This window comes from Melospiza melodia, chromosome 2 (assembly GCF_035770615.1).
Source record: "Melospiza melodia melodia isolate bMelMel2 chromosome 2, bMelMel2.pri, whole genome shotgun sequence".
Lineage (NCBI taxonomy): Eukaryota > Metazoa > Chordata > Aves > Passeriformes > Passerellidae > Melospiza > Melospiza melodia.
The window spans coordinates 128,686,160-128,758,248 of record NC_086195.1 but is presented as its reverse complement, the minus strand read 5'-3'; the positions used below and the strand labels follow the sequence as shown (position 1 = coordinate 128,758,248).

General features: G+C 40.7%; 1 protein-coding gene across 3 annotated transcripts; it reads right to left on the bottom strand.

Moving 5' to 3' along the window:
- Positions 1–16,810: 16,810 nt before the first annotated feature.
- LOC134414830 (transforming growth factor beta activator LRRC32-like) lies at positions 16,811–35,483 on the bottom strand. Of its 3 annotated transcripts, none has more exons than XM_063149982.1 (3): positions 35,371–35,483; positions 25,008–25,098; positions 16,811–20,124 (listed from the first exon to the last, which is right to left on the bottom strand). In XM_063149982.1, exons 2-3 carry the CDS (start codon positions 25,092–25,094, stop codon positions 18,184–18,186), a joined length of 2,028 nt encoding a protein of 675 aa, XP_063006052.1. In that variant the 5' UTR covers positions 25,095–25,098; positions 35,371–35,483; the 3' UTR covers positions 16,811–18,183. The 3 variants fall into 3 exon arrangements, with proteins under 3 accessions (XP_063006052.1, XP_063006053.1, XP_063006050.1); XM_063149983.1 differs by having other exon boundaries at positions 35,251–35,376; XM_063149980.1 differs by lacking the exon at positions 35,371–35,483 and adding an exon at positions 28,921–29,305.
- Between the last annotated feature and the right edge of the window lie 36,606 nt (positions 35,484–72,089).

Genomic DNA, 72,089 nt, shown 5'->3' with positions numbered 1-72,089 from the left:
ATTACATAAATAAGGGAATACTTAAACGTCTAAGACAAGATTTCATATGACACTTTGTTACTCATTACATTATTATGCCACTTTTATAAATCATTAACAGTCTCCCTTTGTTATCTGCATGTTTTTAAAATATAAGATTCCTTTGATGATAGTCTATTTTATTATGCCTGGGGATGTTTCTAATTACCAGGATCAGTGCATTTTTTGCAGGTATTTAACTCATCAATGATCTATGGCATTTTTTCCCCTTTTTTGATGTTTCTCCTAGCTCAACCCATTATGAAACAACAAGGCAAGTTTGCTGTAATGAGAAATATAATTTTGAGAATTAAACTAATTTTCCCAATAACTGTTTTCTGATATTTTCCTGTTTTCTGTCAAAGCCCAAACACACATTTGTAAATGTCTCTTGATGTCAGAATGCTGTCTACATATTGTGGAAGCTCTGAGACTGAAACTGCACATTTTCTAATAGCTATGATCCATTGATTTGTGCTGGCTCCTTTAAAGATTGACTCTCAGTGCTTTTCAAGTCCTCATCCAGTTGTACTTAAGCTTCATCTGGATTTATGTGAATCCCAGATCTCCTGCTAATCTCAAGTAATGCTATAGAAGTAATTGAGACTGGAATGCCAAAACTAGAATGCAATAAATCTTAATTCATTCAGAAAAATACCAAAGACATATCTGCTGGGAGTCAAAACTGGGAACAAGTATTTGCAAACACAAACAACAGGCTAAAGAGATTGTAAGAAAAAATGAGTAAGGGGGTTTTGCATTGTTTATAAGAAAACAAAAGCTAAATACAATGTATTGGATAACTGCTTTATTAAAGAAGCGCAAACCAAGTTTGGAAAGATAGATTTACTCTCAGTTCAGTCTTTGTAATAAGGATTAAAGATTTTTGCTTCACTGAGGGATTAGTCAGCTCTGCTCTGTTCTTGAAGACATCTGCTTTGTATTTCATTGAGACTACTGCAAAATTGCTTTCAGCCATAAATTTCCAGTGTGTGTTTTAGTTGGATTTTTTTGGGTTGGCTTGTTTGGGGTTTGTTTGTTTGTATTTTCCACAAAATGAAAGACATAAGTGGCATCTTACTAGCTAACAAACCGTTCCTGGGCCCAGCTAAGGCTGCAGATGCTGCTCTGCATGGTAACTGTCTCTGTCTAGATTAGAGCTGGTAGAGATATGGTTGGTGAAGATCAATCACATCTATTATATTCCTGGTTTAGTTACCACAGAGTAAAATAAACAGATAGGTTGTATCAACTTCAAATGAAATTTTCAAGCCATCTTCTGTTGAGGTGATTCACTTCTCCTTCTCCTTCTCCTTCTCCTTCTCCTTCTCCTTCTCCTTCTCCTTCTCCTTCTCCTTCTCCTTCTCCTTCTCCTTCTCCTTCTCCTTCTCCTTCTCCTTCTCCTTCTCCTTCTCCTTCTCCTTCTCCTTCTCCTTCTCCTTCTTTCCTGAGTGTCTGGTAGCACAGTAGTCTGGGTACAGGCTTGGAGGCAGGAGATGGGCATTTAGAAGCCCATATCTGCCCTTCTTTCTCATGGAATCTGTCCCCTTGGATGAGGCTGTCCTGTGACAGTAAATCCAGTAGTAGCATGAGGGAAGTTGTCACCTGTCATCAACAGTAATCAATATCAGCAGGCTCATGCTGGTTTTTATGTGGTTATTCATGAAAATTTTCCTGGCGAAATTCAGCAGGACATACAGCACAGGGGCAGCCATGATTTCAGGTCAGCCTGATGTGATTTTTTCAGAAAAAAAAAAGAAAATAAGATAATTTCAGCCTTGTTGGAGCCATGTACCTGTGCAGTGAGGCTTCTTGAGTGTGCAAGGGTTTGTGATCAAAGCTCCATTCCACTTCCTCTTGTCCCAGATGAGTAGGATAATGCACAGTGAGCCTTCCTTTTTGCTGAATGATACATATGTGAAACTTTATAAGTAGTTCTGAGATCATGTTGGTGCATTGCGTTGAATTAGGTCTGTAGAGCTGATGACTGGTGCTGCTATTTCTCCTCATTTCCATGGTAAGCTCTCACGAAGCGATGATATTTTATCCATATGCAAATGTTCCACAAAGGCCATATGCAACTCAATTTTATATGATGTCAGCTTCTCTGCAATAACCATGGTTGTCCCACTGAAAAATACCTTCTGCAGTTGGAGTTCAGTCTGATACTCTTCAGAAATCTGTTGAAACTCAATTTTTCTATCTCAAGTGAAACAAGCTAAAAATATCACAGAATCACAGAATATGAGTTAGAAGGGACTCACAAGGATCACAGAGTCTGACTCCTGGCCCTGCACAACACCATCCTTGAAAGCTACCCCACATGCCTGAGAGCATTGTCCAAATGCTTCTTGAGCTCTGTCAGGCTGTTGCCGTGACTGCTGCCCTGGGGAGCCTGTTCCAGGGCTCAAACACCCTCTTGGGGAAGAACCTTTTCTAATATCCAGTCTAATCCTCTCATGACAGAGTTTCTGACCATTCCCTCAGGACTGCCACCAAAGAGCAGAGATCAGTGTCTGCCTTTCCTCTTCACCTCACAAGGAATTTGTAACTGCAGTGAGGCGTCCCCTCAGTCATCCCTTCTCCAGGCTGAACAGCCCAAGTGCCCTCAGCCACTCCTCATGCAGCTTCCCCTTAAGGCCTGTCCTTTGAATGCTCTTCAATGGGTTATAATGTCTTCCTTGTATTATGGTACACAGACTTACAGACAGTATTCAAGGTGAGCAGAGCAGAGTGGGGAAAATAGGTGTTTTCCCTGACCCCTGCAGCTTGTCAACATGCTGGAGGGAAGAGATGTCACCCAGAGGAAGCCGGACAGTCTGCAGAGGTGGCATGGTGTGAACCTCATGAAGCGCAACAAGGCCAAGGCCCTGCACATGGGTTGTGGCAATCCTAAACACAAACAAAGGAAAACTGGAGAATGGATTGAGAGGAGCCCTGGGGAGGACATGGGGGTGCTGAGGGATGAGAAGCTCAACATGCCCTGGCCATGTGTGCTGACACCCAGAAACCCCTTGAAAACCTCAGGCTGATCCCACCAGTTGGCAACAGGGAGGGGGGATTCTGCCCCTCTGTCCTCCTCAGGTGAGACCCCACCTGCAGTGCTGCTTCCAGCTCTGGGGTCCAACATCAGAAAGATATGGAGCTGATGGAGCAAATCCAGAGGAGGCCACGGAGATGCTCTGAGGGCTGGAGCCCCTCTGCTCTGGAGACAGGCTGGGAGAGCTGAGAGTGTTCAGCCTGGAGAAGAGACAGCTCTGGAGAGACCTCAGAGTCCCTGGCTGTGCCTTAAGAGACTCCAGAAGGGCTGAAGAGAGACTTTGGACAAGGGCCTGGAGTGATGGGAAAAGGGAGAACAGCTTCCCATTGCCAGAGGACAGGGTTAGATGGGATATTGGGAAGAAATTCTTTTCTTTGAGGGCTGTGAGGCCCTAGCATGGGTTGTCCAGGGAAGCTGCGGCTCCCCCATCCCTGGGAATGTTCAAGGCCAGGTTAGACAGCTCTTTGTATTTTCATTCCACAGCAGCACGAGTGGATTAAGAGTCCTTAAGAAAATACTGTGTATGTTCAAGCACTTTTTTCCCCATCTGCATGAATAGTGTCCCTTATCAGGTTTCAATTTGCAGTTCCCTTGGTAGTCCTTTAATTTCCTTAATGGGTTCTCAAATTTTCTGTCTTAGTGGCATTGGAGAGAGGAGGGGACACTGAGTCGTGGTGGTCAGAATCCAAATTCATTGTGGACTACATATACTTGTATACTATTCTAGGAAACCTAGTAATTTTTTACTACAATGGTTGGGTTAATCATCACATAAACAAACATACATTTTGCAACTTCTCTTACTTGACTCAATCTTCTTTTCTTGATCCAATCTTCTTGCAATCTTCAGAGCTCTGTTTGCTCTTGCCAAGGCATCCTGATTATCAAATCTCTTATGCTAATCAGGTCCAAAGTGCATCATCTCCCCCTTCTCTTTTTAACCAAAAACACCCCTTTAATGGCCTTATTAATTAATCTCTGCACACATTGAAGCAAGCAAGGTATCATGATTAATACAATTATTATCAAAATTATCACCTACATACTCATGCTAGAAAAAAATCTCTTAGCCAGGGTGCCAAGCCCCAGCCAGTAAAGAGGTTATTGGCAGCTGCAGGGGGCATTATTTGATTTAGAAAGATTGCTAGAAGTATAATTGTTCTAAAAGGTTTGATTCTTATATATGGGGTGAGAGCAAGAAACATTTTAAAAGTTTTAGACCTATTCCTTCTGTGTATTTAAAATCTAATTTTACAGAACCTAGGAGCTCTAATTCTTGGGGCTCCAAGTGGCCCTACTTTGGTTATGCTATCAATTAACTTTATTGTGAAGAGCAACATCTCCAACATGCAAAACCTTTCACAGCTGGGTTGTCAGCTCACTTTTATATGTATTGTTTACTCTTTAGGCTATTTATTCCTCTGATGTTAATTCTAGATTGTTGTTTATTTTTACTGAGCTGGCTAAAGCTGCCAGGTTTCAGAAGTCAGAGGTCTGCAAACAGTACAAGCAATGCACATAGTACAGGGATACAAGCAAGGGACTGTGACTCACAGCTTCTAAATTCAGCTTCCACCTACACTGCTCCACTTAATTAACTCCTGCAAGGCTCAGTTTTAGTATTTTGCAGTATTTTGTAATCCAATAATTAGTGTCTGGAGTGTGGTGATTCTGGCAACCTTAGAAAGGAGCTTAGATATTCAAATGCTGTTAATATTTAAATGTTGTAAATCAGTAAATAATGGTGATTAATTGGCTGTAATTTCCATTCTTATCCAGTGATGACAGCTACTTGCTCTCCTCCAGACCTCTGCCATCCCAGCAATAGAATTCATGGGGACTGTGATTCAAGCCAGAATTTTTTTGAAAAATGAGCAAGGAGGTCCTGCTAGCTCTGTGACAAGTGAGAGCCACCTGCACAGAGAGCAAGGACACAACCAAAGGAAAGCAATTCTAGAAGAAAAGCTGTTTGTTTTTCTTTGTAAAAACAGTTGCTAACTGAGAAAAAAGGTGACAACAGAAAAAAAACCATGAAAAGCACTGTCCTGCATCCTGTGTCCACAAGCACGCCAGGCAGCTCAGATTGTTCCTGACACTTAGCAAGTAGAGGCTGAAGATTAAAAATACCCCAGAAAATGAGGATCTTCTACCTTGCATGACCTCTGCCTGCACTCCTGACTTTTCATGCCCATTTGGGCATTTTCCAAGCCACCCCAAAAGGGACAATACTTCCATTGTGAGAAAAATGTAATATTTGTTTTGTTAAATTGATTATCTTATTCTAAAACTGATGATCAGGGAACTGGTTATTTGTTAAACACCCTCAGTCAGGAGCAGGCAGCCAGAAATTCTGCATGAACAACACAGCTGGATTAGCAAACTACCTCTCCCCTGGGCTGCTGTACATCCTCCCTGCACCTCCCATCTCCAGCACACTGTGAGCAAAGGGCTGTGGTTTGTTCCCAGGGACTGCTTAAGCCTCAGCCCTGTCCCCCTGACCTCTTTGCTTCACTGGAGTGTAACCACAACATTGCAGAGGCAATGAAGAGCCTCTGCAATAAGGTTTGGGTCACTCTTCCTCAGTGAAAAGGGACTGCACCTAATCCAGTCCTTAGGCAGGGCATCCACTGATTTATGTGAGTTGACTGGCCCCATCCATATTTATTCCTATGGGGTAAAACTGGCCCCATTTTTATTTATTCCTTCATCCACAAGCACCAAACCTAGTTCTTCACTGGAGTATTGCTATCCTGCAAGTACCACAACTTTCTCCAAGACTTTGAGGGCAGCTGGGGCTGCTTGTGTTAACTAATAATGCATGATATAGAGTAAGGACTCATCCTTCACAATCTGGCTGCCAACTGCTCCAGCTCTCTTGGGTTTATGATGTTAGCAACAATGGCTGGAGCATCCCCAGGCTGGGTGTGGTGAGACATGTTAGCATGCTCTGCTGCTGTCTGGGATGGCCTCCTTACACTGGATAAAACTGAAAGAGCTGAACAGACAGTCAGAGCTGTTTATCTGGCTCCTGAGCCATCACTGCTAGCCCAAGAGGACCAAGAGGCTAGATGGCTGCAGCTTAGTGAGGACTTGTCCTAATTTAACAGAGGGCAGTGCTGTAGTGTGGGAATAAATCCCATTCTCAGTAAACCAAGAGGGGGAATTGTGGGAATCCATAAAATCAGAGGGTTTTGGGAAAGCTGCAAAAGGCAGGCCTCACAGACAGCAGAACTGTGATTAGAGCTAAGCAGTAGTCATGAGATCAGTCAGCAGAAAAATTATGTAAAATGTAGAAAAGTAAGGACAAATAGAACAATGGTCTGTGTATTAACGCTTGTCTAGAATAACTCCTTAAGCTACAGAAAATTTTATCTAGCAAGATATTAAAAAGTCCTAAGCTTAATAATGGATCTCTGTGCATTGTGTTTTAAGGCTGACAAGCAGGTATATTATTCGAAATAAGCAAGCATGGTTTTAACAAAAGGTATGTTAAAAGTGGTTAGGTGGAACGTATAGTGGTTAGATAGAACTACTGTCAATATGCTTTTTCTTTATGTGATTGGTCAAAAAACTTATAAAGTGAGTTGTAACATTAAATTCTTGGTCTGCTGCCTGGGATGTGAGCTGATGGCATCTTCCCATTGTCATAACCATGTAATGAGACTGATGCTGGAAAATAAAACAGCTCAAGGCACGTTCCTCAGCAGTCCCATCCTGTTTGTGATTTGTACATTACCCCCAGCCAGCGATACTGTAGAACAGCTCCATCTCTTCCTGGCTCCTCAGCCTGACCTTACTTTGGGCTTATCAGTGTAAAGAGACACAGCAGGGCATGAGCTGACCCTGACTGGGGCTGTGCACCCATGAAAGCTCCTTTGTGGAAGCTGAGTTCTGGCACATGAAGACATGCAGATCCCAGCCAGAACTGGCTTGAGGCCAACCAGCTCAGCACTCAGGTGGAGCAAACACACAGCTTGCACTTGTCTGTGTAGACATACCCCTGGGGAACTCAGAGAAAAAGATGAAGCTGCTGGCAAGGGTTGTTCAAGACCTTTCCCAAAAAGCATTTTCCCTGCTACAGGACTTATTTAGAGCAATCCTCCTCAAAGTTCTAAACTGAGGAATATACTCACAGCCTGATAGGGGGTTTGGTTATAAAGAAATTATTTGTGACACATGTTACTGAGTGAAAAGAAAACAGCAGCAGTGAGCAGGCCCAGTCTGGCACTGGCATGATTACTCCCTACCACTGGATCCAAAGCATTCTAAAAGGGCAGCAAGTCTGCTGCTGAGCCTCCCGGGTTGTTTTCCCTGCTCTATTCCTCCCTCCTTCCCTCTGTTGCAAAGATGACCTGCTCTTGAATGTATCTAAGTATTGCTAAACAACAGAAAGGTGCTCTCACATGGGTTTTCCTGACCCAAGGGAGGGTGGAGGGCAGCCATCCTGCCAGAAGAACAATACAGGGAAGTACCATTCAACTGAACTTTGACCAAGGAGCAGATCATTGCTCTGGTTATTAAACTGGAAGCCCCAAGTTTAGCCCCAGTCCTGGGGTATCTTGGAAATAGCTAGTGAAAGAAAATCAGCAAATATGACTTGAGGTTAGTGCAAAGACCACATTTCGTGCACAGTTTCACCCCTGGCCAATGCAGAATGTGTTTTGCTGCAAATATGGTGTGTGAGCTACCAACACACTTTGCAGACTGAGAACTGTGTGCAAGCAGATAATTTACTGGATGAGGATGCTGTAAATGGAGGCACATTTTGTAGCCTCTCTGTGTACTTGGAGGAACTCATGCAGGACCTCCCCATATGTGGAAGAAGCCAGGTTATTTTTCACCTGTTTCTGATTGAGTTTGACAAGAAGATCTTCAAACATGTTTCGATACACACCAAATACACCCAATCCCTGCAGGACTCTCTGTACAACTGTAACATGGACAAGTTCTCATCAGAGGAATATAAAAAGAGCAGTTCTTCTTTCTCTACCTAGGTACAAACACTGCATTGATTTTTACGTTAACTTTAAGTAGAGTCTGATGAAAAATATGGCTTATAAAGTACTTTCCAAGTTTATAAGTTATGAACTGCTGCTTTCGAGTGTTCTGTGTGTGCTGTATGTCAGGGATGACACATTCCACAACATAATGGATGAAGCAAATGCCTTCATTTCATCTCTGCCTGATGAGCCAGAGTGGAAATCAACTGATTCAGGAGAATGTGTCTATAAAAGAATTCTCCCATAAAGATCTGACCTTCCTCCTTTTCAATAGGACTATGGTGGGGGTTTTATTGCTATGCTATGAACAGTCAAGACTAGACACCATTTCCCCTTGGTCTGCATCCTGTTTTTGAGAACAATGGCTGCATTTTTTGACCAAGAGCCAGCCCATAATTCATGTTTCCCTGCATGCTTTGGAACACAGATTTGGCTGATACTGTAATAATTTGACTGTTTCAATTAGAGCAGGGCTTTGGGGTTTTTTTTCCCCTAGTCAGTAATATTATTTCTTAAGATTTAAATATTTTAGAATAATAAACAAGGAAGAGAGGCCTCACATCTTGATGAAATATGTGTGCATAAATTCCTTTGACCTAATCTCCAGTCCACTCAAATATGATACAGCTCAAAAGTTCAGCTTGGGATCAAATTTTGTTGAGTTTATGTCCTGTTTGGGACAGACAGCTTGAAACAGATAAGAAGAATTCAGTGAAAAACAGAGGGAGAGGAAGGCAGTGGTCAAGATGGAATAAACACAGCAGCTGGAGGAAAACCAAATGCATTAAAGAGTGAATATTTTGTACCAAGCCTCAGTTTTGATGGTGTCACCAGTTTTCACTCAAAATGTCCCCTGAGCACAGTCCAAACAGTTCCTAGATGCATTCAACTTGCTGAGCATCAGTCACCATCAGTCCCCTGGGTGTTGCTGGTACCCTTTGCAGAGCAAAAAGTGAGCACCAGCAACAGTAGTGCCTTACTGATGGGACACAAACTATCCCACTACAGGGTTGCTCCCAAGCAGGAATTTGGAAATGCTGATGTAATTATTCTGGGACTACTTTTATTCAGATTCTTATGCTGACCTGGATTCCTCAGATTCAGGATTGATCCCAAATGTATTCACTTTTCTGCCACCAGCGACACTGCAAAAATCCACCCAACAATTGACTTACATTTTCTGTGTGTTTGTTCCTTCTTCCCTGCTGATTCAGAATGTTTAAAGTATCCATTTCTGTTTATGTGCTTTAATTCTGCGCTTTCCACTGTGAAACAATTCTCATAACCTTTCTGCAAAGGTCCCATTTTTCACACCTTTCCCAGTTGCTGCAGGATCCCCTTTGAACTGTCGCACAGTGTCTGCCTGGAAAACTTTGCCATGTTTTATAATCTCATTCTTGAGCCCTAAAGGGATCTTAAGGAGCCCCACCTGGGAGCTCTGCAAAGCAGGAGGCAAATAGGAGCAGCTGCCATGGAGCTGTGGCTCATGACCTAATAAATCATCCCTAGTTGTTATGTGAATGTTACTGGACATAGTATTTGCCTGGTCCATTTGTCAAGTGAAACATGAAGGTGATGTAAACTGCTGATTTAGACTACTTCATAAGCAAGGAGAGATGCAGAGAGTTATGAAGGCTTGGCTGGTTAACAGATTGTAAATTCACCTTGTTCATTTACAGCTGAGGCATCTTCAAAAATTACACTGGTTTAACCAGAACAATAACTTAGATATATCTTTTAGGGCTTTTATTATTTTAAGAAATTGTTATTGTTATTGTTATTGTTATTATGTTAGGGAGGCCTGTTCATTTTATTTCATCCAAATAAAGTAAGTTCTTTCTCTGAGATAAGTCATTATTCCTATAATGACTCTTGCTCAAGACCAAAATCCAAACGAGTTGTGAAATAAGAAGTGTGAAGGAAAATCACCAACACCATGTGCGTAATGAGATGGTGAATGCATTGCTCCACAGACCTCAGTGATCTGTTTAACTCTGCATGACTCAGGTACTCTGCTAGGAGACATCTGAGAATACTTTGTGTGGGTGAATCCAGAGGTCTGCTGAAGAGCAGTAGGAAGGGTGTGATGTAAATCAAATGAAGTGACACATTCTGCAGTGCACAAACAGGTAATGCCATTGCATTTGATTGCATCTACTCAGAAGCCTCCTGAGAAGAAGCAGGAGGTTGGAAAAGCAATTCCATGGTGAGAAAAGATGACAATATGACATTGGATGTGCACTGGCAGACAGTTGTGCAAAACATTCCTCATTGAAAGCTGGTCTTGATTTTTTTATTTGATTTGTTTTAAGAGGGCAAGCTGACATTAGGCTTCAGAAATCAGATCTAACATATCAGCCAGCTAAAGCAAAGCAGTTGGAACATCTGTTTTTCAAACTAATTCTGAGTTTCCTGTTCAACTGTGAGTTTGACTGGGTACCCACAAGTTAGTGTTCAATTGCCTTTGATCTACTCTGGGCTTTGCTGCCTGAGGGCCAAGTATGGCTCATTTGCCTCTCTATCCCATATCATATCTGCAAATTCTGTGTTGATACAGCCCAAACACCAGGAACATTCCCAATGACAGTATTTTCTTGCCATAGACTGAACTAGCTGTCTATGTTTAGGCAATTAATTCAAGCCTTTAGCTCTGGGGTAAGACTAAGCTCCATCCTATATGGCCAGCAGGACCTGGCAGTGGCCATCCCCTGTGCTGGGTACTGCTGAGGTCACACCTCAAATCCTGGGGTCAGTTTTGGGACCCTCATGATTAGAAGGACACAGAACTGCTGGAGCATGTCCAAAGAAGGGCAATGGAGCTGGGGAAGGGTCTGGAGCACAAATCTGCTGAGGGAGGGTCTGAGGGAGCTGGAGGGCTCAGCCTGAAGGAAAGGGGGTTTAGTGGGGATCTTCTAACTCTCTACAGCTTCCTGAAAGGATGGTGTAACCCCATGGGGGTTGGGCTCCTCTAGCAAGTAACAGGAAGAATAGGAAAATAAAATAATCCCAAATTGCGCCAGGATTTAGATTGGTTTCCAGGAAAATTTCATCACTGAAAGAACATTGAAAAATAATTGAAGGCATTGGAACAGGCTGCCCAGGGAAGTGTTGACAACCATCTGTGGAGGGAGACAAAAGCCATGTGGATGTGGCACTTGAGGACATGGGTTAGTGGTGGCCTTAGTGGCTGGGGAAACTCTTGGTCTTTATGACCTTAGGGATCTTTTCCAACTTACACAATTCCATTATTCTAAGATACACGTAAACGCGAACATCACCACATGAGCTTGTGGTCAACTTACAATCTGTTCACCACCCAAGCCCTCACAACTCTCCACACCTCTTTGTGGAGGTCTTGTCAACAAAGCTGAAGAGAGGCTTTGCTTATTCCATGTCAGGGCTGTGGCTCTCCCAGACAAACTGACTGTCCAGCTCGTGCACGTAGAGACCATATGGGAATTTAGATGTCTGTCAGAGAAATGAAATGTCCTAATCCTTCATGATGGTACTTCTTTTTAGCCATTCTCAGTGACTTAAATGCTGTAATCTGGGCTGGAAAGTGAGACAGAACTAATCACTGGTGGTTCACACACCTCAGCCTTCCTTTGAAAACAGTAGGTGGAGATTGCGGTGATTTTTCTTCCTCTTTTCTCCTATAACATAGTGTTCAGAGCGCATATGACACATCATGACTTAATGTCCTCCTCTGCAGGAAAGGACACTTTTAATTAGTATGTCATTAAATATGGGAGCATGGTATTTCCCAAGTGTGTTGTTCAAGCTCTTCCCCTCTGCCTTCTGCAGTCCCAGCAGTCAGATTTTTGTGTGGAGAGAATAGTTCTGTCCTCCAGAGATTACCTAAATCTCCTTTAAGGAGCACAACCTTCTTCATATTGAGACAAAGCTGAGGATAAATTGATAGGATCCATGTAGTACTCCTGCTGGCCTGGACAGCACTTAAAGAATATAATATTCCATGAGGATAGGGGAGAGAATGGGACTGGCCATCTAGACATGGAGTTATCATGGCTGCTCCATTTTCAGCTACACTTCTCTTGGCAATATCTATCTACTTAGGAGGCTTGGTAAAGTTCAAAACAAGAGTTCTGCTGGGGCTTACACACATATGAAAATGGTTTTGTGCTGTTTGTGGCACTTCGGAATATTCCAAGAAGCAGAAATTCACAGGAAATTTCCACATCAAACATAGTCCTCTAGAGACTTCAGGCACCAGGTGGAAGAACCAGCAGCTAAACAAGGACTGTAAAGATTTATATTTTGGGTTTAAATATCTAGAGTGGCAATTAAAGCACCCAAATAATTTTCTGGCTCTTCACCTCAGTGGGCATCATTCTTTCCAAACAGAAAAGGAGCTTGATTTAGGGGTGATGGGTCAATTTTAACAATTCAGTTACTTGTCTGATGCCTGTGGTGTAACACAGGGACACATTAAAGAAAACACAGGGTCTTGAATCGCATATGTGAGGCAAGTAACTTATGCTAAAGTCTGGTACAAAGTGTTTTCCAAGAGGAAACCATCAGTGAAAATGAGGGTTTGAAACTCTTCAATCTATGCTTCTTGTCAGATTTTTTTGGTAACATTTTAAAGTGAAAGGCAGTGAAGATATAAACCTTGTAAATATTATTTTTAAAATATGAATTACAATGTAGGTACTCATGATGGAAGGAATTTCTACAGCATAAAACATTTTTTAATGAAAACCTTACCTCATGGGTCTCTTCTGGAATTTCGAAATGTAATTACCTTTATTTTATTTTATGTTCTTCCTGTGCCCCAGAACTACTTGATATTTTAAAACATGAAAAGACTTCTTTCATTTCAACAGCCTATTTTATTTTGATTTATTTTCTCTGCCTAATTTAGTGATAACTGGGAGGGATTTTATTTAGCATTAGCTGATTGAAATATTTCCTTATCTTCTCTAGAACAAATATAATAAAAGCAAACTGGATGTAGCAATGATTTTTTTTAATTGTATATGCTTTCAGCAGAAGGAATATCTGAATTAAAATTGAAGCTCTGGCCTTACAAAAGAGACATTTGCCAACTTCAGATTTTTCAGTATTTTCATGGAAAATTTTGGAAATATTAACTTTAATTTTGAGCTACAAAACTTGGTAGGGAAAAAAAAGGGGAAGATTACGTGACGTCAGACTTCCATGAGTGGACTAGCTCTGTCAACATCTGACATCATCAGCTACTTTTGCCATCTTTCTGCACACTTCTCCTGCCAAATCCCTTCCACTGCTTCAGTGCAGTGAACAGATGTTAGTTACAGGCTCTGTTTCTCTGCTACTCTATTCTTTACCTAAGTGTATGACCCATTCTTGTTTCCCAGAGATTAGGAGAATAATTTGGAACAGAAGAAGCCTCAGGAGAACTCCAGTCCAGCTCCCTGATTGAAGCTGGGCCAACTGCAGTGTCAGAAGCAGTTGCTCAGGGCCTTGCCCTGATGAGTTTTGAAAGTCTCCAAGGCCTTTCCAGAGTCTGACCCCTCTCATAATGAAGAATTTTTCCCTTACGTTTAATGTGAGCTTCCCCAGCTGCAGCTCTCAGGAGTTGTATCTTGTGCCTTCAGTGAATGCTCCTGGGAGGAGCTGATGCTTTTCCTTGTAGCTGCCCATCCACTAATGACAAAGACTCTCTCTTCTCCAGGCTGAACAAGCCTAGTTCCTGCTTCTGGCTCTAATTTCATCCAGACCATTCCTTCCCCATTCTTCACTGTAAGGGTGACAGAGTACTACACTAGGCTGTCCAGAGAGATTGTGGAGTCTCCTCCTCTGGAAATCTTTAGAACCCATGTGGACACGATCCTGTGCAATATGCTCTGGGTGAACCTGCTGTAGCAGTGGGGTTGGACTAGACGATCTCCAGAGGTGCCTTGCAATCCTAACTATTCAGTGATTCTGTTATTTGGATTCCAGATTCCTGGCTTAACTATTCTTATTCCCCTTCTCTTCTCCTTGTGCCATACCCCAGCCTAGTTGCCCATTCCAAACATTCTTCCCTTTTGTGGGTTTTCTACCTGAAAATGAAAGTGTCTCCTTCACTGGTCTTCAGGACCAGGGTCTCCCTTCTCCACTTCTTTTTCTGGGAAAATCAGGAGGAGTAAAGACTAAATACTCTTCCATAGCCACCTTCCAGAATATTTCTTCATAGAGTATACTGCTTGTGAACTGGAAAATCATGAAGTCACCAAACTGTTTGGGTTGGATGGGACCTTAAAGAACACCCATTTCCAGTCCCCTGCCACAGGTTACTCCAAGCTCTATCCAACCTGGTCTTGAACACTTACATGCATGAGGCATCCACAGCTTCTTTGCAACCTGTGCCAGTGTTTTACCACCTTCATAGTAAAGAACTTCTTCCTCATCTAAATCTCTGCTCTTATTTTAAAGCTGTTTCTCTTTTCTTGTCCTATCTCCCTGCATAAAAAGCCACTCTTCCTCTTTCTTACAAGCCCCCTTTAGGTATGGAAAGGCTGAATCAGGTCTCACATTGTCTCCCAGATAAGTGTCTGACATGACAACTGCTAGAAGTGGACCAGAGGAGGGAATCTGTGGCTCTGCAACACAGCAGAAGAGCCATGGTCAGTAGCTTGTGAGAAAAGAGACTCAGTGTTGCAGGATTGTTCCCTTATATTGGCCCAAATTTTGCTTGATATCATGTTGCATTAGCTTCCAAATGTCTTTGCTTGTAAAAGAATGTAGTATAGCCTGACAGGTCCTCCTCAGAAAGCTCTTCCATGTGTTTTGTTTCTTCTTCCTCCCATTTCAGTTTCAACCCATTTCCCTGGTTACTGATACTTTCATTTCAGTTTGTTTCTCCCCAGAGAAATAAAAGAGTAGTGAACTACATGGGGAATAGATATGGCAAGGAAATACTTTGAGTTCCCAAAATATTAGGAGGCAATTATTCCCTTGTGTGTGCTAACCTATCGTGGCTAGTTTAGGGCTGACCAGGGTGACAGCAGAAATCTGTGGCCAGAGACAGGCACCCTGTGAGGGTGTTATTTTGTCTTGGCTTTGCAGAAAAAAACCAAGTTTCTGGAAACTGAGACTTGATTTTCCGTGGATGACCAACGAGAATCATGACTTGCTGAGCTCATAGGGACCCTCTCTGGGAGTGTTTCTAGAGCTTCCAGTACTTACTTGATCCCACTACAGGGGATTGTTTCAGGAAGAAAACACAGCAAACTGTGGTAGGAAATGCTTTAGAGAGATCTATTGTTGTTCAGCATGGAGAAGAGAAGACTGCAGGGAGACCTCATTGCTGCCTTCCCATACCTAAAGGGGTTTTTAAGAAGGGGAGAGATTGACTTCTTATATGGGCAGATAGTAACAGGACAAGGAGCAATGGTTTTAAACTGGAAGAGGGGAGGTGTAGATTAAGTGTCAGGAGGAAACTCTTGGTTGTGAGGTTGCTGAGGCCCTGGCACAGGCTGCCCAGAGAAGCTGTGGCTGTCCCGCCCCTGGCAGTGTCCAAAGCCAGGTTGGATGGGGCCCTGAGCAACCTGGTTTAGTAAGTGGCATGACTGCTCATGGCAGGGAGTTGAAATGAGATGGTCTTTAAGGTCCTTTCCAGCCCAAACCAGTTTAGGATTCTGTGTTTCTATTGTCCTGTCCCATGCAAACAGCTGCAGAAAGGAAGCCATTTGTTGCAAGTGGCAACCTAAAGAAAACAGAGTTTGCACTGACTGCATAAATCCCAAACGCTCTATTACAGATGCCAGAATCACAGAAGGATATCCCTTAGCTTAGCAGAAGGAGCTCTTTGCATCAACAGAGGTTTTTGCAAGGACTTTATGAAAAAGCAACGAATGAGAGTGTCAATTTTGGTTGCAAAATAACAGGTTGTCTCATGCCTACTGTCCTGATTCCACTGGGTTAAGGTTCATATTCTGCTTTGTTAAACCATGACACCAACCTACTGGGACAGTGGGGCTGATTGGTGGAAAGATGTGCAATGTTTGAATGACATTTGATGTGGCCACATTTGATGTAGGATCAGATACTCTGTCATTTGGTCTTCTTGCAGGCACATTAACACACAGGAGAGGCAAAAGGTGGGGCTGTCATCTACATATCCCTATTTTGAATAATTTTGAACAATGTAGTGTAGAGCTCTCGTTTTCCCTGTTTTCCCTCTCTTTGTAAATGTATTCAAATTTTCTTACCCTCACGCTTCTCCTCTCACCCAGATTAAAAGAATTGGCTGAAGCACGCTCATGTCACTACTTGGTTGCTTATGCTGCTAACAGAAAAATCCAAATGAGCCATGCTGCACTTTACTTCTGAGACATTCCTCCAAAAATGATTTCTGCTCCCTGGGAAGTCAATGGAAGTCTAATTAGTCCCATCGTAATAACAAGAACTTCCTTTCTGTAGAGTAAAACAATAGCAGTGTTAAAACTGTTAATTAAATGAGTTTGGCTCTGTCACCAGGTTATTAGCTGATTCTATTCACAGCAGCCAAGCCAACACTGGCTCTCACAGCAGGAGAATTAGTCTTGCCATGCTTGACACAAAAGCCATGAACTCAGTCTGTGGCAAATCAGCATCTGAGTGCACAGCTTGGAGTTTGGCTTGCTTCTGAGCTTCCAGCGAATCCCTGGGATTGCTGCGTGTGCAAGCCTTCTACAAGATCAAGTGCTTGAGCCATTGGCTTCCATAAATGTTACATCAGGCCCTATTGCTGCTGATGGTTTTTTCAAATTCACAGGATCACAGAAATCACAAAATGGTTTGGTTTGGAAGGGACCTTAAAAATCATCTTGTTCCAATCCCCTGCCCTGGGCAGGGATACCTTCTGTTAGACCAGATTGCTCCAAACCCCATCCAATGTGGCCTTGAATACATCCAAGGATGGGGCAGCCACAACTTTTCTGGGCAACCTGTGCCAAATTCTTGCCTACATTTCCAGTACATCTCCTTATTCTCCATTGGTTGTACTCTATAATATGAAGCAGCTGTCTCTGCTTCAGGACCAGAAGGCAGAGGTCTAAGGTGGAGTCCAAATACCATAGAAAAATAGGAAGGCATTTCTTTTCATCTGTGGAGCATTCCAAGCTGTGCTTTAATATATCCACTGCCTTGTGCTTTTTACAAAATTCAAAGTTGTTTTTATTGTACAAAATTCCACAATGAAAACCACCAGCCAGTTTAATACACAATTGCTTAAAAAATATAATTATACACCATTTTGTAGTGTGGTAGTTTTGACATTCACTAGCTGGAAGAAACAGAAATGGAGCAGCAATTTGACTCTGAGTTATTTACCTAGACAGGTTTCAGTTTGAACACTACTTCTATGTGCCTGAATGGACAGTTCCTGGCATTAACAGAAGACCTGATTTAGTTCCTTTTCAAGCCACTGAACCCTGTTAGCAGGTCAGGCTCTCACTCACTGTCATGTTCCCTCCAAAAGGCTGAATTTTCTGTGAGAGTTTGGACAACATTTGTCAGTGTCAACTTTTAGCAAGGCAACAGGCTAGCCATGTTAAACACATCACAGAATGAGGACCTACAGAACGTTTCTCACAGCACATCCTCTAGACAATAATATATTTCTGGGGAAAGTCAGTAGGAAGACAGATCTGAATAATGGCCCAGGACTGTGTTCTCTATGCATTATTTCACATTGGTATCTTCAAAACAATTTTTTGCAGTCTAACCTGCCATGGCCTTTAAAAATAGATATACTATTCTTCTGCATTGAAATGCAATCATATGCAGTGATTTTCCACCAGTTTTTCTTAGAAATATAAACATTTCAGTTCAATGTTAGCTGGTTGAAATTCATGCTCCAGGATTTTTTTTTAAAAACACTTCACCCCAGAGATGACTTTCTTCACATTAAACTCAGTTAAATATATATTGCACACAAGGGCCAATTTTCTCCTCTTTGAGTTAAACCATGGATCGGCAAAACATGGCAAATTCTCTTTCAGATCCCTGCAACCCATACTGGTGGCGTAATTCAGGGGCACTTCAAAAGCATTTAAAATCCACAGCTGAAAATCAAAGATGAGAATTTTACCCTTTATTTCTACACACTGTCAGTGTAGCACCTGATTTCTTCAGTTTTCAAGACATTTTGTGTTACTATGCTTTAAACTGATGGGTAAAGTTTTGCCTGCGGAAGCAAAAAAATGAACCCACACCAATGATGATCACAGATAAAACCAACACAAGTGTTAATATAGTAAGGAAGTTGATTTTCTTCAGATCCTCTTTTTCACAATCTTCTGGTCTAATGTTCTTGATGTGCATTTCATCCTGGTACCTGAAATTCTGAGTGTGCTGGCATGTTAAATGCTCCACGTTGGGGATCTGGACATTTTTGTTCTGGATCATGGATGAAAGCCAGATGTTTCCACAGCAGCTGAGTGGGTTCCCGGTGAGATACAAGTTTTTTAGTGAATTTTCTAATGCTAAAATATTGCTGTTCTGCAATGTACTGAACCTGTTGTTCCGTAGGTCCAGAACTTCTAGTGAGGAGTCACTACCCCACTTAGGCAGCCAGTTCAGCTGATTTTCAGAGAGGTTCAAATGTTTAAGGTGACTAAAACAAGGCAAGTCAATATTTAAATCTACCAGGCTATTACCATATAAATACAAACATTCCAGAGACTTTTCCAGACCTGATAATGCTTTAAGTTCTATTTTCAGTCCAGGGTTCATGGAGAGGTCCAAGACAACCAGAGGAGTCTTGTAGAAGCTGTATGCTGGTAGGACGTTCAGCATGTTGTCAGCTAGGTACAAGTACTGAAGAGCGGGAGAATTGACAAACGACACACAACCACTTTGCTCTCCAGCAAGCCTTTGCTTAGCCAATCCTGAGTACATGCTGCAAAGGCTGATGTTATTGCTTTGTAGGTTAAGCAGTCTAAGGCTAGGAAGATTTGAGAAGATGTCAAACTGCAGTGTTTGAAGATAGTTGTTTTGAATATAGAGCTCCTTCAAATTTGACAATGTACCAGCATCAAGGAGAAGGTTCTGCAAAGCATTGTAGCTCAAGTCAAGGACAGTTAAAGAGATCAGTGCACTGTCATAACTTACTGCAAATGCCTGAAGACAGTTTTTGCTGAGATTAAGGGTGTGAAGGGACAACATTGACTCAAAGAACCCATTTGGAATGGATTTGATTTCATTATAACTTAAGTCTAAATATACAAGCTGTGATAAATAAAGAGAACTTTTGTTTCTACTTTGCTTCTGGTCAAGAAAATGGACAGAAGCATTTAGCCATTCATTTTTCACATAGTCCATTTTATTATGAGGGGATTCAGCAGTGAGCTGGATTAAATTCTTTGATAAATTCAGAGTTACCAGCTTATTTACCTGAGGGAACACTGGGAAATGAAACAGTTTGTTTTCACTCAGATCCAAACACCTTAAGCTATATTCATCATCTGATTTTGTGGTGTGAAAGGTCTCAATGCTGTTCCTGCTGAGGTCAAGTATCTCCAGCTGCCTGAGGTTAAAATCAGAGATGCAAGTAATTGAATTCTTTGAGAGATTCAGTTTGGACAGGCTCGCTAGAGTCTCAAAAGCACCTTCTTCTATTTCCATGATGATGTTGCTCTGAAGATCTATCTCCACAAGATTGGGAGATCCCTGAAACATCTTTTGTGAAATCATTATGATACTGTTGTCTGCCAAGGAAAGATACTGCAGTGCTGGAGCTTCTTTAATGAAATACTCAGCCATCCCATTGTACAGATTGTTGTGGGACAAGTCCAGTACTTCCACCTTGGGTAAGAGTCCAATCCCCTCTGTGCCGTTTTGAGCAAGCTCATATAAGTGATTGTTAGCTAAATTTATTTCCAGCAAACTCTTCATCTGTGCAAAGACTCCAGGTGTGATGAAACTTATCTGGTTAGAGCTTAAATCCAGGCACTGAAGGGAAGTGTAAAATGATGGTGACATTTCAGGAATGCTTTGAATCAGATTTCCCGACAGATCTATTTTGTTTACATTTGGATAAAGTTCATGAGGGATTTGGTGGAGGTCTTTGTTGTGGCAAAATGCCTGAGAGTTTGCCTGCCAGAAAAAGAGAAAAGAACATGTCACACGACAAATGAAAAACGTCTTTGTGTTAAATATAAGAAAAATAACATTCAGCATCGAGGCAGATGCTGCTTCTGAAACACTGATCACTTTTTCTGAGCATTCAGACAGCAAGAGCAACAATCCCAATTAGCTCCTTTGCAGCTAACATTTCATTTGAAAGTGATTTCTGACTTTGAATAGTAGAGTTTAATCTGCATGTGATACCTCCTAAAAGTTCTCCTTTTTGTACCGTTCTCCTGAACTCAGTCCAGGAGAAAGGTACAAAAAGGAATAGTCCCAAGTTTCTCTGCAATCAAGCATCTTTTCCTCATTTTTGTGCTGATGTTTAATTTTCTCACTTTCATCACTGTATTGCAGACTCCACTTGCAGTAGTCAGCAGTACTTGGAAGAGTTTCACTCTGTTGGCAACATGGGCTCCTGAGCAAGGAGGTATAAAACCCTATAAGGATCCTATAGCACAAAGCCTGTCTCTCCTTCACAGTCACATGTTCAAATATGCCTTCCCTTAGCCATGGTTTAGTTAAGCAAGGCAGCTTTAATCAAATAGGGTCATTCAACAACTGAGACATTTCTGACACCGATCTCCAAACTCATTCCACTTTTATCTTCCATGTTTACCCTTTTCCTAAGGCAACAGTTCCCCTCTACTTGCATGGAGAGCATGCCTTATGAAGCCACCCACATAAGACACTGTGATACAACACTGAAAACATAAATTACGTAAATTGAGTGTTTGAGAGAGGAAAAGAAGGGATGTGCAGTTAGGGTCAGGCCTTTTCAGGCCAATTCCCAGCAGAAGGGCAAAATTTATGTGCGTGTTCATGAGGAACATTGGAAACATGAACACAACCATCCTCACATAACTATCAAGTTCTATTTTGTTGTTAAGAAGAACATACAACAGCAGGAGGAAATTGAATGTGAAAGGCTTAGGCAGCATTTAATTTACTGGAGGGAAAGTCTTGTTATTAATGTGTTTGGGTGTCTGGGGAAAAGGGAAGGAAAGTTCCAGGAAGGGAGAAAAGGAAAGAAAGAAAAAGAGAAAGAAAAAGAGAGAAAGAGAGAGAGAGAGAGAGAAAGAAAGAGAAAGAAAGAGGGAAAGAGAGAAAGAGAGAAAGAGAGACAGAGAAAGAGAGAGAAAGAGAGAGAGAAAGAAAGAGAGAGAGAAAGAGAGAGAGAAAGAGAGAGAGAAAGAGAGAGAGAGAGAAAGAGAGAGAGGAAGAAAGAGAGAGACAAAGAAAGAGAGAGAGAAAGAAAGAGAGAGAGAAAGAGAGAGAGAGAAAGAAAGAGAGAGAGAAAAAGAAAGAAAGAAAGAAAGAAAGAAAGAAAGAAAGAAAGAAAGAAAGAAAGAAAGAAAGAAAGAAAGAAAGAAAGAAAGAAAGAAAGAAAGAAAGAAAGAAAGAAAGAAAGAAAGAAAGAAAGAAAGAATCTGTTGAATCTTAACTTCTATGAAGAAGCAGGATCCAGATTCCATGAGATGAAGCTTTTCAGAAATCAAGCAAATATTAAAAGTCAAAGATATTTAATCCCATCTGTTTTATATGAACTTTGAGGTGAATGAAGTGGCAGATCTGTTTAGCAGAAGTGGGTAACTAGTCAGCATTTTGGGAATCTCTTTTGCATCATCTCAGCTCTGGAGACCACACAAGAATGTGCCAGAGAAGTGCAAGTGCTCATTCAAACTCTAGATGTACACAAGCTGCTCCCATGACACATTTTTCCCAATGATCCCAAGTAAATTGCCTATTAAAACTTAAACCCCTTCCTCTTTTCCCTCCAACTCACTCAAATCTCCCTCAGATTAAAAAAAAAAAAAAAGAAATTAAAACAAAAAGGAAATGTTCTGACTTCTCCCTGAAAATTTTTCTTTCCTGCAAAGCCACTGTGCAATTTCTCATTTTGAGTTAAATTACGCCCAGAGTTGGCCTTATTTCCTAGGCACAAGTAGCAGGACAGGAAACCTCTTCTTACTTGTTTGTGGAAGAGGAAGAAGCCAGGAAGATACAAAAATCAGAGTGAAAAAGCAGAAACTGCTTTGCATCCTAAGGCAGATGCCAGGTTTGTTCTCACACTTTCAACCAGATCTCACCAAGTGCTGAGCACCCTCCATTCCCCCTGGGCAGCAGGAATCTTACCAAAGTCCTGATGCAACTCCTGCCAATGCCAAAAATCTGCTTTACATTGAAGTTGCTGGGGGAGAGGTCAGCCACTGTTCACCATGTATCTTGCATGATTTGGTTTTTAATCTGCATCCATGGAACCCTCCCAGTGATAAAAGGGACTGATAAAATCTACACCTCACACTGTCTGCCATTTGTTCCCATAATATTTTCCCTCTCATTTTTCTTTTTAAACTCTCCTTCCTTTTCACTGACTATTTTGACCCTCACTAAATTTCTTATTTTGTCTCTTCTGCACCATATTTTCTCCTCCAAGGCACAAACTTGCATGAATTTCATTGTCATCAGCAGTAGGGAAAAAACAGATGAAGCATGTCTCTGTGGGATGGAGCAAACAGCATCTGTTTGGTTTATCTTGCCTCTCACCCCTTAGTCCAATGGGCTGGTAACCTGAGACTGGAAAAGAGACTTTTGTCAATCTCATGTTCTGACTTCATCACCTCTGCCAGTGCTGCCATCAGTTTGTTTCATTGTCAAAAAGTACTGGAGGGTGAGGACCACTTGGTCCATTAAGATGCTGGCAAAAAAAAAACAAAACAAAACAAAACAAAACAAAACAAAAACAAAAAAATTACCCAACAGTTCAAAAGCTGGGCATCATTTGGTTTCTGACTGCAGTTCTTCACTGCTCAGCACTGGGTGGAAATTGTCAGCCACCTCAGTAAGAGCCCTTCAAAAAGGAGTTGGATTCAAGCCTGCCCTTGAGTTCTCCTTTATCAATTAATGAACATTTGAACCAAGAATCTGGGCTGGAGCCCCTTGGCACTGACCTGTACTTGTATGGTGTCCCTGACCATTCTTAGAAGAACTGCTCAGGGAGAGGCTCAGCTACACAATCAAACCTTGGCATTTTGCCCAGGGACCAAACATCAGCTGACCTATGACATCTGGTTATGTATCTGTCCTTGCATCACTTCAAAGCAAGGTAAAATAGAATTTTCTAAAATCCCTTCCCTTCTATGAATTATTTGAAATTTCCTCCTCTGTCAATTAACAGGAATTAGCAAAGTCATCTTTCTTTGAGAGGTAAAATGTGATGCAGTTGAAGCTTTGCCTATCCTTGGAAAATAATGTGAGTTAGGAAGAATGTCCTGACATTTGATCTATTCCTTATTGCCTCACAAACTGATAGATGTGCTGTGACTGGTGTAATCAGTGCAGTTCACCCCCATGTCAGGGGTCTGGTAGGAACTGCTTACTTCCTAAAACCTCTTGTAGGAGAGTTTAGTTCAGCAACAGAACCACCAGTGGTGACTCAGAAAGTGGCACAGGTTTCTGACTCATGCCTCTTCCGTGATATTTGAGATTAAAGTTTCCATTTCTGAGCCTTTGCTATTCTAAAGGTGTCACCACAGGGAAAGTACCATATAAAGCAGTGAGGCTGTGATGCAATGCAGGACTGTCAATGACAGCTAACCAGCCAATCCAGCAGCTCCCTCTTTATTTGAGTGTGTTTAGAGGCACACCAAATGCCAGTGAAGGAAGGCAATCAGTTTGGACATTAGCAACACTGACTGAGCTATTGATTCACATCGCCCCTGACTGCAGTGTGTTTTCTGTCAGGGCTCATTTTATCCCAGCCTAGTTGTGTCGTTGGCTTGATGAAAGCAGGTTACAGTGGAGTAGTGCAAGCAAGCATGTGTTTACTTCTCAGCAATCAGCCTGGTCTGTGAGCCATCAAAAAATGGGATGAAATTGCTTGGATTATTGCGTGGCTCATCCAGCCTTCATGTGACTATGACATGGGGCCCAGGCTGTCCTGTTTACTGTGGCTGCATCAGTGTTCCCTCTCCAGCCAAGGAGCTGTGCTACCCAGCCACCTTCCCAAGATCTTTTTATATATACACTAGGTCTTCATTTCTCTGGAATTCAGGAAGTGCAACAATATGGCAGGGTGGGCAGGAATGGAATGAGTCCTACAAGGGAGATGTGTACAGCTAGCAAATTATTTTTTCCCTATTTTGGAAATTCTTGAGGATTTGTGCTGCACAGCTTCAGTGTTCAAGGGGGGAAAAAACCAAGTATTTTTAAACATCCTGGTACAGTCAGAAGCACTTGGAGAGGGAAGGGAGAAAGCTCAGTTGCAAATAACATTTAATATTGTACCAGATGCTTGCAAAAATTCAAGGAGCAGATTTTGTACTGGAACAAGAGTCTTTGTCATTTCTCTTTGCTCCAGCAGAAGTCAGGTACAACTTCTCTGGCAGAAATGCTGTGTCTGGGCAGAGGAGGTCTGTCTACTTGTTATTACCAACGAGCTGGAATACAAGTATTTCACAGAAGATGTTTTAATGAAAGTGCAAAGAACAACTGATATAAAGAAGTTGATTTTAAGACTAATTCTTTCTCTGTCTTAGCCACAGAAACTCTGTACAGTCTTAGGGAAATCAAGTCAAATTTCTTTTAACCAGTTCCTCCTTAGGAAAAAGGCTGAGATAATGACCCTTCTTTGCCCACCCCTCCCCTTTTTGTGCTGTCACAACAAGGACACAGCCTGAAGACAAACTGCCAAGCATCCCCTAAACCTGCAAATCCTATCTCTGTCATCTCTGGAAGCCTGGTCCTGGGGGTTTCCCTTCTCAGAGACTGCAGCTGCTTGTGCAGTGCCTGTAACAAGGGAGTCCCAACCTCACTCAGGATCCCAAGGGAGCTAAGTAGAGAGACAGCCTTACCATTTCACAGGATGTCCCGTTGGGTAGTTGGTAGTTAGAGGTTCCTTTGTTCACCACTGCCAGGAAGAAGATGATGTACAGTTTCATGGCTCTGCAGGTAAAAATAATTACAGTTAAACTTCATATGGGACACAGTGGTCAACACATGCAAAAGTTGGCACCAGGTCATCATCTAACATGCAGAAGGACACAAGCAGTGCAATAAATTAGGCCATCTCCGAGGACTTGAAAGGAAGGTCCAAGGCGTCTAATGGGTTTTCCCCAGTGTGATTTCAGCTGCTGCCTCAATGATATCCAGAATACTCAATGAAGTCCAGATGTTCAAGCTGGGCAGGGTGTCTGACATCATGGAGAAAGAAAACTACTGAAGACTGAGTTATCTTCATACACCCATAGACGCAGCACCAGTGCTTTCAACAGGGTGTAAGTTTTGGGTGCCATCCTCTGAGCACAGCCAATAGGTGCTGCTCAGTAAGAACCAGAAGTGGGAATAGTTGTCATTTCCACCCACAACACTTTCTACTCCTCTTATCCCAGAGCGTCAAAGAGCTTCTACATGTGTATCCTTGCTGAGTTAACGACAACAGCTTAAGGATTGTCCTAGGTTACAATGTCAAGATGCATTCTACTCCCATCCTCAAGAGCTGCTGAAAGAGCTCTGAGCCCATGGCTCAGAGATAACTCCTTCCAGGAGCCATTTCTGCTTAAGGGACCCACCACATGACTCACAGAATGATGTCAGCCCATTGGGAGATGCTCTGCCCAGGGGGGAGGAGCTAAGCATCCCCATAATCTGGGGTTTGGGACAGAACAAACTGCCCTTACCCATTGGTTTCCACAGGACAAGAGCTACCAGATGGTTTCTACAGGATCACCACTTCAACAAGACTATTTCATCTGGACTGCTACCACCATCCTAACAAGCAGGGTGTCAGGTTGTATTCTGACTCTGTCAGTGGTTTTTCTTGTGTATTATTGCATGTATTTTGAGGGTTTTTTCTTTTCCTAATAAATTGTATTTCTGACTTGGAATCTCTCACTGGTTTTGCTTTCAAACCAGAACAGGAGTGGACTGAGATTTTTTTATTTTACACCAGGTATGGACAGGCTTATAAATACATTTGACAGGAGATCACAGAACCATATATCCCACAGAATCACAAAATATGTAAAACTGGAAGAAACCCACAAAAATAATTGGGTCCGATCCCTGGTCCTTTACAGCACCATCCCCAAGAGTCACACCCTGTGTCTGAGAGTGCTGTCCAAATGCTTCTTGAACTCTCTTAGGCATGCGTTGGAAGGGACCTTTAAAAGCCATCAGGTGCTATCCTCCTGCCATGGACAAGGACAGATTGTCAGCCTTACAAAGAGACAGATATAAAATATAATGGATTTCCGTGAAATAGAGAATTCATAAGAGTTTAACTGTTAGGAAAGCACTCCATAAAAGAGCACAGAACTGCAAAAGAAGCAAACACCTCTGAGAGACCTTTCGCTGGACAATGGGGAAAAACAGAACTAAGCCAAAGGCAAGCATTCCTGCTTCAAACAACTCCAAATGCAACCCCAATCCCATGCACAAGCCACTGGTATCAATGTACTGCTGCTCAGTGGCTTCCAACACAGAGCATTGAATAGCTGGAAACAAAAGAGATGGGATCATTCTCAGCTGATGGAGATCCCTCTGCTTGGTCACTTTGATGGATGCAGCTGATGGCCCCTTGCAGCACTGACAGTCACTGAACGGCAATGCCAACAAGTTCCTGACGGGAATCTGCCCATTTCTACCTTCCTGAACCAGAGAACAGAGCTGTGTATTAGGAAAAGAGAAACTGGGTAGGATTAGTACACAGCTACTCTCTGTACAGTTTGTGTATTCCTTCCATTTCACAAGAAAACCCCAGTGACCCCAAGGTGAAAAAACAGGTCTCAGTGATGGGATCAGAAGTGTTTTCCTCCCTGTTAAAACCAAATCAAGGATGTTAATTCTCTACCACTGAATCAATGTCTGCAACATATGCTGAAATCATCTGATGGAAGGAGGAATTACCAATATCACCATCTATAATGATTCTGTTGTCCCCCTCTGTTCTTCATTCCCCAAGATTAGAGCAGCTGGAACCTCCTTTAAGGAGGAGAAATCTATTTTTATCATTTGAGTATTAGTTTGCTGAGGTGGCAATAGAAGATGAATGCACCAATGATTACATGGCTTTTCTCCAAGCCCTCAAAGGGGAATCCTTCCTGTTCAGACAAAATGAATTAAGCTGAGGATATTAGCCTCAACAGGGCACCACCCTGAGGAACAGTATGTGGCCCATGTGCTCTTCAGTGTCTTCCCTTGTCACACTGTCAGTGCAAAAAAAGGTCTGTTTGCCTCTTAAATAATAAACTTGGCACAATCCAGAGTCTTAACACACTTTGTAACTTCCTACATTTTAGGTTTATAAAGCAACTGGGAAACTGATGTATTTGAACACCAAAAAAAAAAAAAAAGTAATGGTTTGCTGTGTAAGGCAAATCTGTAATAAGCAAGAAAGCTGTCCCTCAAGGTGTTTCTAAGGTGGCTGTCACATATTGAAGCTCATCAAGGATGTGGTGGCCTCTTCCAGCATAAAGCAACACAGACTCTTTCCTCACAGAACCATTTAGTTTGAAAAAGCCCTCTAAGACATCAGCTCGAACTGTTCTCCCAGCAAAGGCAAGGCCATCACTATCCCATGCTCCCAAGGGCCACATCTGCACATCTGCTAAATCCCTACAGGGATGGGTCTCCATCACTGCCCTGGGCAGCCTGTGCCAGTGCTTCACCATTGTGGTGAAGAAACTTTCCCTAATATCCAAACTGAACCTCCCCTGGCACAACCTGAAGCTGCTTCTTCTTGACCTGTCATGATACTGCCCAACCTCCTTGCTCAAGGAGATTCCCTCCCTAGGGTAGTTTTCAGTTCAGCTGTCCAGGGGAGGAGCTTTTCCTGCATAGTTTTTCTCTGAACAACATTTAGATCCTGCTCAGCAACCTCTAGTGTGACACATCAGTGCATCCCCCTCCTTTCTACCCTCTGGGCAGGTCTCAGCATCCCCCCACGCTCTCCCAGTGCCAAGCTCAGGGTTACAGGACCCTCATTCCCTTGGTGTGCAAGAGGATGTCTACCAACACTAAATCCCTCTTGCTGGCATTGATCTCTCCACCCACAGCTGGCAAAAACAGTTTGGGAGCAGCAGCAGCAACAACTCAAAGAGGCTTTTATTGCTTTGAGGCTTTCCCAGAGCTGAAGTAGCTTCATGATCAGTGCCAGTTTGCTCCCACCAGAAGCTGTGATAGAAACCCCAGCACAGGTCAGTGGATTGCGCCCTGAATCTCATTTAAATCCACAGCTTTCCATTACACCACTTCAAAATCATGCAGTGTCAACCCCAGCTGAAAAATACAGGTGGTTTAAGTCAGTATCATCCCCAAGGAGTATTAATAGGTCAGTCAATTCTAGAAAAAGCATACCCTAACCATGTCAGCACGCCCACTTAAAAAGTAGGAAAGGCAGAGAAGGCAGAGAAGACCAGTAATTTGCCCCAATACACATTTCAAACTATGGAATAATAACAATTCATTCCCAGTTTCCACTTCAGAACAATGTTTGCCTCAATCTCTATCAAAAGATTAATCCTGAAACCACGTCACAGATGTTGTTTGCATTATAAAAGCAGCACTTTCCAGATTTCCCCCAAACGTAATTTTTGTTATTGCTTAGACAATTAACGGAGATGCTCGCCTGTGCCAAGGAAAGTTAAACACAAGAGAACACACAGAACAAAAACCACACTTCCCAGGGTCTGATCCTTTTCCACACAAGTCTCTTTCCTGTTAAGTTAGAGCCTTCAGGGGTAAAAAGAGGGACTATTTCACATTTACCTTGTTTCAAGGGTTTCTTGCATCCCCAAACAGTGCTTATCATCTCTTTAAAAAGCATGTCCAGCTCTTCAAAATCGATTCAGTCCTGGTATCGATGCAATTATTCTTCTGGTTCATGTTCACCCCTTCAGGACACCTAGAGTTTCACTCATAACTTCAGAATGAAGGCATTTTCAGGAAAATAACCTTATTTGGGACAGTGCCTGCTTTAAATTATGTTGCTTGTCTTCCTCTCCACTCCTCCCCGGGCTCGTGCTGGGTCCCAGCCACCGCTGTGCTCGGGACGGAGTCAGCTACTGCGTGACATCCTGCAGCCCTTCCTTGGGGCAGGCATTGAGACACAGGGGGATTTCTGCCAGAGGAACTGTCAGGAGCAGGCTGTGGGTTTTCTCCAGAGAAAAAGTAACTTATTGGCGATGCCATTGTTTGGCTGTGTGCGTGGGGCATGACAGTGTGTTTATTTTGGGTGTGTCTGCAAGCTACATTCCTGGAGGGTTGTAGGCTCCTGCACCTAAATCCCTCTCTGCATCTTTAAGGAAACAGTGCTTGCAGATTAAATGTTTAAAATTCGTGGCTGATAATTATAAGCCCCAAAATCTGGAAAACTATTCTGGAAGAAATAACTTTTCTTTTTGCAGTCAGCCTACTAATGAGAGTGTGATTGCATTCTGCTGGCTGGAGAGGGGTCCATTGCTGGCTACAACACCCTTGATGGATTTTTATCGCATGAAGCAGGAATTAGGGCTAAAGGCCTCCATAAAGGTATTTTCAGATGAGCTGCTGAATTTTTGGCTGTAAGTAGACAGAGCTGAATATACTGGATCCAGTGGGAAGAATTCTCACTGCAAAGGGGTGCTTTTGTCACACAGAAGATGATTTCAAATTGCCCAAGTTTGGCTTTTTATTTATTATTTTGTGCTGCCCTCTAGAGCTGGAGCAGCTGGTTTCCTCATTTCCTTTTCCTAATTAAGTCCTGCTTCAGGAAAACCGACTTCTCACAGATTTCCCTGCTGTTTTCTCGCAGAGACACAAGCCTGAACTGCCACAACACAGTTTTCCCATGGCTGAAATACTACACCAAAGAGCTGGGCTCTTAGTTTGCTTGGTAATGCACCCTGAAATGAGAGGTATAAATCACAGATTTATGGAATCTCAGAATGGTTTGGATTGGAAAGGACCTTAAAGTTCATCTAGTTCCAGCCCCCTGCCATGGTCAGGGACACCTTTCACTGGACCAGGTTGCATGTCTAGCAACAAAAATACTATGACAAGGCAACAGGGGAGGGCATGATTGGGTGAAATGGATAGAAAAATACTCATTAAGCTCTCAGGAGAACTGTCCACCAGTGAGATTCCCACAATCTCAGAAAAGTTTTCCTTGACTGGTTTCTCATCACTTTAGTTTTGATCACCTTCCCCCAAGCTTGTCATGTCTTGAGCTTCACTTTGCAAGTGCTATTTTTCACTTCATCCCTTTGGCACGCTCCCTGGAGTCAAGTTCTCCATCTGCAACCCCTGTGGGGCAAGCAGCAAACTCATGCTGAAACTGGGGACCTCTGTGCTATTCAGAGATTTAAATGCCTTTTGGATGCTCTGGGTTTAGAGCTTGCCTTGTCAGCAGCGTGCAAAAGCACTTGAAAAGCACAGACACCTTGCAAGGCAAACCTCAAATATTTGAGGTCTCCAAGGAAAATAAATACTTTTTTTAGTAGAATATTTTGATCTGATTTTAACTGCAAATATCATGCCTCTAATTAAGAGCAGCAGGTGGCCAGGATGGTGGCAGCTTCTACACCTGGATGTTCAGAGCACTTTAGGAAGTTTGGGTTTACAGCGATAAAAATAGCAGAGATTCTGTGCTTTTCAAAAAGCCAGCTCTGCTCCTCAAGCTGTTTTAGTGAGTAACCAAGTAGCTGTGCCAGCTGAACTGTAAAGAAGAGCCTGGACAGAAACAAATGCCAAAGCAGGAGGGAAAGACATGCACTGATTCTACTGCTCAAGGCTTTGCTTCAATAAAACCACACTCTCAGAGGACACCAGCTGCAGTGGGAAAGATCTCTGCTGTCCTTGCCATCTTTGTCCTTTCCCAAAGGGAATCTGGCAGCAAACAGTTTCAAAGACTCCAAAGCATTTGGCTGATTTCCCAAATTTTCAATATTTTTGGCTTTGGGCTACCCAGCAGTTTACACTATAAAGTGGTGTTGAACTTTAGCATGGTATGGGTAAGATACATCTGCAGGGCAAGTATCACCTGCATCAGTCAGAGACTGGGTCAGAGAATCAGAGAATGGCCCAATTTGAAAGGGACCTTGTAGATAATCCAACCCCCTGCCATGAGCAGAGACTCATTCCATTAGACCACATTGCTCAAAGCCCCAGTCATTATCATCTCCATCACACAGATTGGAGAATCAAGATTTTCTTGCCCACAAAATAGCAAGGGTTGTCCCATCCCAACAATGCCAAAGGATGTGCTGGTTTTGCATCACGGAAGTGATGTTCTAAGAGAAGGTGCTAGCAGTTTCCTCCATGTCTGACAAAAAACCAATCGGTGATTAGCTTTGAGAATTGACAATCTGTTAAAGCACTGTAAATTCTCATATTAAAAATGAAAATTCCAGGAATTCAGCCTTGCCTTTTCCAGCCTGAGAGCAGGTAACTGTGAGAAACAACTGCTCATTTTGAAAATTTAAAAAGGCTTATTAAACCTTAACAAAAATACAACAAAGGACTACATAAGGAAAAAGCTGCAGTGCTGGGAACTGCCCCTCATGGATACCACACGGCCAGTTCATCTTCAAGATGGATGCTCAGTCTTTTACACCCCTGGGGGCTGCATCAGCCAGCCCAGCCCTCCCACAGTCTGTCACTCAGCTCTTCTTTGCCATTTATCAGTGGAGATTGCTCTCTTGTAACTGGATTGGAGGTCAGGTGTTGCCATGCTGCACCCCCTGAGCAACCCCTGAGCTTTTCCATTCCCCACTGCCCCATGCCAGGGACACCTGTGCAGCTTCTTTGTACCTGTCCTGGACAGCCCCGGCTGTGTGATGGCAGCAATACAGGGGGAAAGGGAACTGTGGGGAGAGCAGAGGGCATCTAAACTACAGTAACATAACTGTACATCACTAAAGCTTTTCTTAATATTCACACAATAGTTATGTTCTAATTGTGAGAGCCAATCATCTCATTATCCATCTATGACATATCTCAGCCGGCCTGGTCCCCCTGTCTCGGCCTTAATCTTAGGACTGAAATCCTCTTGTAAAGCTATAGAGAAAAATTTAATTTGTCCATCAAACTTTTTTTTCCCTATTACACATTGAAGAATTATGGGGGGAATGGATTGTTCAAACCTGTGTTAAAGCAGACAAACATTGAAATAGCTGTGAATTTAATTAAAAGCTTGAACAGAGAGAGAGAAGAGTGATGAAGACCCTGTGCCCCCAGGGAGAGAAGAAAAAGACCTCTATTCTCAGAGATGAAGATGATCTCAGAAATAAATAGAGAACTTTTGCTTTTGAACAGCTCATCCTTAAAATAGTATTCCATAACTTGACATGGCCCATAAACACAACTGTGGGGAAACCTGTGAAAAATGAGAGGAACTTCACAATTGCAGATTTAATTTTTATGGGCAGCCACTATTAGTGAAAATTAGAAGCCACGAGAGAACTGTTTTCTTGTAGAAAAGTCTCCATAAATTTACTAGAGGGACTCCTCTCCCTAAGTGAACTTAGAAGAAAAACTATTCTAGAAGTGATTAACTGAATTCTTTCTACGTGTTGTGAGAAAGAAAAGGTTGTAGGGGGAGGAGAAATGTTCTAAAAGTTTATTCTGATTCTTATTATATATAGTTGGGGTTTTTTTAGTTGCTGTTAATAAAGTTGTATTTATATCCTTTTACCTTTGAGCCTACTTTGCCTTCCTCCTAATCCTATCTCACAGCAGGAAATGAGTAAGTATATTCTAGTGAGTGCACTGGCATTTGGCCAGCACTGAAACCCACCACAAAGGGTTTGCACCTGCAAACCCTGTGAAATCCTTATTTTCTGGTGGTGTCTCAGCAGTGTCACTTCCTACTCTGTTTCTGTCAATGTCAGTCGAATTTCATCCTCTGTCACCCAAAGTGAGGGACACCTTATCAGACCTCTCCTCTCCTCCAAACCCTTTCCCCACCATGGCCCAGAGCAAGAAGGAAAAGCAAATCCTAGCTGCTGGCTCTTATCAGTCAGTCTGCAAACTGCTGCAGGTCTCCAGGGGTTTCAGAGGAACAAGAAAATGTCTTGACGATTTTGTGTCTTGAGTCTCCAGACTTTCTGGAGTCTGTCCATTCATAATGCTGCTGCTTTCTAAGGCACTGCTTTTGTTTGAGTCCTGTGTCAGGCTCTATGAATCAAACTCTCTAGAGAAGGACATAAAACAAGTTCCTGCCTTAGAAAGTAGGTCTGAACTGTAAACTCAGGAGCGGGACAAGTCTTGCTCCTTTTTGGCTGGAATAGCTCCCTGGTCATTCGTCCCACAGGGGAGATGGAGACAACATTAATATTAACCCTATTAAAAAGAATACCCAATGCCATTCTGAGCCCCAAATTTTGAGAAGGAGGCACAGCTCCAGCTCCTGATACTCTACAATTCCAGAATCTCCAGAAGCTGATTCTCCTGGTTTATTTTGTTCCCCCAACCTGCATTGTGCTTGGCATCGCGCAGGCAGATGCAGCCCCTTGTCTTCCTGATGTCAAGTCCACAGATCAAAATAGAGACTCCTCCATCTCCTGTAAAGCCAACAAGGCTTTTCTCCTGTCTTTTGGAGCTGCTGCCTTCCTTTCTTCTATTTCTGCCCTCAGTCCATGTGCATCTTCATCAGATGTTCAGCCAACAGTATTTCCCCACCAAAAATTAACATTTCCAATTACTGAGGTTTTAGCCAGGTTCCCTATTTTATTCACCCTATTTCCTCCTACTCTCTTCAGGAAAGAGAATGTAAATGAACAAGAACTGAATGAAACCCACAAGCCTGGAGAATTTGTGAATGATGGGCAAAGGGACAGAGGGAGATGGGAAAATGTAAACCTTTACATCAGCAAAAAGTGACATGTACTGGCATTTGCAGATTAAACTATCTAAGCATGAAATACTATTCCTGGAGAGCAAAATTCAAATTCAGGAACCAAACGAGAATATTTTCTTACCAGCTTTTAAAATACACTTTTAATTCAGCAATATGACTTTTTAAAAACAGTGAGGTCACTATTTGGGAAAAGGTGTACTGATTTTATAAAATCCAATAGGAAACAAAATGAGGTGAGGAAAATTATTTTGATAGATTTGATTTACATAATACTGATATCCATGCTTGAATTCACCCATCATTTTACTAGTAAAAGGCCAAGCACTGATACAGTCACTAAGATGTAACCATCTGCTTAAAAAAGAGATGACAGGTTGTAAATTTTTGTTCTTGAAAACTAGAGGATTTCAGCATTTTAGAGTAATATGTTTATTTGAAAGTATAAATTAATACATCTTAGTAAAAAACACAAATTATCACTGCTGTACAAAGCCAAATTATTGCTTCTATTTAAGGGAAGCATATTTGTCTTTTCTCAAAAATACTTTTATCTAAATCACAACTGGGCTTAGCCTTAGAAAACTTACTGTGATTTTTATATAAACTATGATTTTCTAAAACTTTACTATTTCCAAATATTGCCAAAACATTCATTCTCATGATAACAGTCCAGATCCAGCAAAACCATCTCAGTAAATCATCATTCACCCAAAGGTGACATTCAAAATGTGACGATCTTAAGAGCAGCCAAATAACCCTGCCATCTCACACCTTGTGCTCCAGCTGGGAGAGCTCAATGACAGCACTGACAGGAAGAAGAGCAGACCAGCCAAACAGCATTTTGCCTATTTCACCCGGGGACTGTGTGATTTGCCCAAGGCTATATTAGCATTCAGTGTTGGAGAGCTGGTTGAGTGGCATTTAATTAGTGTGCAGCGCTGATCTGTGCAGCACTCCTAGTTCAGAAGGCTATAATGCAGTAGTACCATAAATAGACTGAAGTCCTGTAAAGAAAAAAAAACAAACCAAACATCTCCCCATTATCTATTCCTGCAAACACGAAGAGTAATAACAAATACTGTGTATGACAACTGTACTGTTATAAACTAAGTGGTGCCTCCTTAATATAAATTATCCAACTCACACAGTGCAAGTCCCTGATGGATTAAATATAAAACTGGGTGGATAGAGCCATCCACACAGCGTGCTTAGCCAGTTCCTCAGCCTATTCATAAACACAGAACATTTTATTTATACAGTACCTTCCTCATCTGTGTTAGTTTCAAAGGCTGCAGCTCAAAGTCACCAGAGCCCTCATCTCTCCCACAGCTGAAAGTGCAACTTTCCAGCAGGCTCCCGGGCTCACACACATCTCCACATACCTGCTCTGTGGCTGGAGGAGGAGGAGGTTTCCTCTCTGCTTGCCGCCTTTTTTCCCCCGGCTCTCCCAGCAGCCTTTCCAGCTCAAGCCAAGGAAGAGTTTCCTTGGGGAAGTCGTACCTCTGTTGCATGCCAGCTGACTAAAACTCTGCAAGCGCTGAGAGAAGTTTGAAGTCACAGGGAAAAAAAAAATACTCCCCATAGACTAATCCTTGAATTCATTCCTTCACAGTCATAAGATCTTACATATTTTCAGGCTCCCCAGACTATATAAATACATATATCTGTAATGTTTTTAAGATATGTGTGTCCTCTGCTCTTCTCTTTATTCTCCATTTTGTTCATTCAGCCTTGGCTTATTTCCTGCAGTTTCTCAGCTGGTAATTACGCTCCTCTCGTATTGACACATGAAACAGTCTGTGAACACCACAAAAAATCCCCTCCACAGGCTTTGGGACACGTGCTTGTCTCTGAAGTCATCCATGCCTGTCCCATGGCTGTCAGCCTGGCGATTCTCAGGGTTGGGGTAAATTAGGGGCACTGAGCTGGCTGCAAGCCTTACATTTCAAGTCCATGCAGGATGGGGTGTGTAGGAAAAGGGTATATGGGAATAGGGCAAGCGCATCATATTTGGTGTCCCAACAGATCATTTGTGTCTTCATGGCACAGCAGTGGGATGACCAAACACAGCCTTGGGGGGAAGGATAAATTCAATTTAATGCCTGAATGGGTAATAATGTAAATACCTTCTAAGAAAGGCTGTGGGATGAATTTTGCTTCCTTTACTTTGGGTGTTGTTATAGACATGTAATGCAATAGTTGGCTCTCACAATTAAGAGATAGATATTATGTAGATGTTAAAATGTATAGTGATGTTATTGTAATGTCCCCCCATAATCCTCTTTCCTCTCTCCCTTGTAACTGCCTCAGTAGTCGGGGCATTTAGGGAGGGCTGGCTTATTACCAAGAGGAGCAGTGTAACAACACCTGACCTCCAATCGAGATATAAGAAGGTCATCTCCAGCAATGCCTGGCAGAGAAGGGGTTGACTGACAAAACTTTGGGAAGGGCTAAGGATATAAAAGGCAGAGCATCCCTTTCTTAGAGGAGCACGTGGCTGACAGTCATGGGGGCTCCCAGTGCTGTAATTTTTCCTTATTTAGTCCTTTTGTTGTTATTTTTTGTTAAGGTTTAAAAAACTTTTTAACATCTGATCTCCCTCAGAGGAGAGGTTTTCCTTCTGCATCATGTGCTTTATCAACTTTTTTTTTAGATATGCAATAATAGCCAAGAATTTTCACCCAAAAAAATGAAGTGCTGGTTCCCTTCTCCCAGCCACCATCAATTCTGCCCCCTCTCCCAGATCTGCTTATTAAAATCAGCTAAAAGCTACATCCTTTTATACCATGCGCCAAACAGGTTCATGAATTCTGCTAAACATTTGCAGGCTCCAGCTTTTGCTTCTCTGCAACAGGCTTGCTCCCTGTAGCACACCAGCTTCTCTGAGTCAGAGTTACTTCAGAACTGCAGCATACTGGGAGATTTGACATGAAAACATCTACGGATGTGAAAAATGTGGTTTGATAAGTATCTCAGTAAATACACTTTGCTCATGTTGTTGCAATAAGACTGTAATAAGACTAATCAATGTAATAACAACATATACATAGTGGTAACAAAGAAAACAATAATTTTTTTTACTCCCTCCACTATTGCCTATGTACAGATGTAGCTGTATATGCATTGTTGTTGGTGCTATTATTATTATGGACCAAAACCCACCTAATAGCCCACAATAGCTTATTTGGAAGCTGTTGTGCTTATGGATTGACCAAGGAAGGAGCATATTTTGTGTCCCCTCCTGTCACCACAGCAGGACCACCTGATGGCCAACTTGATGTCACAGTAGCCAAGCCTGGAGGATCACGGTGGACCAGCTGCTTAGAGGTGGAGAGCCAATTGTATTTCCCAGGTGGTGCATGGCTAACTAATATGAAAATAGTCCGTCTCAGAAAGGATAGGAAGTCTCCCAACATGAAATTTCAGACTACATGGAAGCAGCAGGAATAATTCCTACAGGTCCTGCTGCTGTTAGACTCCATCTCTGGTTGTGGGCAGCAGAAACTTGGGTCAGCCTGTGGTTTATTCCCAGTGACACCTAAGTGCAGATGGCTTTTCCAGTTACATCTCTCCCACTAAAGATACCTCTCCCAGGGAGTGATCCCTGCCTAATCCACACAAACCTCTTCCTTTTCTAGTGGAAGTTGGACATGTCCAGGTGTGTAACACTCAGTTATCTGCCTCTGGATGGTGACCCCACTACCCTGAGATGGTTGTTTCACTTTCTTTTAGAGTGCCCTGAGTAAGATGGGGATAGCATGCAAAGCTGTCCTAGAACAGTGCAGAAGGCTGTGCAGAACAGGAGCAGCCAACCTCATCCAGGCCCTGAAGAAAACCCAAGGACTGCACCCAGCTTGGAAGGAACAATCTGGTTTGGTGGGGAAGGGTGCCCAGAAGAGAGCTAACCTTCAATGGGATTGATGTGAGGAGCTGGGATATCTGACAGCACTGATGTACACCCCATAGAAGAACCTGAGCACTCTAGGAGGGACACCACACCCTGCAGACTTGTAGGATCTTGCCTCCAAAACTGCTTGGAAGCATCAGTCCTACAATAATTTCTGCTGGTACCTGCCATGCACAAGTCCTACATTTTTCTGTACTAGGGCTGCAGGATGTGGCAATTGGCAAATGCCACTTCAAAACAAAGAGCCCACAGGTCAGTGCTGGTCACACAAAGTCAATCTTCACCATATCCTCACCCCTCCAAGTCTCATGGGATTCCCATTCTTCCATAGTAGAGGTGAGCAGGCATGGTTGGTGGGGCTGGCACGAAGACAAGCAGAAATGCACGAACAGAAAGCAAAATTTCCAGCTGCTGAGATGCTCCAAGACATCACTGCCTCTATAAGTTTCATTATCTTGAACTGATGTTAGCCCAGTTGCTTTCTAGAAATTGCATTAAAAAGGAAAAAAAATTAGAAGAAAAATAAGGCAAAAGAAAGAAGACAAGAAGAAAAGAACTGGCAGTTTTTATACAACTGCAAAAGATTACAGGTTGACCATGTGCACACCTCACACTTAAAATAGGTTCTATCATGTCAACAGGATGCCCAACACTAAGTATAAATTATATTTCCCAAGACTAAACAAAGTTTAATATTTATGCTCCTTTTCCTCCTGCTCCAATTATAGTTTGTTCTTTAAAAGAAAAACAAACACGAGGAGCAAGAGGTCCAAGAGCTTTACTCTGGCCCCATTTTCTATTCTTTCAGTGTTGAGGGAAGTTTGATGCTGGGAATATGATGATGTTTCACATGCTGGGATTTTGGCTTGTCTTGGTGCTGATGCTGGTGGTGAGCAGAGAAGGGAAGTTGTCCAGGTCAGGTGTGATTCCTGTCCCGTATCAGTCTCATCATATGGTGCCCACAGCTCTCAGGCACTGTGTCTTCACCTGAACTCGAAGCTGCTCTTGGCAGCTCCCTGGACTAGGCTAGGCTCAGTCCCCTGTGGTCCCAGCCAAAATCTTCCTCAGGCCCACCTCACCTTGGGCCATGAGGACATTGTTGTTGCAAGATGCAGACAGCTTCAGGAACAGCTGCAAAAGAAACACACATTAACTAGCTCCAAATCAGCTACCAGTGACCCAAATAGCTGTGAAATTCACCCCAAAAGCAGGGTAAAAGGCACATGTCCAGTTCTCCTGGGGCACCTCACCCTCCCCCAGCAAGATGTGACCAGCTATGAAGCAGTTCAGCTGCACCCATATCATGGATCAGTGATTGGAAGGATGAGCACAGTCCTGAGCATGGTCCTGGCTCACCTTGTCAGTCTTAGAGGACAGGGTCCCCAGGCACTGCTTGATATGCTGGCAGGCAATGACAAAAAAATTGAGCAAGAATGCAAAGTTCACAGTGCTCAAGACATTTGTGGAGTGCTTTGGAATGCTGTACATCACTTGGAGTGGCAGATGTTGTGGAAACTCCTGGTATAAGAGGGTACTACTGCAGGATAAAGATGACATTGCTTTAGTGATAAGGGTCTTCTGCAGACTGAGAGACCACAGAAGATAATACAAATAAGTTGTGATGGAAGCATCTCCCCAGATGTGAGGGTTGCTGGGGCATGCAGCAGTGAGGCAGTAAGGGAAAAGAGAGAGGAAAAGGACATGGGCAAAACTTCCAGACAAGTAAACCCACATCACGGGAGTTTCAAAGTCTCATAATTTTTGGAGGGTTGAAATGGGGCAAATGGAATTTGTGTGAGGGGACAAAACTCCAGGGTCTCCAGGGCCCTCTGGTTTTATTTTCCATCCTCTGTGGACCTGTGACATACACCACTGCCCAGCAAGACTTTGACATATGGCTTGCAAGCAGAGTTGCCAGGTGGATGTCTCAAGATGGCAATAAGGACAGAGAGCTCCTGCCTCACTTGCACTTGCCTGACAGCTCCTATGGTTGGAAGCATCTTGCATCCAACCCAGATTTCAGGTGTTTCTGTCCACTACTCTATGTCCGCCACTTTTTCTGCCCACTACTATCTCCAGGGATATCATCTTGCCTGTGTTTGAGTATCCCAAAGCTCAATCAGCACGTTTGGGAAACTGTGCTCCATGGGACAAATCTAGTTTATCTTGAATTGCACACCATTGAGACTGATGTGGTTTCTATGGCAAATATTTCTCATAACTCTACCACTGCAATAGCAGGGGGATCTATGAATCAGGCGGTGCTGAACAAGCAGCAGAACAGTTTCCTGTTGTCTGTGCGAAGGGGTTAAAGATCATGTTTCACTCTAAACCTCCTGCTCCATTTAAAGTGCAAAATGTCATCCATTCTTCCTTCTCTTGGTTTCCTTTTGGGTGGGGGAATGAATGTCATTCATATCTGGCATCTTCAGTCCCTGCTATTGATTAATATCTTATGAAAATCAGTTTAAACTATCAAACACCATTGAAATAATCAATTTTCACTTTTTGTTGCCCCTCCTTTCCACCTCTTTATTTTGGCTATGTGATGTCTTACTGTAGAGAAGCTAGTGAAAGGATTACTGTCATTCTGTGTACAAGGCCTTGAAGCTGATGATGACACAGATAATTTTCAGATCATGCAGAAAAGGATTTCACCACCGTTGGTTGAGAGTGTGATTTTGCTCCTTTTATGTCTTCTTTTTAGGCAAGTACTGAAAAGAAAAGAAATTTGCAGTCATAATCCTAGGGAGAGAAGAAATTGCTTAAAATGCTCTATTTTTGTCATGTTCCTTAAACCCTTTGATCCTCCCCATAACAAGCCCTTGTTCCATCACTATGTCATTTTTTAAAAATAGCTTACAGGTGTGTTATTTCCAAAACGCCTCTGCATCCTGCACAGTGGGTTAGCTTTTCTTGAATAATATAACTTCTGCCCCCAATGACATAGTTTGGAACTTTTTTTTTCCATGAAGGAAAATGATTGAAATCCTAACTTAAACCCTGAGCATGGCCCTTGCTGTGCAGACAGTCTGTCATGCCAGTCACTGTGTGTACTGCTTTGGGTAGAACATACTGCAGGAGGAGAAAAGGATCTGCACCATCTAGCTGATGTTTTGGAGTGATACTGTCTGTCTTGGTTTACCAGACAGGTGTCTGCTGGGCACAGGAGCAGATAGAGGGAGGTGTCTCAGGGCTGAGCTCCAGCAGTGCTGGTGAATTCTCCCTGCAGTAAGCGACAGCCTGGCTGTGCTTCTCTGATCCCAGAAAGTGAGAGAGCCCTGCCCTCGTGAGAAACGTGTAAAATGCCTACCACTTGGTTTTAAAATTTTTAAAGTTTAATAGTAATAAAATGGTTATAAAAATAGTAATATAGTTAGAATAATAAACATTTGGACAATTTGGATTTAGGACAATACAAGACAATATAAACAAAGAGTTATGGAGAGTCTGGGTACTTTTTTCTGGGCAACATAAGCCCGAAAAAGAACACATGTTAACAGAGGATTAACCCTTAAAAGCAATAGCCTGTTGCATACTCATACACCTCATACATGATGCATAAATTCCATTCAAACACAGGATTCTGTCTGGTCAGTGTCAACTTCTTCCTCTGAATCCTGACTGTGTCTTCATGGCTGAGTGAGGCAGGAAGAAGTTCGTTTCTTCTGATAAGAGAGCAAATTTTTTCTCAGAAAGATTTAGGTGTCTTGTGGCTGCTATCTCGGTGCAAATCCTTTCTTTAAAAAAGTATCTAACATAGCATAGTTTCTATTTTAACATTATGTTATAACCTAAAACTATATTTAACACACTACTTAAGAAAATTATTGGAGCATAACTTTCTAACATAACACATTTAATACTCATTTTAATATTTGAGAAAAGCCAATCATAAAATACACATTTTTCACAGAAAGGACTGCTCACTTCTCAAAGTTTTAAAAGGTTTATTAAAACCTTAATAAAAATTGCATCAAAAGGACTAAATAAGGAGAAACAGGCCTTGGAGCCTCCCTCATGGCTGCCTACCCCATGGCGCATCTTCAAGGTGGATGCTTCACCTTTTATACCCCGGGGGCGAGGGTGTGCATCAGCCAGCCCTGGCCACTCCCACAGTCTGTCACTCAGCTCTTCTTTGCTGTTTATTGTTGGAGACTGCTTTCTTGTACCTTGATTGGAGGTCAGGTGTTGCCATGCCAGGGCCCCCAACACAACCCATTGTACACCTCTTCTTTCTACCTGTCCTGGATAACCGAGGCTGTCTGATGGCAACAATACACAGGGGGGAGAAGGGAACTGTGGAGAGAACAGAGGACATCTAAACAACAAACTACAATAATGTAGCTATACATCAATAAAGCTTCTCTTAACACAGGATATCCATCCCTTAATTGTGAGAGCAAATCATCCCATCTATCTGTTATCCATCTGTAACACCCCCAACCCTGTCTCCTTTTTTACCTGCCCCCGTTCTCACAGTATCTCCTCCTTCTCTACCCCCAGAGAAACTCCCAAAAAATCCAAAGGAGTTCCCTCTCCCCCTATCAGTGCTTATTGGCAACTCCATGGGAACAAAATTCCATAGATAACAGGGAAAGAACAGAAAAACCCAACCTCCAACAACTACCTAGAACAGAGGCTAGACACGATTAGGAGAATGAAAAGTAGGTATTATTAAAGGTACACCTTTGAGTGTAAATACGTACACCTTTGGTAGGGGAAAGCCTCTGAGAGAGGCTACACCCAAGTTGGACGAGGGTCACAAGTTTTTCACACAATTATAAGTTGGGTCCATTTACATATCAGAGATTAATCTCCCAATTACATCTTCAGGTAAAGAAGTCATATTCCCTGAGTTTGCTTCCCTCCCTAACTCAATTTAGTTTATACTTTTCGGGGCCTGAGGCTGTAGGCTGTCCTTGAATTTCAGGCCTAGAGGGATGGTTTTGTGTGACCAAAATGTGAAGACAGTTAACTAACACTTTATATGGAGTTTAGAGTTATGCAGTAGTGCAGTACAGGATTTGAAAAATATAGAGGCCAAAATCCTAAGGCATCATAGCAACCCATTTGGACCAAAGAATGAAGCTGGGGATGCACTGGGAGACATAGGGGAATGTTGGAGTTAGTTCAGTGGGCTGGGAAAGCAGACATAGGGCAGTAAACTGAAGGAAACAATCCTGCTCATCTATTTGATTTTTCCAAACATTGAAACCTAATTTGTTGGGGAACATCTTTATTTCTGAGGTGGGATGCACTCAGCAAAAACTGCAGAGGCAGGGAACAGGCAACTTTTCCACTAGGAAGTTTAGTGCACTGGAATGGTGAAATATGGGCAACACAGAAACATAGATAATTATGTTCAAATTATGCTCAAATATGTATCATCAGCTCCCTGTCAGGTAGAAGTGATGGCAGCAAGTTTGAAGAGCTGAGTAAACTCCTGGTCTCCTTTTTCTCATAGAAAATTTTAACCCCGGAATGATGTCATAGGTGAAAAAGATGTGATATCTCTGATCAAATACAGACATGTACAAGGTTAGTATCTATCAAAGGACACTGGTTCTGATAACCTCCACAGCTCATGGAGGGAAATAGAAGCTCTTCTTGCTTGTGATTCATCTCATTCTCCGGCAGATTCATCACCCACAAGGAGCTCCAACTTTCTCCTGGGAATAAGGGAGTGGCGAATGACTAACACAGACATAGATTCAAAATTAAGGGAAATTAGTCCCTCTTGTAGCCAGCAAACAGAGAATTTGGGGATTTTTTTTGCTGGTTTTGGGTGTACCTCTAGCTGGTGTAAACCCCAGCTTTTCAGCCCAGGTTGGATATATCAATTCCTTATGATAATTCTCAGGTTTCCTTGAGAGAAGCCAGTTGATGATGGCATCTCTGGATGTGTTACAAATGCTATAAGTGGTTCTTCCATTCTGTTGTTGCTTTGAGGGTCTGACATCCCTCATCCCACTGAGCAAAGCCCTGAACAGGATTCCTCCATGAAGAGCCTCAGTACCTCCATAAAGCATGTACTCATATAAAAATGCAAATATCTTTGTTAAGAAATTGGGATCCAGATTCTGGGGTTAGATTCTACACCCCTTTTCCTCCTCAGCTCAAAGGCACTGTGTTTTAGACAGTGATCCTTACAGATCTCATGGCCCATCTGGAAGGTCTGTCCACGCCATATTATAAGCATCTCCTGGATGAAGGGGTGTGCTTCTTTGGATTTGCTCTCTGGCATCAAGACTACTGCATTTTTATTCTCTCCATATTATGAGTGAAAAGAAGAGAAGCTCTTCTTTTCTCACTGGACATTTTCAAAAGGTCCCTCTTGCTGATAGCACACTTCACAACTTAATGGACGGAATCAGCTGTTCCCAGGACTCAGGAACTGTGAGAATGGACAAACCTATCCATGCTAGGTTTGGATCTCAGGCATTTCAGTTCTCAGGTAAGACATTCTTGATAAGGGACCAGTCTTTTTACCATATATAAGTGAATATCCACTTAGGCCCAATGAAAAGTGAGTGGATGTACAGCTCCTACTGACCTCTCCCTTTCTCCACATATACACATGCCAACACCCATTCCAATCAGGAAAGAGGTTTTAGCCACAGCACTGAGGAAGTTTCTCATCTTTCACTTGTGACATTTCTTGGGATTAACCCATGATGATCTACTCTTATCTTAGACTATTTCATCCTTGAAAAATGCAGAGACTTTCTAAGCAAGTAAACAAAACAAAACAAAAAATAGCCATCAAACTGTACCCTAGGAGGTTGTTGTAAGGATTGAGATTCAGGATAAAATTTTTTTAGAAGGGCCTGTTGTACGAGAACAAGGGGTGATGGGTTTAAGTTAAGAGATGGATGATTTTGTTTAGATATTAAGGAAACATTTTTGATGAAAGGTGTGAAGCAGTGGCACAGGTTGCCCAGAGAAGCTGTGGTTGTCACATCCCTGGAAGTGTTCAAGGCCAGGCTGGACGGGGCTCTGAGCAGCCTGGTCTAGTTGAAGATGTCCCTGCTTATTTCAGGGGGAGTGAACTAGATGACTTTGGTGCCTTTCAAACCAAATTATTCTATGATTCTGTAATAAGAAAGTCATTGGAGATGATTAAAGAAAACAGTGGTGATATTTTCTGGCCACTGAATTATTTGCTCTTTGGCATTTGCAGGGAACGCACAGGACAACTGATTTTCATATTCTTTGCCTGCCCTCTCGTGGTGAATGGGCTGATTAACTGTATGCATGCATATCTATTTTACATATATATATATGTGTGCAGTGACATATACAGCAGAAACCACTTTAGTCAGATTTATACCTTGTGTTTGAGGTTACAGAAGTGAACAGTAGTTAATTGTTCCATTGGTGGTAACTGGTCTTTTTAATGCTGAAGATTTTCCTGTGATTGGTTACAATTTAGTTCAGATAAAATATTTCAGCATGAAAATGATAAGACTATAATGATTTTTTTTTTTTCCAGCTTGGACAGACTAGGGAGGCCTCCATGTGTTCCCTTCCTCTCTATAAACTCTGCTGAAACCGGGTGAGCTGTACAAAATCAAGAGCAAAACGGTTTTCTAGGATCAACTGTTATGGCAAATACAGGGCAGCATAAAAACAACTGCCACAGCATGGATGTGCCTTTTCCTACACAATGCCAGTAAGGGATAGCAGAGGGGCTCAGAAGGGGAAAGTTTGGAGAAGATAATTCATTCACCTTTGGTGCAGTTTATTTTCAAGTCATTTTAAACTCTTTTCACCTTGTAGCTGCAGAGAGCAGCCATGTAGCTTGTCACACCTCCTAGAAAGGTGTCCAGCACTGCGTGTGAGGTACTGAGGGTAAATGTGTTCAACAATGCATCTCCTGTCACTGACATTAATATCAGAGGTATTAAGGTACCTAAACAAGGTGTTCAGCCTTTTCTCCTCAGATGACCTATCACAGTGATTACAGTTCATATTGATGGGCCTTGTCTATGTCCAGAGGAAAGTGAACAAGAGTAACTTCTCAACAACGGCTTGATTCACCACTCAGTGAATTTATTATCATTCTGACTACATATTTACTCAGGATTTTGTTTTGAAGCCATGTACAGGGACCAGCACACTGTGTCTCTGGACTTCCATAGCCTTAGGCAACATGGAGATTATGTCCAAAGTCCCAAGCTCCCCAGGGACATAGTCACAACAGGAACCCTGTCAGAGTTGGAGAAGTGTTTGGACAGCACTCTCAGGCTCATGGTGGAGTTCTTGGGATGGTCCTGTGCAGGGCTAGGAGAGGACTTGATGATCCATGTGGGTCCCTTCCAACTCAGGATATTCTGTGATCCTAATCTATGATTCCATATTGTCCAAACCCGCCATTTATTGCACATTGTCCAGTGACAGGGCAGTATTTTTTTGCCTTGTCTGTGGTGACTGTGGTGGTGTTCACAGGGGTCCCAGGACAAGGGAAGAGATGAGAATCTTGACTCCGTGTTTCAGAAGGCTGATTAATTATTTTATTTTATATATATTATATTAAAAGAAAATTATATATTAAAGCTATACTAAAAGAATAGAAGAAAGGATTTCATCAGAAGGCTAGCAAGGAGTAGAAAAGGAATGATAATAAAATCTTGTGACTGACCAGAGTCCGAGACAGCCAGACTGTGATTGGCCATTAATCAAAAACAATCACGAGACCAATCAAAGATGCACCTGTTGCATTCCACAGCAGCAGATGATTATTGCTCACATTTTGTTTCTGAGGCCTCTCAGCTTCTCAGGAGAAAAAATCCTAACGAAAAGATTTTTCATAAAACTGTCCATAAAATATGCACAGTTGGTCCCTAGCCCAACAAGCACCACCCTAAACAACCTTGAGGCACATCTGGGGCCACGGATATTCCAAACATGGAGTTTATGTGTTTGGAAGGGGAAGGCAGTTTATTAGCTGGCCAGGGAAAGGTACCAAGCAGATGCCATGTAATCACAAAGGCATCCCCAGTGCTTTCTGAGGAGCATCCATTTGCCTTTCCTTTTCTGAGTCCACAGAAGCAACATCCAAGGCTTGTTCCTCTCATTGCTTAGGGCCTCCTGTTGTTCCAGATATGGGGAATGATCTGCTGGAGATCTCTCAGGATGTGAAACCTCCTTTCTCATTACAGCTGGAGGATTTCCTGTCTGGAGAGATTCTTCACTCATTTTCTTTCCTCCTGCCCATTCTCTGCTGGCTGGACACATGTGGACAACAGTGCCTGGGTGGGGAACCAAGGCAGGTTCCTCCTAATGAAATGAAAACCTTTTTGTCTTCTAACCTCACCTGCTCAGGGCATTATTCTCATGTTTCCTGTTTCTCTCCACACCCACAGACACCAGTGTGCACAGTCTGCAGTCCTCATAATATCAGCCAAGGACAAAGCTACAGCAGCAGGAGTGAAGTGGAGAAGGTTTTCAGGCTGATCCCTCTCCTCACTTGTGTGAAAAATGGAGTTCCTGGGGTCAGCCTACAAACAGGACCCCAAGCTTGAACCCACCATGAGCAGGGGGTCCTATTTCCCTCGTGTCCTGGCTGTGTTGCAGTCAATCAGAGCATCTTCAATGACATCTCTCCGTGAATAAACTCTGGCACCTTATTTGGATAATAGCCTGCAGTTATTCCCCCCAGTGCTTTCTGTGCGGTGATGGTGTTCAGGCAGCCAGGGTTACAGATTTCACCACTTCCACGGGACAATCACTTCCACGGGAGCCCACATAAGTAGGTTAAACAAAAGCTTTATTTCCATACAGGGTTCTTGGGACATGGCGCCAAGATTTCACAGAGAGCTCAAAACAGGGATTGGCAAGGAGTGCTGTGCTCCTGTAATGCTTCTTTTTGCAAACTGCCACAAGTCACAAAATGCATGCTCAGAGCCAAGCCTGAACTTCTCTTAAAATTAAAATTTTAAAAGAAACCTGAAACACTAACAGTTTTCAGGTTTGCTGTTTAAAGCACCAATGTACCAAAGCAGAGTTCACATGCAAGGGTGTATAGCTCTGCAGAGAAGGACCTCGAGGTTCTGGTGCACAACTTGATGTTCTGAGCCAGCAGTGCCCTGGGGGCCAAGGAGGCCGCTGGGTGCCTTGGTGTGCACAGGTCATAGGTTGGACTTGATGATCTCAAAGTTATTTTCCAACCTAGTTCATTCTGTGATTCTGTGACTGTGCAATGGAGATGACAGGCATGAAAGCTGATGCTGGTTGCTTCTCCCCAGGTGCTTCCCAGCCCGATGCACTGGCCAATGGGGCAGTCCCTGTGGGCTTTAGGAAGAGAAAGCTTTGACAGCAGATCAAGGGAGCTGATCCTGCCCCTCTGCTCAGCCCTGGTGAGGCACTTCTGGAGTGCTGTGTCCAGGTTTGGGCTCCTCTGGACAGCAGAGACATAGGGGTCCTAGAGCAGGTCCAGCAGAGGCTGCAGAGATGATGGGACCAGAGCTTCTCTCTTAAGGGGAGAGGCTGAGGGAGCTGGGGACCTTGTAAATTCCTTAGATGCAGTTGTATGATGTTGAGTTTTATGTAAAGAACCAGACATACATTTCAGGATTTAAAAATTCCTTTTATCCTGTTGGGTTGAACACATTAAATAACTTGAAGAAATCAAAGGCAACCTATCCTTTACCGTAATATTTCTGGAATCTCAGCACATGTAAGAATATATATGTCAGAGATGAAAAAATATTATCTGTGGTTGTACTACATTTGGTAAACAGAATAGTCTATGAAATCAATTTCTTGGTTCTTAAGTTGGGAAATTCAATAAAATTAAATTATTTTATTAATAATGTTTATTTTCCTTACAGTAGAGCTACAAATCCTGTCTAGAGCCTCTTCTTCTAAGTTTCATATAAAAATGGTCTCACCCTAGAAAGTCCACAGCCTACACTCATGCACAGATAAGAAGGCTACATAAAGGGAGCACATAAATATGGAAATACTAGTGGAGAAAATAAACAGAATACACAGAGGAGGCCAATTCTCCATAAGCATTAGCTTCAAATCCTTGCTTGTCATTATCTGTAATTAATAGACTCAATTACAGGGTAAAAGAAAGTAATTAATGTTAACATCATTATAGTTTGATTCCTGATGTTTGTCTGATGTTGGCTGAATGGGAGCCTGTTATGCACAAAGGCTACAAAATCCTGATCAGGATTTTGGGAATAAGTTGAAAGGAGGGCATGCTTCACAATATGAGGATTTGTTTAATTCCCTTCCCTAGATCCTCTGTATCTGCGGTCCACTTGCCAAGTGGGATTATTGAACTCATTCCCTCCTTAAGCTATGCAAGAGACGCCCAGGTGTCCTCAGCTTCAAGCAGAAAGGGAAGGGCTCCTTACCCAGGTACTTGTACAGGGCTCAGAGAAGCTGCTCTCTGTCCCTGATGGGATGAGGCTGTCACCTCTTAGCATTCTGTATGCCCTTGGGCCCCTGATCCTGGACATCTCTTGGAGGTGTTGATTTACCTTCCTACAGAAGTCAGGCTCTTGGGAAATTATATATACTGTATCCTTTTCCAGAGTAGAACTAAGGTACCTCCTATATCTGAGAACCGACAACTGTTTTTTTAATATACCAGATATTAAATCAAAACTGCCTTTTTATTAAACAGACATTCTGACTCTTTATTGAGCACAGAAGCTGTAGATGTCTCAATAGTTTTGCTTGTTTTTACAGAAACCAAAGAGAAAATCTCTTTTCATTTGAAAAAATATAAATAAATTCAAACAACCTGAGTTATAACCTCTGCCACTAAAGTTAGGAATGTTATGTAATGCATTAAAAATGAAAACCTTTATCCAACAGAGATGAATATTTTATATGAACATTAAAATAGGTGTGGTTTTACTACATTCCACTGCTTTAATAATACAACAGACCCCAAAACATACTGGAGTAGGGTAAGTCAGCATGATGCCTGCTTTATACTGCTGAAATAACTCCCAAGAATAGTAATGAATGTGATCTCAGTGGATGCACTATAAATCATATTCTAATGAATTTTCCCAATTGAATGACCGGTTGGCAGATAAACGTGGCTACATCAAGAGGAAAGCTGGGGCAATGAAAGTACAGCAGTCTGTTGTTAGGATATTGTTGCTAGCAATAAGTTCTTGCCTGTTTTATATGAAGCCATCCAGAAAATGGTATTTTAGTAGAGTGTACTGCTTCACCTTCCGACATCCCTTCATTGAAGCTTGGGAAATTGGAAAGAGGAAACAAGGCCTCCAAAAGAATAACAAAAGGAATGAGAACATTTACAGTCTTCAAAATCCAGCAATTCTCATACAATTACCTCTGATGATCACTGCATTTGTTGATTTTCTGGGAGTATTCCCTAAGTAGTTTCTATCCATAGTATCTATCCCTAAGTAGTTTTCATCCACCCAGGATCTCTGAACTGTCATTATGCAGTAATTCTCTCTTATTTGTGGAAAGGGGCTCTCAATTTTCTAATTGTCTTAGTTGTCATATAAAAATTATTCTTCATGAGTTGTTAAAAATACTGTCACATAAGTTGTTGATCTGCATTCCATGACCAAGTTCTCTGCTCTTGCAAATGTGCTGAACTTCACTGCAGACACTGAAATGCTTCCAGTTAAACTTAGTTTGAATAAGTTTGGTAGGACTCAGGGTAGGTGTTCATATGAACATAGAAACAGTAGTGCTTTTCTCTGAAAAGCTGCATTGTAGTTTCAGATATCCTTACTATGTGTGTGGTTAGGAACCAGCAGCACCTCTACTGATATTGGATTAAATAAAATTGTTCTGATGTTTTTAGAGGAAACTGAAGGTTTGTATTCCAGATTAAGAAAGTGGGGCTAGACAGAGCTTATGATAGTTTTGCCATTTGGTACTGCCTTTGTTTAAAATTGTTTTTACTGAGAGTGATGCTCAATGAACCTAATACCTTGTTTTACAGGCTGTTTCTTAGAATGTTTATGTGCTGACTTTCTTCAGTAGAAGGAAGTTTTTTGAATTCAGATTATTATTACAGGAGACAGAAGTGGTGTCTGATTCTGAAAATTTTAAACTGAGGTTTTTCTTTTCTCTCTTGTTGTTTTTAAAAGGATCAATATCTCAGAAAGCATGTGGGAGAAAAGATAAATTACATGGATGTTGGAGTTTTTGTGTAACTTATTGCTATGATTAGGGAAGTAGACCATAATAAAACGAGAACAGAACTCACAATTTTTTTCTACCAGCTCAAGACCACCCTAGCAGTGTGAGAAAGCAGGTATGGTTTGGAGGCAGCATTTTGTAGAGAAAATAAATAGGAAGATAAATTAAAGCATACAAGTTTCTTTCTAATTCTTCACAGACATAATCTCCACGCCCTGTAAGTCAAAGGAGAAGATAAGAGACAGAGCGATTGGCTGGCATTCCTCCCAGGAACTGAGCTGCATATAATTGGATTTCATTAGCCTTCCTTTCCTAAAATTTGAGGATGTAAAACCAAAAATCCTGTTCTTTTCTTGTAACATTTTATTGTACATTTTAGCAATATGAAAGTTATCTGTTTTCATCTGTTTTGGGTAGAGCTGTGTGAAGTTATGCACACATAAGCTAAAATCTTTAAGACACATTACAAATTTTAAGGAGGTATTAGATTAGAAAGATATTTGGACACAAAGGCTTTATCAAGAATATAATTCTTTATAAGATGAAAAGGAATAAAAGCTGTATATTTATGAAGTTTGGTTTCCAAACAATTTGTTTTGTTGCTTGTGTTAGTGTTTGAACAAATAAATACTTTATTGCCAAATTCTGGTATTAACTTCTTTTAATATGGCATCTTCTCCTGACTGTTATGTGGACTGTCTTTTGTCTCCTCTCCTGTATCCTGCCAATGCCTGACTACTGTACATTTTTTCTTGACAAATGCAGTCAGTGCAGTGAATATAGAGGATGTACTATATCTTGAAAAAGTGTTTTAAAACACCCTGGAACTTCTGGAAAAACTGGAAGCAGCTGGTTTTATCTTAAACTGGACCCTATAAATTTTCCTGGAAGATCTAGGCTCACTGATGTATTATCTGTCTGGAAAAGATATCACCATTGGTCTTTCTTTTTACAATTTTGGATATTTTGATATTAAATCATTCACTGAATATGGAGAAATGGCAACACCCATTTAGGCAGTTGCTGTGGGTTTTGCCAAGTGGGTCAAGCCTTAAAACTATGGGAACCCCTATCTGTATGCACAGGTCATATAAAAAAAATCATGTGCTCACCTCAAACTTGCTTTTGAAAATATGGAGAATTCTCACAGATCATTTTTCTTAGTGAGCCTGGCCTATTTCAACAGTTCTTTGTGTGAGTCTGCACTTCCAGAGAACTGGCTGGGAAGTAAGATAAGGATACAAAGACATAAACTCACTGCCCTATTGCAGCACCAGTGCTGGGGCCAAAATCTTATTAGATGCACCACATATTTCTAGCAGTTTTCCTCCATACATTCTAAATGACCAAGATAGTGATTCTCTGTCACTGGCTTTCATGGGTTTTATAGTCAGTTTTCCCACTCTTTTTTCTTTCCTTTTTTCCTACAAAATCTTACTACTTCTAATACATTGTGATAAGGAGACTTTTCATTTTTATTAAAAGACAAATTATAGAAATGACACAAGTTTTTAAAGCTTATATTCACATGGCTGAATCTAGAGATGTGAAAAGGCAATCTAAAATGAAGATATTAAAGTGATATTGTTGCCTTTTTACTTGGCTTATATTTAAGGTTAAGATTCTTGGTTTCTTCTGAGGCAAACAAAGACCACACTAACATCTAAAACACAGCAAGGAGCTGAATGACTTAGACAGCTTTGCATTTAAAAAGGAACATCTGGCAAGACTTCCATATGGATTTGACATCTACATGAAAAAAAGGATAAACCAAAAAAAATCAGAAAAAGCTCCCCATTCCCACATATCTGGGATCTGTGCTTACATTTACAACTCAGGCCCATTACTAAGACAAGGTGATGGTGTGAACTGAATTCAAGAAAGACATAAAAGATTTTTTTTTTAGGACTGTAAATGTTTTACTGGGATGGGGGAAAGGAAGCAAGAATAGAAAAACAGAAGTGATTTTTTTTCTCTCTGCAATAAACTGCAGAGGCAACCTTTTCATTTCTTTATTTAAAAAAAGGAAAAAAATAATAAAACATCTCTGAGCAGAGAACTTTTTTGCAGACAAAAGCTGTCCCTTTACTACATTTCTGAGTAAAATCTGCAGAGGCATAAACAGGAGAAATATAGAAATTCAGAAATTCTTCCTAATCTTGCAAAATGAGGAAAAAGACGAAAAGGAAAAGAAAACATGAGAAGTCAGAAGCCACACTGTATTTTCCTGTACTCTGTCAGTCTCAAGACCACACCCAAATTTTCTGAATTGTTCAATAAACACCCCTAGAAGTGCTGATTGTCAGAGAACCCCTCCTGTACCCAAAAGGCTCACCTTCATAGCTCAGACTGTATTCACTGTGAATGTGAAGCAATTAGAATAAACTTTTAATGAGCAGCATGAATTTACAGTCTCTTCCTTCTGTTTTAATGTGTTGGCTTACTGATTTATTTTCCAATCCAGTTCCAGATTTGGATTCAGTGTCTGGACTGAAGAAGCAGCAGCAGTTCTTCATTATGTTTTCTTTCTCATTCCTCCCTTTTATTTGTGATCAGCCCTTATCCCTTCCTCTCTCTGATGAAGCCCCAAGTGCAGGGTGAATTGTTTCAAAGCAACAAAGGGATTATTTGACTCAATTAAAACATACACACACAAGTCTTGCTTTATTTATTAACTTCTTGGGTTTTTTTTTTACTTTTTCTTTCAGGAGCTTTAAGTTCATTTTGCCTCAGACTCCACAAGTGAATTATAATTAGTTGCTTTATTCTTTTTTATTCAGTGTCTTTCTGGAGCGAAGTGAAGTGCAGTTGCTTCTTACAAACCACAACTTTCTCAAAAGTCTGCTCCATGATGATGTTTTGGAACAGGAGGACCCAGTAGAGGTCTGCCCTGCTGGCTGAGGTATGACAGCTCAGTATTTTGTAAGATGATCTTTTGCATAAAATCTCAAGCTGTTCCAGCCGGCTTTTTTGTCTGTGTCCATATGGGAAGGGGAAGGAGCAGCTCTGAGAACAGGCTTTGCGAGCCTGCTGTGTGCTGCTGCCGAGCACTTGGCCGTACCTGCTGAGCTCCCTCTGCCTTTTCATCTGCCAGCGGTTGTTGCAGATCACTCCCATGTCCCTGCATGTCACAGGAATAACAGAGTGAGGTTTTGGAGCGCTGCAGTAGGTCCTGAGAGACACTAAGCAGTTTAGATACGAGCATAAGATAATGGCAAAGTGGGAGCAGCTGGAGGAAGCAGACTGATCTCAGTATCACCCACAGCTCACTCTAGCACTGCCCATTTTTCTTTCCTGATACAGCTGGCTGTATGACTGCACGATAAATTTATTGGAGACTGGCTTCTGCAAGAGGGACAAAGCACATTTTTATGGTAGTCTGTCAGTTCAGTGGTGATCTAGATGAATCTGGGTTAAATTTAACAAAAGCCGTGTAAGCAGACTCTAGAACTTCAGTTCCATACAGATAATATGTGTGTCAGGAGAAGCCAGTCACACATTGCACAAGCTCAGGATTTAGGTTAGATTGGACCTAGGAAGCACTTGGGTGAGATTTAACCTAGAAGAAAGCTTAGAAAGTTGTGTCACTTCTTCAGAACTGGCTTGTTTTCAAACGTCTTCTGTGTTGTTGTAGGACCATCTGATGTATTTGGCACATTACACCTTAGCAGACTGCACAAAACAAGAAATTGACTTAACAGGAATTATGAGATTACCTTTGAAAGAAGTAAATGCTAAATAGATATATCTTTGATATTAAATATTTCATAAATATTTTGTGATGCTTTTGAGAAAAAAAAAGCATTCTTCATTGTTCTCTTTTTCATCCTCCCACAGGCTGACAGGAAGAAATCATTATAACTCTGTGGAGGTGTTGTATAGCAGCAGTTGTGGAATATCAATGGACAAGGCTCATAAAATCATTTGCAGCTTTCAGACTAATATCTCAGGAGAGGTTTTGTTTTCACTTTTGGTTTTTAAGAAACTGTACACTGCTAAGACATGAGGGAGAGAATGAGAAAGGCCAGAAACTTTTCTTGAGAAGAAATTAACTTATTTTTTCTGTTTTCTCAATACTAACACTCAAAATATAATATGTAAATGAAATGTACAGTGCTTTGGTTGCATAATAAGACATTTTAACAGGGCTAAAACATAGATATATTTTAAACAGTCAAGGCCTGAAGTAAACCAGATGTGTTTTTTTCTTTCAGCATATATGAACCCCCAACTGTGTGCATTTGTTATGTCAGAGGAAGCTGTTGACTTATTGTAATTTTTAATACATATAAAAATTTTATATAACTACTACTATAAAAATTATATATACTACTACTATAATCTCTTCTTCCCAAATTGGATTTTACTGAACTTCAATTAAACAATGATGAATCAGAGTTTCTCTGTATGGTAAATTCTGAAATTCTAGTTTCATTCTAAGGATGCTGATTTTGAATTTTCATCCACACAGCCCTCCCAGGCCAACACTGGTAACTTTGCAAAAGCATTTTCCATAAAATGTCAATTTTGAGGGCTCACTGTTTATGAAGTGAGACCTTTAGTTGAGGAGGGTGGCAATGCACAAGAATTGTTTGCCATTGAAGTTTCTTGTCTGTGGCAGCAGCTACTGTGAACTTGGCCAGCACATGGCTTTCAGAGCTGGTGAAGCTGATGATGTGTGACAGTGTTCCATGTTACTGCTTCAGCAATTAGGAAGGTGACATGCCCAGAAAAGAATGGGCTACGTGGGATTCCCCTTGCACTCCAACTTGTGGAAAATAACAAAGCAATAGCTAATAGAGAATTCTTTCAGAGATATTTCAAATAAGCATGGTGGACTGCTGGTCATTTGATCCCATGTTTATGCCTACCTGGAATAGCCATTGCCCCACCCAGCAGGAAATTCACTGTGCTCCTATCATGATTCAGTGGTGTCTGACACTTTCTGCTTGTTCATTTTAAGTCACAGTACCATAGGATGGAAAGCAGGGCGAAAAAACAGGCTTTGTGCTTTTATTTATAGAAAACTTAATAGCATTTTTGCACCATAAAATTTCTCCTGTGCAGTAGATATAAGCCATCAAAAATTTATTGTATATGTTTGTTTAAGTTATATTTATCTTTACTCCCACTCTGCTTTTAAACAATCAAGTTTGTATTTTTAAGATATTGGACAAGAAATAGTAGCAAATGGCAGGTTGTGGAAATTACAAGGCCTGGTCATGCATTTGCCCTCAGAAACTGGGTAAATTCGTTAAGACTCAAAGCTTTTTGATCAGTACCTCTAAATTTTATATTTTTAAACATAATAAGAGTGGAAGCTAGATTTTCAAAGAAGTCTTCAGTATTAGCATTTCTTTGCCTGTGTCACTGGACACTTTAAATTTGGACATTTGCAAATACAAAATTCATGTATAAGCAGACACACCCAGACACTTCAGACCAAGATATTTTTTCTGAGCAAGCTTACTGAAAGTGATTGAATTTCCATTCAAGGATGCCAGAAACATTTTCCACATTTCCTAAATAGTGAAGAGACCACTTTTGAGTTATATGGTTCAGCATGCACTAGAAACCTAGTTTACCAGTAAGTTTCTGAATCTGAGCTTTTCCTGACTGTTGATTTCAATTTTTTGTTTGGAAGATGCAAAGTTATAATGCAATAAGCAGTTACAATTTCATTCAAGGTATGTGCACAATCTGATTTCTTGTGTTTCTTTAAAAAATTTGGATATCCTCCCTGGATTTGTTTCTGTAAATAATTCAGGGTGGTGACACCATGGGCTATGGCAACAATACTTTTTTGAAATTGTTACATGATTTACTAACTTTTCTCCTAATGTGGTGCAGGGTAACACAATGTGTATGTTCATTTAGTACAAGGGTTAGTGAGTATATGAATTAATCTCAAACATGTTTATATCCAGAAAAGGCTTATATTTCAGAATAACTGGAGAGTTGAAACAGAGAACTGATGAACATTTCAGAGTGTTCAGGACTCAGGAGTTTAAAAGTGAGTTTCCTTGTGAAGATGTATTTATGGAGAAATTGATAGCCAGTATGGACATATGCTACCTACAAAGATAATTGATTACATATATACACAAAAAAAATCTCAGGGAGGAAGAGGGTTCATTGCCAGTGAGGCAACTGAGCAGATATAAACAGACTTCTCTAGTTCTTTAAAAAACAATAATAATGTTCACCCATTTCTGCAAATGGGAGGTGGGAAAGGACAGTGGGGGATGTCAGGAGAGACGTGGCAGCATATGGCATCCTCTGTACAGGGCTCTGCAGGTGACCAACCCCTCCAAACAGCAGCAAAGACATGGCCAAGGCCACCCCTGGGCTTCCAGAGACAAAGTCAGGGCACTCATGCCTCAAAGTAAAAAGCTCCAACAGACATGAACCCACTGTGAAAGATGCAGCTCTCACAAACTTCCCAGGGGCTAATTTTTGTCACCTTGCCAAGGGCTGATAAAGTTCCAAGGTGCCACAAACAAGTTGCCACTTATTTTATCTCTTTTTTCTAAAGATAAAGCTTCAATTTCTCAGCACTGTAGATCCCAGTTGAACAATCCCAGTTAATCAAGCTTTCCAATCCCTTAAGAAGATCCAAATCTACAAGGACACTGATGAGTTAAAGTTTTACTTTAGAGGTCACAAAGACAAGCTTTTTTATATTAAAAAGTCAGATCATCTGGTTTATTTATAGTGGGAAAGTATGCAAATTGTTGACCTTTATTGTTAGATTTTTAAATTTCCTCTTCTTCTGTATATAGGGATATAGCAGGGTCAAAAAAACTTTAGGAGAGATACGTGGAAAAGGAAGGTAGCAGTACATAACAGAAGGGGCCTTTTGAAAAAGAAAAACTTGGAGGACAAACATTTGTTTGGCACAAAATGAATAGGACAGGAGTCCATACATGGAAGACTAAATGATTAAGATTGAGAGTAAAGAAAAGAAGGAAGAGAGAAAGCTCTGACTGTCTCAGTATGAAGGACCGAAAAGGTTTAGAGTATGAATGCAAATCTGGGATTCTGCAGACCACAATGACATGGAAACTGGAAGGGGAAATTCCTGAGGGTCAGCATGCAACTTTGTGGGATTATTCTGTTGCTGTTCTAGGATTTATATGCCACTGTCATTACAGCTGTCTCCTGATAACAGCAGCTTTCAGAAATATATGGGACAGTCAATGCCCAGCAGATCAGAGCTCAGTACAAAGGCAGTAAATGATTTGCCGTTTGGCATGCACTGAGGGTGACATTCTGTCATTCTCTCTGCAGATGAGTTTCCCCCCATAGACACATCTCATTTCCCAGTTTATTGTTTCACAATTATTCATTATATCTTAAATGCCATGGAAACGATTCTACTGTGAAATTAAATTTTTAGTTATTTCCATGCTGCAGCTCTGAAATTAAGGTAATGGTTATTGGAACTAGCAAGATAACTAAAGATGATTTTACCTGCTAAATATTCAGTAAGAAAGCTTTTTGAGAGATACCAAAGATATACAAACCAGCTTTATATACAACCAATTACAAAGCCACAAGTATTTCAGAAAAATTATGAATTATCTGAATATATTAAATGCCTACTTATAAAGCACTGTAACAGTCAGTTCAGGACATATCACATTATTTTCAAAGCATTAATTGGTTTACATCAGGCAGCAGGCAGCAATAAAGAATGTATTTTAAAGCATAGAAAGAATTTTCACATTGTTGTATGAAAATAATACTGTTGACAAAAGGATCCATTTTGAACACAAATGTTCCCACAGCTCAGTCAACTCAATTTGTTTCACTGCTCTAGTGCCCAGTATTATAATGATCACACAGTTATGTTGCTTATTATCTTCTTGGGAAAGAATTTTTAAACTAAAAAATATTTGTCAGTCATCATAAGACAAGCAACCAACCAAGGCAGAAGACGTCCTATAATGTAATCTGCAAGATCTGTAGTTACAGATCTGTAATTTGTTCTTCTTATAAAGATCTCCGACACATGAAGGATTCAGCATTAGGAGACAAGAGGAAATGAAAGTGGCTCTTTACAGAGCAACTCTAGACCAAGGCACAGATGAAATGTTCATGGTTGGTGTGTGATCCTCTTCTGCTTCTCAGCACCACAGGACACGGTGACTCTGGGGCTGCCTCAAACCAGAGTTCTAAAAATCCTAAAAATGCATAATATTAAAGGATTTAAGACTCTCCCAAGATTTATGCACCTCTAGAATGAGATGAGACAAAACCAAAGTTTGAGGATTTATACGTGGACTTGGAAGCACCAGCAACGTTTTTATATGTAACTATTCTCTACATTGCAATAAGCTCAGAGGAAGAAATATCAAAAACCTATTTGAAAGGAAGATGTTTAGAGCTAAAACCTTTTGAAACTGAACTTAATATTCTTATCTTTTTACAAGGGTGTTTAAATTAAGGAATTGGATTCAAGCTAATCTTTGATTTGAATATATCTTAATATACGTACTTATTTATATAAATTTATTATTTATTTATGGCATGCTTCCTTCCAGAAGATAAACAACATCAGGCACTTACATGCAGTTGCAAATAAACAAAGCTAATAAATATGTCATTTGCACTTACATAGTATGTATGAAATAAATCATCCCAATAAGCATGTTTTAAAACATGACAGCTGTCACATTTTGGTCTGAAGACAAGGGCCACTAGGGGCCACCATACACCTCAGAAAAATTGGATTTCTTTCGCAGGGGAAAATCTTAAAACACATTCCACTTGTAGGTAACTGACTTTACATTTCTCATGAAATTTAGTTTTAAAATTTGCAAAATTTGCAAAGAAATGTTTTTTAAAAAGGCAATAAGGTAATTAAGTTCTCCTTTCTATCACATTCCCTTCCATTGACAGAGATGTATACATCTGCATGACAAAAGTCAGAAGGCTGGGAAGCACCAAGTGATGAACTGACTCCAGGTGCATTCTCTGTGAATTACTTCTGGATAAGACGAACTGTGTTCGGCATTAGTTTTTAAAGTTATGAAAATAGCAAAGTAGTCTAATTTGTGCTTTCAAATAGATGTATTTTGAGAGAAGGCCAAATGATTTCATCAAGGAATCACTTATGCTGAAGATGTAATTGGAGTTACAAGGCATTGCAAATACTTTCATTGGAGTTGGCTCTTCGCCTGAGGTTGTTATCAAGTAAATATTTATTTCCAAGTAAAATGTCTAGTTCCATCACTCTGCTAACTACTTATAGTAGCTACAATTTCTGCAGGAATCACAGCAAAAAACCATTTTAAAAGTTATCTTGTTTCTTTGGCAGAGGCTGCATATACATAATTTCCATCTCCACCCCTTCTCTTTACCCGCACAATAATCCCAGTTGAATTGTAATTGACAACACAGAGCATCCTGTAAGATTGAGTCATCTGTTAGTGTTAGAAACAGCAGATCCCTGAAATCCTGAGTGCAAAGAATTTGTTTTAACCCGTAGACCACTTAGCATTATTATATCTACATAAATAAGCACAGTTGCACACTTGGGCAGATATTCAGCCTTTATGAATATTGACACTATGATTCCATTGGACCCAGGAAGACTATCTGTATGGATTAAGATTTCTGATTACTTTTGCATTTCTTTATGAATTTCATGTGAGAAATTATAGCAAATTTCTAACATAAACTACTAGAATTCAGACACCAGATAAAATCTTTTTTTCTTTCCTTTTCCTTTTAGGATATCCTGCAGAGACTTTCCATTCGCAGAATTCTTACACTTAGGGCAAGATCTTAGCCACAGTGGAAGTTTTAAAAGTACTAATTTATGTCCATTAATATTTCTCAAGTAAGTTCATGTGGCATTCACTGAAGTCATAATGAGACTCCTATTAAAATGAGGATGAACCTTGAATTTTTTAATTTCTTCCTTTCCTTTCTTTTTTCTTTTCTATTAAAAATAGTTCTTTAACGAAAAGCTACCTGCCTGTCTTCTGGTTATTTCTTGATCTCTATGTTCAAAGAACTGCTTTGCAGAACAGAACAGCCTTCAGTGCCTTTGCCTTTCTGGAGAATCCTGGAGACAAAGAATAATTTATTTAGGGACCTAGATGTGCTGTTATGCTATGATTCTTACTTGCACAGCATCAGTTTTCAACTGCTACTCCTCTGACAGTGTGAGATGGCCAAAGAGGGTAGTGAATTTTCCTTAATATTTATTGTGTTTCTCCTGATGTAAGAAAAATTTAATGCATCAAATTAATGACAATTCTATACTTATACAGAAGCTTTTAGTCACGAAGGCTTTGTTAAGTCACTGATGATGTCTACAATGCAGCATCCTCACATTTGTGATCCGTGCTCTCACAGGTAAAATTCAAGGATCAGATATAATGAAAACAGACTGCCTCTAAGAAGAGTGGGTGATTCATGAGAGGGAAAGAGATCAAATATTGCTTCTGCATGTTCCTTATTGTCTCAAAAGTCAGAACCTCAGTGCTAAATCACAGCCTAAGAGTAAGAAGTATTAAACTGTTGCCAAGTGTATTACTCCAGGACAATTACAGACTGGTGAATTCTGGCATAAGATACTGTTCAAGACATAAATCATAAGGGGGAGGGTAGCAAAAGCATTTATGATTTATTGTAGAGTAAATGCTGTTTTTCAATGGGATAGTACATCTATCAGAAATTATGTCCTGGACTTTCAAAGGATCCTCTGGATATTAAGCATCAAGTTTTTGAAAGTGCTCAGCAGGATTTGAGGATTGTACTCCCCTAAGAACCAAATGTAGCTTGCATATTGGAAAGGGTATATATGTGAGGGAATAGTTGTGGGAAAAGCAAATAACAGAAGTTTATCTCACTAACTTTTCCAATGCCACCTTCTATCTCTTGTTTTTTCTCAACTTCCTGCAGCCTTTGTTTTTAAGATGTTTCTTACAGACATCATTTTTCAGTGAATTTTTTTTCTTCACATGAATATATAACCTCTGCTATTTAGCAGAACTTTTTGTTCTTTTTCTACCCCCTGCTTACCAGAAACTGCTCAGCTCATTTACTTGCCTGACATTCCTTTTTCCCAGAATGGTTTACCTGTGTACACCATTTTGTGTTTCTACTAGATTTTTTCTTTCTAATTCCAACAACTTGCACAGGTTTCATGTAAGGATCAGTGAATGGCTTTGCCTCTTTTCCCCCATTAAATAACTCCTCTGCTCAGTGTTTCACTGCTCACCAGCTTCCCCCATCCTCTCTCTGCTTTTCCTGAAGGGTGAGATGACCCTCTGACCCACACGCAGCAAGCTGGAGCTCCCTTTTACACAATCACAGCAAAACATTCCTCTTTCTGTTTCCCAGAGGAAGTGAAGGGGTTATAATAATGAAGGGAAGGGAGAAGCTGCCAGTTGTTTCCACCTCTGGATATTTTGGTTGGAAGGAGGGGGGGTTACTATATTATTAGGAAAGGATGCTGTGCTATTCTGGGATGTCAAAACAGGAGGAGGGTTAACAATATAATTTTCATTTCCATATTTACAGATATGGGAGACAGTCTCATTAGTCCTCTGGGCTCAGAAGCTGTTATCAAAATCCACATTTTTTCAGGGATTTAAGTTTGTACTTTGGACTGAAAAAAACTCACACTGACCTTTCTGAAGTTCAGTCACCTGCTTCACTTGTGGCTGCATCTCAAACATGTCTGCAGGGTGTCTGTATTTTTCCATTGATGAACCCAGGGGCCCAAAAATCAGCTGCTAAGGTTGTTTGTAGGCCCGTGTGAGTGGACACTGACAGTGCTCACAGTGGGAGAAAGCTGTGGAGCAAGGCTGTGTGTGATACAGGCAGGGGCTGACAAGATACCCTACTGTTAGATGCAGTTTTATCTCTGTTGCGTTCACATATTCTCTTAGCATCGCTTCTCAATTTTAGATAGGGATGAGGCCCTGCAAAGTAACAGTTTTCTTCACATTTTTGTAGAGCAGATGAATCTGAGATTCAGCTCCTTCCTCCCCTCTGGTGAGGTAAAAAGTTCAACATTTTCCTCCTTTTTTCCATTCACCTCTGCACAGATCAAAATCTGATTTATCAGTTCCGTACCACTGCAGCCAGCCTTCGGGCCAGGTTTATTCCACTGCTGTCAGAGCAGCATGTGTTCCCTTCACCTCCCACACACTGATCTGAGCCCCTGCTGCTGTGGGCAGCTGGGACCCATCAGGTACCACTGCCAGGGCTGAGCAGCCGTAACAGGACCTCTCCCAGGGGGAAAAAACCTGGTGGTGTTACTTGATTCGGGAGGCCAACATTGCTTTGGCTCTTTCTACATTAAAAACTAATAATAAATTGTGGTATTCCTTCAAATCACTCTTAGACAGAGGCTATCAGATAGAAAAAGAAAAAAAAAAGATTAAGTATCCTAATGCAAAAAGCATGAAGATAAGACAGTGAGAGAAGGTAACAAAGTAATTCCCTTCCCTTCCCTTCCCTTCCCTTCCCTTCCCTTCCCTTCCCTTCCCTTCCCTTCCCTTCCCTTCCCTTCCCTTCCCTTCCCTTCCCTTCCCTTCCCTTCCCTTCCCTTCCCTTCCCTTCCCTTCCCTTCCCTTCCCATCTGCTCATCTGCAGTTTTTTTCTTGATTTTAAACTCTTTTTGATAAAAAGTCACCTACAAAGTGTGTGTGTGTGTGGCAGAGGTTGTGGTCATTGTGGCTATGATGACTGCTTACAGCATCTGCTTTATGCTGATATGTTAGCTCATGTCAGAGAGAACCACTAAAATTTATATTTATATAGCACTGAATTTATATTTATATAGCACTGAATAAATAAAAACACAAAGGGCAGAAATAAAAAAAAAAATGGCACACCAACAAATAACAAATTTGTTCACCCCATCTTAGCTCTTGGGACCTGAAATTGAAGACAAAATTTGCAGCTTTGAAGAGTGCTGAATTCTGCTGTTGAACACCATGTTCATAACAAGCTGTTAAGACGACATGATCTTGTTATCACCTGGGGAGTGAACTGTAATTCCTGTGCATTTCTGCTGGCAGACAGGATTAATTATGTCAAGCTATGTGCCTTCATCAGTGCTGAAGGATTACATATATTTATATCAGACTGTTTATGCCAGGTTAGTTTTCATACTACACCATGACATGAGACTCTCCTCCTCAATTAAGTTTGGTTGTTGAGCTAAACTGGTTAGAGATTAAATAAAAAGGTGTTCCCAATGTTATTTTGATCTGGAGATAATTTTCACTAATGAATTTCACATGTTATATGTTGTACCTAATCGGTGTTTATTTTCCCTGGGTTATGGTACATTTTCTATCAGTGTATTGAACAGCACCAATTATTAGCATTATGCAGAGGGTGGGCAGTTGTGTGATTTAAGGATTGCACATATGAATGCAAATACTCAAATAGGCCCATGGTCCCTCTCAAACAGTGGGCAGCAAGAAAATGCAGGTAGTGGCTGGGGCAAGAACTAGGCTGTGAGACACTTCAGTCAGTCCATGTATTAAAAATATCATGCATGTGTATAATTGGCAAGGGGTGCAGTAATCTTAGACTTGTTGCCCTGCTTCTGACAACTCCATGGTTATGAACTTAACATGTGGTATGCTATTCATAAAACTATTCTGCCATTGTCAAACTGCTTTGCACAGACAATGAACAAATTTATTGGATAGGCCCACTGAGCTTCAAAACTCAGTCTCTAGGGATTACTTTTTGTTTGCCAGAACCTGATCTGTTTCCAGGACATTTGAGGACTTTTCACAACTGGAAAATATCTAATTGTGGCTATGGGATAACCAGGGACAAGAAAAATACCCCAAACCTAAAACTGTTAAAATTTCCACTACTAAGATTGAAAGCTGGGAGTAAATACTCCTGGGGTGGCAAAAAAGCATTTCACAGAATATTGCATATCCAGAATCACCTATTCTTTTTTTACATATAGAAGATTTGTGGCACATACAGGACAAAATCCCTTGGTATGCATAGCAATGCTTACTGCAACAGAAGGAGCACTTAAATAGATATCACAAGACTTGGTTCACATTTAAAATTTCAAGGGTTATTGCTTTTTTCAGTTGCTGATGTAATTTTTCTGACTTTCAAAATTCTGGAACAGTAGAAGTCACTGCTCAAAAAGAGCATTGGGAATATAAGGTGGTGTAAAAAACAAAGGAATGCTGTATGAGCTCCTGTTTTCAGGCTACACTTTGGGTTCATGAGCTACTACTCTTCATTTGATGCATAAATGTCTTTATGGGTGAACTCCTCCATATCAATGCTACTTACTTCTTATTAATTTACTGTTTGGCTTCTGTAATTATTCTCATAACAACAATAATGCAAAGTCCTCAAACCTTCAATTTTACTTTACAAAAAGAATAATAATTCCAGTTTTACATATGAATGGACAAACAGAGAGAAGTCTGAATGCCAAATCAGCATAACTAAGCAAAATATTGTTTTCATTGCAGTTGTGCAGCCCCATTGATTTGATGAGATTAAAAGAAGATTCTGATCAACATGTAATTTGATTGTGCCCTTATCTGAGGATTCTAATTCTTAACAAGACTTTTTTTTTGTCTCAGCTAATTAAATTTTAGGCACTAAAGGCTGAGACAGTAATGCAAGCAAAAACATGATCCAAAGCCACCTAGCACAGAAGTCACCTGAAATCATTAAGCATCTTTCTTCTTAGCCTAAAAATTCACTTGTAGCTGAATTTCTGCTGCTGTGGCTACTCAGAACTGTCCCAATGTGAGCACACAGATTCCTACTTTTCCTCCATTCCATCCTGGGATCAATGCCTGTGCTGTCCTGGCAGTTCAAACACCCAAAGAAAGGGAAGACTTGAGACCAGATCCCCGACTCCAGTACAATTTCATTTGCTTTTCTTCTGTTTCCAACTCATGTTTGTATTCCGTCCCTGTTTCCAGAACCATTCACAATTTTTTAAATTGAACAGACATTGGAATGAAACAAATATTTTTTTATTTACATTTTCTGATATCTGGACTTAGATCTCAGAAGTTAGGTCTTACTTCCTGGGAGAATAAAATGTGCATTTTTGACTAATTTAGATAAAAAAGACATTGAATTCTGGCTTGTCACTTCCTAAAATACTCTTATCAAGGGCTTTTGAAAATAAAGGACATAATTTTCTATTGCTTTAACATCAGTATCTTAGAAAAGAGATCACTGACTTTTTCAAATAATGTTTTATAGTGTCTACACCTATAATATCATTGTATCCTGATTAGGCAGTATAACCTCTCCCAGTCCCCAAGTCACACACACAGACACTGAAAAAGGATATGATTTTAGTCCCATTTTCAGCACAGCATTTCTCAAGAGATGCAGATAGTCCTCTTCCCACTTCTGTTATGTGGAGTTTGTTCTGTGAATCTCATCCCTTAAAAATCCTCAGGGTTTAATTATGGGTTGTCAGTTCAGAGTGGTAAAAACCAACCAAAAGGCAGTGTCAGGCTGGTGGTAATTGGTAAGAACTTAAGTCCAAAGTACCTAGGAAAATCATAGGCAGTCTGCCCTTAAGTCTGAAGTATGTCAGAAAAAGTTGTTCAGCCTAAACTGGTTAGGCAGAGAGACAGAGTGACTTTCAGGTAAGAAAGCACAGAGAATTGAAGCCCTCCTTGAAAACAGATACTGGAAAGGAATATAAGATGCACATGAACAGTTAGATTTAATTTCATGAAAGAAAGTCAAAAAAATTGGCCATTGAGTCTTGACTTTTACTCCATCATTAAAGAAAAATAGGGTTTCACAACATATGCAGAGGCTGAATGATAATTCTGATATTTCCTCCTTGTGCCTCAAAAGAAACTGTAAATAATCTGTCTAATCTGCTTATAAAGATATCAATTAATTAAAGCAATATAACTTCCTTGCACACTTTATTATTTTTATGTGTTCTTTTTTCTAGGATTTTTTTTCCTAGCTGAATGTTTTTGTAGCTGAAATTCACGTTTTCCTGTTTTCCTCCACTAACCCAGAACACAGTTTTTTTTCCTTGCTACTTGTCAGAGTAATGTGACACAGTTTTTACTTTCTTGGGAACTTGACAACCTCCCTCAATTTTCTCTTCTTTAGCCAAAATAAGACTTGCCTTAAACCAGATTTTTCAGCTTCCAGATTAGTCCATTTTTTTTCCTCATGTGCCCTATCTATAACAGGACACATTATAGCTAAGGCTGTAACAATGATGGACTGGCTGAAGAACTACTTATAATTTTTTTTTCACATATCTCAATATGCTCTATGCCTCTCCTACAACAGTTACAGTTGACTCATGTTAGTTTCATATTTAGTCTTCACAAAGAAAGGCTGACTTTATTTTAGTGTGTCTCTGCTGTTATAGAAACCCTAAGTGGATTTAATTTCGTCTTTCTTCAGTTGTCAAAAAAGTGAATTGTATTTTATCATCTAGATGTCTAGAATCTCTCTGCAATCAGTAGTAATAAATATGTCCACATAAAAAATGAGTATAATATAACCCTGCAGACTAGGGTATGGATAAGTATGGGACAGGACTCTGTGGAGCCACAGTAAAATCATACACAAGTAAAGATGCTAAATAAAGAACAATTCTTGTTTGTGGTTGTCAATGTCAGAATTGGGAAATCAGTAGAGAGAGATGAGAAATATTACTGTTTTCAACATTTAAACTCAGGAGCAGCAGAAGTAGAAGAAAATTCATAAATATGCTATATATTGTCTAGAGCAAAGATGCAAATTATGACCAGAGCTTTCTTATCATGCCTACAGCCCAAAGAAAGAGGTAACTGCAAGCCAGAAGGACAAGATTCACACAGTAAATATCACAGCAAAATTGTTCATGCTTGAAGTATTCTTGAGTTATTCCAGTTGTAAATGTCCTAGGAGCTTTGTTCTAGTCCACTGAGGTTGTGCTGATGTCTGGAGACTACAGAGAATAATAGTGAATTTAAAAAAATTACAAGTGTTTTGGGACATCAGTAGCAGTGGGCAGGTTCCCTGGAGCTTATTCCAGTTGCTATTTGTAATTATATATTTTTCAGTTACGAAGGAAGTTATAGGATATATGTAACCCTTAATGCTCCCACAGGCAGGGGTGGATAAACTGAGGTGACTGGATACAGAGCTACTATCAGTCCAAGAGGTGAAGGCTGTAAAATCCTGTTCCTACTTAAAGCCTTGCTTAAACTTACTTTCTTTCACTATCTCAAGTGAGATATAGGCTGTTTACATGAATGAATGTACTCTCTATATTGGCACATCCGTAAATGTTCAATTGACAGACACCTCAATCTAGCTGGAATTACTCAGACTAGTGGTACAGCTCCTTATGTCTGTCTGAGTTAAGGGTATTGTCTGTACTAGTATAAAATGAGACTAGAGTGCCAGCTAAAAGGCCAGTAGAGTTCTAGATCCACCAAGATTGTTACTGATATTACAGAAATTATCAAATTTCATTGCATGAGTTACTTTTCCACTTAATACCAACATACAGTTTTCTATTATACATAGTGGGATTTGCCCCTGTGTAGGTGAAGTTAGGCTGTTTATTTTTAAAAGAAAGAAATATTTGCTCAGTTCCGATGTATTATTCTGGTGATTTCCTTTCTAAAACACCAAATGAGTCAAAATAAATACAAGAAAATCAGTGGGATATTCTACTAGGGTAATAAAATGCATTTCACGTGGAAGGAGTTGGCAGCCTGTTACTTGCCATGTCTTACTTGAGGAAGTGTAGGCAGGGTGAAGCAGAGAAAACTCAGAGATCTTTCCATTGCTCAGTGGATAGAGCCAGTAGAGTTCTCAAAGTGTCCTCACAGAGATGAAGGCATGAATATTTTTTGAATCATAAGTGGAAACATGTAAGATTTTGAAGCACTCACAGTTCGCATATATAGGTTTTATGTATGCAAATGGTCTGGAATTAAACTTTTAATACTGAGATGTTGAGCCCACACTGGGTGATCAGTGCAATTATTAATTTTGTTCTGTCTAAAAAGGTTCCTGTAATGTGTTTGAAGGTTTAACAACTGAAACACACTCAAGACACTCTAGTACTGGAAAATGAAAGAGTTAACTTTGTGTATTTTTAAAATACTTTTTCAATAAGAGATACTGTGGAATCTTCTGGATGGAGTGACAGAAAACATGTTGGAAAGTTAAATTGGATGAAGCTTAGCAGTGAATGAAGAGTACAAAATGGATTAAAATTAATTATGCCCTAAATTGTGCTGTGATTATGAGAAGATGCTGTTTGCTCAAGAGAGTCACAGCTCTCTGATACAAATCCTTGTATAAGCATATGGGAGAATCAGTGGCATGATCAGGTTTTCTGAAATCCTACAGGCCACATAGACAAAACCTATTTAATTTTTGCTTTGAAAACCAATGTCCAAAGGGAATATATGGAGCACTCTTGGTTTCTGTTGTTATTACATATCCAGATTAGTTTAATATGCTGGAAAACAATCACAAGCCAAATAAAAAAATCATATAAAGGAGGAAAGTGTACTGTTTACTGACTTTAGTTTGGCACTAAGTTGCTATTTTATCAGTCTTGGCTACCATTGCAGATCAGGATCACAACAATGGTCAACAAAACTGGTGTTTAATTTTCTGTCCTATGACAGCATTAATACCTAATTTCACCGGATATCCAATGTTTACCAATGAATTCAAGTGGCAACCATGTGTTAAATATTAATGAATGTCATACAATTTACTCATCTTGCTTGTTATAACTTCCACTCAGCTATGATGGAAAAAAAAGTTGTTTTTTTTCTTGTTGGGACAGGGCCTCCAAAATGTGTTGTGCATTTGTGGTATTATACTAGAGCCTGAAATGGAAAATATTCATCCACTTGAGCAACTATTGAACAGTATGATCATAGTACTGGGATATAAAAGTAATGATTAAGTAATTACACTGTTTTGTAACTGCTGTGTTTCTTTTCCAGGGTAATACACAGACAGAAAAGACAGTCTTTTTCAGAAAATAACTAAGGAGAGTAACCAGATCACAAAATATGTCCTGGAAATGAGAAAAATAAAGTAAATATTATGTTGGATCTACAGGACTTCAAGGCACATGGAAGTTCTTTTTGAAGAGGTGTGGCATTACAAAAGTTTGTTACAATTAATGGCAATAGCTCTTTTGTCAGAAAAGGCCACAACCTTTAAAATGACCACATTTATTTTTGTCCAATAGAGGAAACACTGATGAGAGTAAAAAAGTCTACAAAATCAACTGAAGACAGGAGACCTTATTTCCTTAGAAACTGGAACAAACCAGCTGAAACTTTGTAGAACTTGCTGGTAAAAGATTGCATTACAAATAGAGATCTGTTTGCAGTAATTTCTCTCAGAAAAGATCTGGTCCTTCTTGGTAAATGTGATTAGTGGTATTTGAATCCAATTCAAGTACTCATCAAATTATCACTGTTTAAACTGGTGGCAACAATACTGACTACACAAGTTATGAGTGATTTTCTTCCTAGTATTAATCTTCAATACCTAGTGTTTGTCATCCTCATGATTAAAGAAATCATCAGAGCATTGGGATATTTTAATTAACTCTGGCTTAGCTATACACTCCAGTTACGCCACGTATGTGCTCTCTGGAGACTCAGAATTCATCCCTCTGAACCATTATAAGCATTCATTATTGAAGCTTCTCAGGCCACTCAGCCACAGAGTGGCACAGGAGTGTCCTGCAATCTGCTGAGGAGTAGTCACTTCCTCAAGGAAAAATGTCTGAAATAATGCTGAGTTTCACAATGTTCCAGGCTACAATACCAGTGTAAAAGCTTTAATGTGGGGGAGAATGAGCTCATCTAAAGACCACACACATTTTGCTTGCTTGCCTTCATATAAATGAGAGATATCTTTGTCATCCACAGTTTCTTCAAAGCAGACTAGGTGCTAATTCCCACTCACCTCTCCCTTCCAGATGCTATTTTATGCATATTATTGCTTTTCTTCAAAGCAGCAATGTAGTCTAAAGCCTATCCTAAAACTAGCAAATCATTCCAGTTCACTGTGGCTCATCATGTTTGTATATATAAATTTTTTTTTCTTTTTGGCAGGCTTGACCCAATGAAATAGGAGTCTGAAAAGTTTAATCAAGTCATCTGTGACTTGAAATTGACTGCTAATATCCGTTATGGAGTTACCAGATGATACTTTGGAAATGGGATAGGCATACCAGACTTAAAATGAAGTGGAAGAGGTTTCTCCAGGGTTCTCCCAATTGTTCTGGCAGCACAGCTCACAGCTATCTCAGCAGCATCAGAAACCATATGGGGAAGGCCTCACACATCTCAGGCTAAGCTTGCACACTTGGGATTTATTAAATCAGTGAAAGCTACACAGAAACCAAAGCTGTGCTCTTGATAAAGTGGATTTGTCATGTGCCCAAAGAATGTTGACAAGTGATTTTGTGTGATTATGTTTAATGATGAAATATCAAGTATTTCACAGAAAAATCAGACATTAAAACATACAGTTTTGTTTAAGTTGTTTTTGGAGGATAAAACAAGAAAAGAAAAATAAATGGTTATTGTTTATACACATTCATGATTTGTCTGATTTTATTTACTTACTTATTCATGAGCAACTGATATTCAGTTTAGTAATTTTGCCATTCACTTATTCAGGCTTTACAACAATTTATTAGTTAATCTAGGTATATCTCTTCGTAGACATCATCTTTAAGGCTTTTACCTGAAACTCACCACCCTGAAATCTGCATAGCCAGCTGAGACACAGCTTGGTATGTGTATATTGTGACATAGATTTGTGTCAAAGCAATCCCACACTGTCTGGCAATTTACAGGCACTTTGTCTCAATGTTGAGTTGGTTGCTGTGGATTGACTCATGTCTCAATTCCTCAAAACCTTATATGGCCATATAACACTGCCTGTGAACCATAAAACATTAATTCTTGACATATTTTGTTGAGAAAATGGAGTAATGAAAAAAAAAATCCTTCTTTCTTCATTCTTCTCTCATTT

Bases quoted from the DNA above. Each gene is read 5' to 3' on its own strand.
- LOC134414830 (XM_063149980.1), bottom strand. From the start codon at position 28,943: ATGCAAGAAACCCTTGAAACAAG. The intron at 25,099-28,920 runs GTAAATGTGAAA...TTTTACCTGCAG, and splicing joins CAAGAAACCCTTGAAACAAG to AGCCATGAAACTGTACATCA. The intron at 20,125-25,007 runs GTAAGGCTGTCT...TTTTTCTGGCAG, and splicing joins ACGGGACATCCTGTGAAATG to GCAAACTCTCAGGCATTTTG.